Source organism: Schistocerca piceifrons, chromosome 2 (genome assembly GCF_021461385.2).
Source record: "Schistocerca piceifrons isolate TAMUIC-IGC-003096 chromosome 2, iqSchPice1.1, whole genome shotgun sequence".
Taxonomy (NCBI): Eukaryota; Metazoa; Arthropoda; class Insecta; order Orthoptera; family Acrididae; genus Schistocerca; species Schistocerca piceifrons.
Window position 1 is genome coordinate 716,987,952 of NC_060139.1, and position 72,089 is coordinate 717,060,040.

General features: G+C 41.1%; 2 pseudogenes; both read right to left on the reverse strand.

The window, feature by feature from the left end:
* Window positions 1-15,366: 15,366 nt before the first annotated feature.
* Window positions 15,367-15,485, reverse strand: LOC124778074 (annotated as a pseudogene).
* A 3,467-nt stretch (window positions 15,486-18,952) lies between these two features.
* Window positions 18,953-23,753, reverse strand: LOC124777856 (annotated as a pseudogene).
* Between the last annotated feature and the right edge of the window lie 48,336 nt (window positions 23,754-72,089).

Genomic DNA, 72,089 nt, shown 5'->3' on the forward strand with positions numbered 1-72,089 from the left:
TGTTTTTGCATTTTTTTTTTTTTTTGTTTTTATCGGTGGGAAAACATATGTTGTAGTTTGATTTATGTTTTCAATTAAATACAACGCAAATATTTTAATAGATAAAAATTTATTTTGCGATCACATTTCGCTGTCCTTGCTAGCGTCTAAGGCCGCTTTTCAGAGGAACTGGGGGAAAATGCACCTAAAACCAATCTTTTTTAGTTAGTTTTTCATTTGAACTTAAATGAATGAAACAACTAATTGTTAAAATGACAAAAGTGTTTTAAAAAACAGGACTGTACAAAATCAATTGCATGCTCTTTTCTGTCGTGGTAGTAGCACGAAACAGGTGGACCATGTTTGCGCGAAAGTTACAAGTGCTCGCTGAGAATTGCGAAAGCAGGAAACCCTTTGCGGCTGGGAATCTCATCAAGGATTGCGTGGTCGACTCGGCGGCTTGTATTTGTCCTGCAAACCTCACGGAAAAATTGGAAAAAATAGCTGTTTCGCCTCAAACTGTTGCTCGCCGAGTCGAAGATATGTCCTTAGATATGGAGCAGCAATCAATGGAGAGAGAGGCAAACTTCATTTCATTTTCTATCGCTCTTGACGAGTCCACGGACGTTGCGGACATATCTCAGCTCGTCATATTCATTCGAGATGTAGACGACAATCTGCGTGTCACAGAAGAATTTCTCGACCTTATACCATTAAAAGACACAACCGCTGGTTTGGATATTTTTCTAGGCGTGGAAAACGAGTTAGAGTCAATGCGTTTAAAATGTGTTATGGACACAGTTCTTCGAACGGTTAATTATCTTCGCTCGCATGGACTCACACACCGCCGATTTAAAGGATTTCTGGCTAACGTCGAAGCGGAATACCCGGACATACCCTACCACACCGAAGTGAGATGGCTGAGCAGAGGAAAGGTGCTTTATCGGTTTTTCTCACTGAGAGGCGAAATAAATACCATTTGGAAATGAAAGAACGTCCAGAAGAATTACTTTGTGATCCTAAGTGGGTGGCGAATTTGGCTTTTTTGAGTGACCTTACGGGTCGTTTAAATACTTTGAACATTTCACTCCAAGGCGAAAATCACTCTGTTGTTGATTTAGTGCAGACGATTCAAGCATTAAAAAAAAAAAAACTTATTTTGTGGGAAAAACAGTTGCGTGAGAAGAATTGTGGACATTTTCCTGCATAGACAGTGTTAAAGAAGAAGTAGATTTTTCAGATTATGTTCAAATCATTTGCGAATTACAAGAACAGTTTGAAAACAGATTTTTGGAGATAAGTGAGCTTCAACCGACCTTATATATATTTGTTCGCCCGTTTTCCCTTCGGGCAGAGGACGTCTCACAAGGGCTTCAACTAGAGCTGATTGACCTGCAGTGCGATATCCGCCTGAAGGACCGCTTTCTTATGTGTAAAACTTTGGATGACTTTTACAGTTGTGTTATACGAGAAAAATATCCTCTTTTGAACAAGCACGCGGCCAAAGTTCTCTCAATGTTTGGTTCCACGTATATTTGTGAGCGCTTTTTCTCTCTTTTAAGGCTTGCTAATACTGAGAACCGTTCATTACTTGGCGATAAACATTTAACTAATTCTTTGAGGTTAGCAGTCTCACGGAATATTGTACCAAAACAAAATCGTTTCCTCGAAAAAGAAAAACGTGTAAAATGTTAATTGTCTACTTTAACAATGTTGACTGTAAGAATTAAAGAGCTTTATAACCTTAATTCTATTTTTAATAAGTTTTAAAACTTGGTGAGTTAAAATTATTACGTACAAAACAGCAAACTAAGGATCCGATTTCTAAACTCTGAAAAGGGATACAAAAAGCTGTAGCACGAAGCATAACAAAAATATTTGCTTGTAACTACACTCCTGGAAATTGAAATAAGAACACCGTGAATTCATTGTCCCAGGAAGGGGAAACTTTATTGACACATTCCTGGGGTCAGATACATCACATGATCACACTGACAGAACCACAGGCACATAGACACAGGCAACAGAGCATGCACAATGTCGGCACTAGTACAGTGTATATCCACCTTTCGCAGCAATGCAGGCTGCTATTCTCCCATGGAGACGATCGTAGAGATGCTGGATGTAGTCCTGTGGAACGGCTTGCCATGCCATTTCCACCTGGCGCCTCAGTTGGACCAGCGTTCGTGCTAGACGTGCAGACCGCGTGAGACGACGCTTCATCCAGTCCCAAACATGCTCAATGGGGGACAGATCCGGAGATCTTGCTGGCCAGGGTAGTTGACTTACACCTTCTAGAGCACGTTGGGTGGCACGGGATACATGCGGACGTGCATTGTCCTGTTGGAACAGCAAGTTCCCTTGCCGGTCTAGGAATGGTAGAACGATGGGTTCGATGACGGTTTGGATGTCGTGCACTATTCAATGTCCCCTCGACGATCACCAGTGGTGTACGGCCAGTGTAGGAGATCGCTCCCCACACCATGATGCCGGGTGTTGGCCCTGTGTGCCTCGGTCGTATGCAGTCCTGATCGTGGCGCTCACCTGCACGGTGCCAAACACGCATACGACCATCATTGGCACCAAGGCAGAAGCGATTCTCATCGCTGAAGACGACACTGCACATACGGTTCACGTCCACGCTGTCGCGACATGCTACCAGTGTTAAAGACTGCGATGGAGCTCCGTATGCCACGGCAAACTGGCTGACACTGACGGCGGCGGTGCACAAATGCTGCGCAGCTAGCGCCATTCGACGGCCAACACCGCGGTTCCTGGTGTGTCCGCTGTGCCGTGCGTGTGATCATTGCTTGTACAGCCCTCTCGCAGTGTCCGGAGCAAGTATGGTGGGTCTGACACACCGGTGTCAATGTGTTCTTTTTTCCATTTCCAGGAGTGTACTAACAGTAAGAATGAGATTCTATATCCCTTACGTAAAATTATTTCTAAAATAGATCATTTTCATTACGTTGTATCTGACCGCGGGACAGTGCAGCGCAGAGCAGTGCTGTGCGGTCTCACTCACTCCGCAGCTTTCTCTCTCTCTCTCTCTCTCTCTCTCTCTCTCTCTCGCTCCTACGCCGACACTAGCGACACACGGTCGCGGACGGGGCGGCCGCGGGGCGCGGGCGCCCCATCGGGGGCGCAATTCTTGGATTAGCCTGATCTAGAGCCTCCCCCGCCCGATGTTGTAGCTACGTAAGAGAAAAAACCGAACTGAAGTCCACATGACGAACCACAGAAAGATGAAGAACAAGTTCTTTGGTATAGCAGAACATGCAAATAACATGGAAAGTCTGTGGCACGTCCGCTAAGGAAGGGGAGTTGGATTGTTAGAAGAGAGGAGGTTATGTACAGCATTCATAACAGAAACAAAAGAAAGATGAAAGGAACTAGCGATCTAGGAAGTTATAACTTACCAGGTGTAAACAACGATGGAGGGGACGTCTAGACGAACAGTTTGAGACAGGACACTTGCGGCCTGTGAAACCGAGAAATAACCACAAACTGCCCTACAAAGCCACCTAAGTTACAGTGCATGTGCGCCGCGCAGGATTTTCAGCAGCCGCTCGCTCTCTTACGCTATCAGCTTAGTCGGCTACTTCGTTGACATCATTAATTTAAACTTCCCTGCGAGTGTAATGAAAGAAATACGCCTTTTGTAAACAATGTGTAAAAACTATTTACTTTTACAATCCGAGTTATACCTAACCCTTACAAGCACAGTAGTTTCGCAGTAAGAAGGCCAAACAAACAAAAAGATTTAAACGTTAATTTTATGCTGTTAAAAGCACAATGTTCTGAGGCCAGATTTAAGAAACATCAGTTTTACAACGAAAAACAAAACATTATGACCACTGCCCACCCAACGTTGGATGCCGCCTGGCGGCATTGCGGCCACGTATACACGGTGCTGTAACAAAAGTATGTAAGCGGGTCAGAGACCCTAGATATAGGCTTCAAATGGGAAAAATCCATAGAGATAAGTGACTCTAAGAAAGAACAGATTATTATTACGCAAAGACTGTGAAAGAGTATCTCGAAAACGATGAAAATCGTCGCATGTTCACTTGCTACTGTCGTGAGCATCTACGAAAAGAAGTAGAAGGGCAGTGAAACTACCACTAGGAGTTAAATGATTGAACGTCCAAGACTCTTCATAGAACGTGGGTTTCGGAGGCTTATCGGGTCTGTAACGTAGGATAGATGGTGACCTGTGGCATCTCTGCCAAAAGAACACAATGCTGGTGCACGCACATGAGTTTCGTATCACACAGTTCATCGTATATTGTTGACCATGGAGTTCCGCAGCAGACCACATCTACATGTTCACATGTTGACCCAGCAACATTGTCAATTACGATTGCTGTGGACACGGGACCAGAGCGATTCGGCCGTCGATCAACGGAAACGAGTCAGCTCTTCGGTTGAATCACAATTTTGCTACACTAGGTCGATGGTCGTCTCCAAAAACGCCGACATCGTGGTGAACGCCGGCTCGAAACATGGTGAAGATGATGTGTGGTTTGTGGGGCAATCAAGTGCACGGTTATCAGCGCCCGCACGAATTCCCAATCTTTATTTACTCCAATCTCGCCAGTTTCATAAATGATGATGAAATGATGAGGACAACACAAACACCCAGTCCCCGGGCAGAGAAAATCTCCAACCCGGCCGGGAATCGAACCGTTTTTTTAACGTGTATAGACTTTTATTTACAAGGTAACAAATTTCGTTTTTCAAAACAGTTTACATTTTTCACTTTTCATTAAGACAATTTGTTCTGTTCTTTCTTTTATTATTATTATTGTACAGGTAATTGTATCCATTGGTCTCTTGATTTTGCTGTTTAATCTTTTAGTTTAACGTTTTCTGGAGCCTGATACATTACATTTATGTATTTGCATTACATTTATATATTTGGATAGAAGGAAATTAAAAAGAAACATTGAATGCAAATATCGAGCTAAGTTACAGAAATAAGGGGAGAAGTAAAAGTTATGGTAAAGTCTTTTTAGTTAACGCTAGTTTATTTAAAGTGATATTTTAAGTTATGTATGTTTTCTATGCATTTGAAATCATGTTGTACTTTAACTGTTTACTTTTTATGTACAAGCGTTGGGGAGTAAAAGGGAAAACATGTACATTGTGTCATGAAACACGCCGTGGTGTATTTAGTCAAATCGAATGAGGAACAACACACAATGAAGCAGTGGATAGAGCAAACCCGGGACCTCGTGATCCAGAGGCAGCAACGCTAGCTACTAGACCACGAGCTGCGGACGACTCGAAACGTGCAGTGTGACACGGACGCAGGCTGTTGGGAGAAGTATTATGCTATGAGAGACATTCTCCTGCGCTTGCAAGGGATCTGTGATAGTAGTAGAAGACACGCTGATAACTCTGAACCACTTCCATCCCTTCATGCTTGATGTCTTCCCCATTGCAATGTAATCTTTCAGCAGTATAATTGTAAGTGTCTCGGAGTTAGAAACGTGCTAAAGTGGTTTGACGAGCGTTATGGAGAATTTCCGTTTACGCCTCGGCGACCGAATTCGCCTGATGTAAATCCTATAACCCACCTTGGTCGCTATCGGGCGCCATCACCGCGTACGCCAATCAGCCAATCAACGGCCCGTTGTTTACTCAAATTACACGAGGTGTGCGTAGACATCTAATGTCACATACCTCCACAAACCTACCAACAACCTGTCGGATTCATGATACGCAGAATCAGTTGTGTTTCGTTCCAAAGACATATAAACATGGCATTAAGCACGCGGTCATAATGTTTTGCTCATCAGTGTACATTTTGTAAGTGCAAAAACATGTGATTTTTAATATTCAAGAACGACTTTAACCAAAATCTCACTGCACGCATGCGCTGTAGCTTGCGTGGTCTTTGTAGATCAACTTGAGACTGTTTCCTGGCTTGATAAATCACAAATGTTCTGTATCAATGTTTTCGTCTAGACTTCACTTACATTATAGCAATACGTTGTCAACAGTTATCGTTTACATTCTGTATAGTGCGGTAGAGCATGCAGAGGAACGCAAGCTGGGATTGCTATAGTAACTAATAAAAAATGTAAGAATATACTGGTAAGCTATGCATGGATAAACAAACGCATATGTACCATAAGATGTAAGATCTCTAGAAGTTATTTAACCTTCATACCAATGTATGACCCAGAGGAAAGGAGAAAGAAAGAGATATGTTACATCAAGGCCAACAGAAAACACTGGATAAGGTAAATAAGAATGATCATGTTGTTACTCGTGGAGAATACAATGCACAAATAAGAATGGAGAATATGGATAACAAAGTGGGCTATGCTGGAGAGATTATGATCAGTAACAGATGGCCATGTTAAGAGATTTTGCAGCTTTTAACGACTTCATAGTCTTGAACACACATAGTCCTCTGGAGTATCTAGAACTGTAATTGACTATTTCTTACCAAACCAAGAAAGGGCTTTTCTGTTTCAGAATGCGCGTATATATAGAGGGTATGACAAAAATACGGACCACCTCCTACTTGTAGCAAAAGTTGCGTTAAAGAAAAGATGGTCTAAAACACACGAAAACTCCTCAGAGCAGACAAGAGAGATATGTAAAATATATTTACTAGGACACGAGTCTGTCAAGACTCTATACCAAAGATGACCAGACAAAATAATGAGTGGACTGATGGAACCAGAGTGCACTGAACATGAATGGGAACAAATTAAGAACTTAAAAGGAACTGCAACCAGTGAAGCGTTAGAGAAACAAAACAACGCAAAAAGAGGAAAGGGCATTCTCTTGGACGGAAGAAATGGAGGAGACAGTTGAAACAAATAGAAACCAATACATCCGATAGCTGCAACACCAAGTTCTGGAGAACAAGGAAACATATAAGAAGCTAACAGCATAGGTGAAGAAGCTAAGCGAGAAGCTGCATCCATATGGGTGACATAAATTCGTAGCCAGAATTGAAAATGATGTATATCGAATGCGTATAAAAAAGGAAGGACCTGAATAAAATGGAAAGGATGTGGCACACATTAATGTAATGATAAAAAAGACTGGTTGCATTATTGCGAAGAAATGCGGACTGATGAAATGAATGAGGAGATCTTCGAATCGAACCAGATCATATTTAATATTAAAAACTGAAGAGTGCTCTCTTATATACAAAGAACTGAGTGAGAGTAGGAAGTGACGGTTAAATGAGGAGCTGATGAGATATTCATCAGAAGGTTTTAAAACAAGGTTCCATAGATTCCTGAATCTTTGCTGGGCCAGGAAGAAATACAAAAAGAATGGAAGACATAACACCAGTGTTCAAGAAGGGTGACAAATCAAATACCGAATATTACAGGGGGATATCGTCATTGAAATCGGCCTATAAGATGTAGGCTGAAATAGTAACCGACAAAGTAAAGCCCATAACAGAGTGCATAAAAGGAAGAAGTTGTACATAATACAACAATTCTAGAGAAACATAAGGAATACAATAAAGAAACGCAGATCCCTATCAAAGATTATGTAAAGGCCTTAGATATAAAAAGACAAGTATTCTGGGAGACAGTAAGATAAAGAGGTATACCAATACATCTTATATGGGTAATTCAGAATCTGTAAATAACACAGGAATCAAAATAACTGGGAATAATGAGAAAAGAACAGAGAATATTACTTTAGGAGCTCGACAAGGTTGCAGCATTTCGTCACTGCTCATGTTCAATCATCTAGAACTTGCACAGCAAATATAGCGGAAACGGTATGGTACATTAGAATGCCAATGATGTTTGTTGCAGGGTTCTAGTGCGAGTCGTTTACGAGATATCGTATTTTGAAAAGTTCCCACATCGCCACTTGTACAATACCAGTGGTAGCGCACGCTAAAGGACAACACAAGTTCATACACTAATTATGTAGACTCTGACCAGTAACAAGACAATTGACCATCACAGATTGTATTAAGAAAGACCACAGGCAACGGAAGTGCACGCTTCCAGCCTGGTATAGAACGACTGTTGCACACGTCTAGCATTTCAGCGGAGACTTCCGAGCAGGCTGCACTAATACGTCGTTGCATATCATCAAATATAACTTTCCCCACAGAAAAAAGTCTACAGGCGTCAAGTCCGGGGAACGACACAGGCAAGGCACAGATCCCCTGCGTCCAATTCCAACGATTTGGAAACAATTTGTGAACACATTCTGTAGTACATCGTGCACTATGGACTGGACAGCCATCATGTTAGAACCACAGATTCCTCCTAGTCTGTAGAGGAACGTCTTCTAGCATCCGTGGAAGATGGTCTGTTAGGAGGCTGCGATGCTTGTGCACGTTCAGTGTTCCGTCTATGAAAAACAGGTCTATCAGGTGATGGTTCACTATCTTACACCACAGGTTTACACCCCATAGACGCTGACGTTCCACCTGACGAAGCCAACGAGATTGTCAACAGACTAATAGTACACGTTTCGGCCGTTTACCTTGCCATGATTGGTAAACGTGGCATCGTCACTAAACAAGATACAGGATACGGCTGGAGTATCCTGTCTTAATGCCCTCGTAAAGAAGTTTACACAGCTTCCATAGTCGTTTCTACGCAGCTCTTGATGGAGAGAGATGTGATAGGGATTGAACCTATGTCGATGGAGAATTCATAGGACACTTGCCTGACTCATGCCACTTCCTCGTGCGATTGCGCGGGACGTAACGTGCGGATCAACTGCAACTGAAGCAGGAACATTAATTTCCCCTTCTTCTGTCGTTGCTTGTTTCATTCTGTTACATTATCTAGATGTTACACTACCACTGTCACGTAACTGGTTGAAAACTTCGATAAATAATTTCTGAGAAGGTTGGTGTCTACTGCGGTATCTTGCCCCACACATAGTATAAGAACGAACTGCATTCTTTCTACACTCTCCATATACCTTGAGTATGTAGGCTTTTTCTGCATTGGTAAATCCCATCGACCACTCACAACCTACTGCTTGGATTGTCACACACTGACTTCAAAGTGGCAGTGCACTCAAGGAACACACAGGCACACAGTAAGCAAACATAACAACGTCGTACCTAGCAGCTTTGCAGGTTGCATGGCACGAACAAGTGTCGTTGTGGAAACGCTCCTAAATACGATATCTCGTAAACGATTCGCAATATAATTGCGCAAATAATACCACCGGCATTCTAATTTGCCCTTCTTTTAGTTAAAAGTGTATGTTTGCACGAAAAATTCAATTTCGAGCATTATTACAATCTGTTTATTGGCTAACAGTACGAGTCCCTGACTACGAATCCATTCTGTGAAAACTGCACATCGGTGAGGTGATTCTATATGTGAAAAATAAACAGAAAAATTCCTAAGAATTGGTGTTCGATTTTCGATCGTTACGGAAGTGGAGCGTGTTGAAGACTACACACATCCATGAATGAATACGAATACAAGTTTACCGAAACGCTGTGTAGGCGCTGTGGTGGACAGAAAAACGGTGAAACAGATGACTGGTCCATCCTACATGAGCCGGCCGCTTTGGCCGAACGGTGCTAGGCGCTTCAATCCGGAACCGCGCTGCTGCTACAGTCGCAGGTTCGAATCCTGCCTCGGGCATGGATGTGTGTGTTGCCCTTAGGTTAGTTAGGTTTAAGTAGTTCTAAGTACCAGATGTTAAGTCCCATAGTGCTTAGAGCCATTTGAACCATTTTGAACCATCCTACATGAGGTGTGGTGATTTTTCAACAGATGGCAGCACTGTGACGTCGCACCGAGGCACCAGCTACAATTGTACCCAGTGTGCAATCGTGGGTTGGATTATTGAGCAGTCGTGACGCTGCGTGCGTGTCGAACTTGGGTGTTGTTTAATTGAGGAAGTCCCTTGAGTCCTTGAATATCAACATTTCGCACATGCAGCATAGTAGATACGTTGTTTGTGTATGGGCACTGCAACGGCAGAGCCCGTGCGGCTGTGGCAGAATACCAGAGGAGTTTCCCTGATCAACGAACCCCACGTGCCAGGCTTTTTCCAAGGGTTTTTCAACCATTACGTGAATCCGAACTCATCCCAACGTATACGTAACATCAGACCGTCCAGTCAGTTGACGAAAGGGAGGACATTATTGCAATGGTATACGGCATATTAGCCACCAGCTCAATATAGCACAAACACGAGTGTGGCGTACGACACATTCTGAGGGCTTGTACCCATTCCTTGTGCAACCTGTGCAACATCTGCATCCAGATGACTCAGTAAGCAGACAACAATTTTGTGAATGGTTGGTTGTACACTGACATATCGTGCAATATACTTCATTTACAGATGAGGCTACATTTACAAGCAACGGTATCATGAACACCCACAGTTCTCACACGCAGGTGATGAAGAACCGACATGACAGTAGGGAAACATGATTCCAAGTTCGGTTCTCCTTGACCACCTGGTGTGACATGATTCATGCCCCGGGGAAAGGGCCTGTGTTCCTGCTAAATTGCATGACAGCCGCAGCATACGCACATTTCCCGATAGAAGACCTACTTTTTGGAGGATGTGACATTAAAGCAACGACGGAAGATGTACCTGCAACGTGATGGATCACCGATTCATAGTACCAGACAATCCCAGTATCTGAAAAACACATTTCCTAAACGGTGGATTGGCCGTGGCGGATACAACTGGCTTGCCAAATCACCCGACCTAACCGCATTAGACTTCTGCTTATGCGGCTGATTAAAGGGGGGATGTACACGCTACTAAGGTGAATATACGTGAAAAACTTGTCGCTCGCACCACTGACGCTGTTGACCGCATTATAGCCCGCCGAGGTTATGTTAAATGTGGAACACAACACACCCTGCAACGCGCTGACAAATGCATTGAGATGGGTGGGGGACGTTTTGAACCTCCTGCAGGATGGATCAGTCATCTGTCAAACTATTATTCTGTCCACCACAGCGCCTACACAGCATTTTAATAGATAATATTCACACTTGTCTTCATAATCATTCATGGATGTGTGTAGTCTTCAACCTGCTCCAGTTCCGTAACTATCGAAAATCGAATACATGTTCATAGGACTTTTTCGGTTTATTTTCACGTATAGAATCACCTAACAAATTATGTGACATTCCTCCTCAACCACCCTACACATGTTAAAGAAATTGAACAGCCATGGTAAATGAAACTACAATTATGTTTTTAATCAACAAGACTGTAAGCACACCGGACAAAAAATTAGACACCCTGAAGCGTTTTTCCTTCTCTCTCTAAAGACTGAGATATTTCAATAAAAAAATTTCTCATTAAGTCACAGTATGAAGAGATTATGAATACTAATAAATTCTGCATAACTTAAAAACCGCTACGAGAAAGAGAAAGTTCCAATGGCGATGAATAAAAGTTAGTTTCTTTTTAGACAAAATGCCGCAAAATCTTGAATATTCATAATTCAGCAGGTTTTTGTAAAATAATTCATCGTCAAAAGTAAAACGTGAGGCGGGCTACATTAACCCATTGAGGCGACTGACGACGAATTCGGTGATAAATGACCGATCAGTTTAACAAAATTCTTACATAAAAATGTACACGAGAATGGGAAAACGACAGGTAAATTCATTGAGGTGACAAAAGCCATGGGATAGCGATATTCACATATACAAATAGCGGTAGTATAGCGCACACAAGGTACAATTGGCGGAGCTGTCATTGTACTCAAGTATTTCGTGTGAAAAGACTTCGACGCACGACGGGAATGGTAGTTGGAGCTAAACGCAGGGGACATTCCATTTCGTAAATTGTTCAAATGGTTCAAATGCCTCTAAGCACTATGGGACTTAACATCTGAGGTCATCAGTACCCTAGACTTAGAACTACTTAAACCCAGCTAACCTAAGGACATCACACACATCCATGCCCGAGGCAGGATTCGAACCTGCGAGCATAGCAGCAGCGCGGTTCCAGACTGAAGCGCCTAGAACCGCTCGACCACAGCGGCCGGCTCGTAAATTGTTAGGGAATTCAATTTTCCGAGATTCACAGTGTCAAGGGTGTGCCGAGAGGACCAAATTCCAGGCATTGCCTCTGACCAAGGACAACGCAGTGACCGACTGCCTTCACCTAAAGACCGAGAGCAGAGACGTTTGCGTGTTGTCAGTGCCAACAAACAAGTAACACTCCGTGAAATAACCGCATAAATCAGTGTGGGATGTACTACGAAAGTGAAGGCCGTCGGCCACTGCGTTGCCCTTGGTCAGAAGTAATGTCTGATTTTGGTTCTCGCGGCACACTCTTGACATTGTGGATCTCGGAATATTGAATTCCCTAACAATTTCCGAAATGGAATGTCCCATGCGTCTAGCTCCAACTACCATTCCGCGTTTGAAGCTTGCTAATTCCCGTCGTGCGGCCACAATGACGTCGGCAAGCTTTTCACATGAAACAAGTGCAAATGACAGCTTTGTCAATGCTGTACCCTTTCATACCTTGTGCGTTAAACTACCGCTATCTATAAATGTGCATATCGCTGTCCGATGATTTTTGTCACCTCAGTGTATTTATCTATTCTCATTCTGGCGTAAATTTTAACGTAACAATTTTGTAAAACTGATCGGTCCCCCCCGTGACATATGTCAGCTGTTCAGTCACGTGACCCCCTAGTTCCGCTTCTAGGTCAACAGCGCTCCGAAACCACCAGTGTACGGGACGACTCATACTTTGTCCGGTAAACTTATAATGATGATGCTATTTGCAGATGACCAAGTTTTAACCTCGAACAATGATGATGGACAACAGATAGCGGCTTATGAACTACACAAAATACGGGTGTCAGATATACAGAGTGAATATTAATAAAACAGAGAAACTGTCGGGACGGATTCCTCACTGGAAATGGAGGAAAAAAGGTCCTATGAAAGTGTTTCCAGAAATGGATGGTGTGCGTGCAACGGCAGCTAATCGTTCCGGAACATAGCACAGAGCTGCATCGCATCCACGTCACAACAGATGTTCAAAATGGCCTCCGTGAGACGCAAAGCACGCGTTCACACATACCTCCCATGCAAGATACTTTGCCTCACAACATGTTATCGGACCACTTTACTGGAGCTTGTACTGGGGTTCGTCTCAATGTTCCTGTAGAAACCGGTCCCCCAAATCTGGTGCACGCACAGTCCGCCGCCTCCCTGCAAGTTCGTCTATCTGAAAAGACCCGTGATCACACAAATGCCCAAAACGGGTTTGAAATGTTGTGTGATGTGGTTGCTGTCTGTGGGGATACTTGTGATATAGTCGCGCTGCCTCTCGACCGTTTCTATCTGCCTCCTCGTACACAAACACTATCTCGGCTTGTTCCCGACATGAATAATCATTCTACTGCTTACAGCACGCTGCGTCAATCATACAGACTGCAACATACAAGGAGAACACGGAACGTGGTCAGAAGATATTTCGTTCGTCAGCACCAACTACCGAGGCAGCAATACTCCATTTCCAGTCAGGAATTCGTCCCTGCAATTTGTCGGTTTCATCATGTATTAGGATTCACCATGTATAACATGTCAGTATCAATACAAACTACAACAAAAGTTATGCTCTTCTGCGAAAAAAAAATTAAGACAAACATGGTAATTGAGAATAAGATTACAGAACAAGTGGAAGAAGCATGGACCTTGCCGTCGATGGGGTGGTTTGCGTGCCTCCGTGATACACATAGCCATAGCGCAGGTTCAACCACAACGGCCGACCGTTGTGGCCGAGCGGTTCAAGGCGCTTCATTCCGGAACCGCGTTGCTGCTACGGTCGCAGGTTCGAATCCTGCCTCGGGCATGGATGTGTGTGATGTCCTTAGGTTAGTTAGGTTTAAGTAGTTCTAAGTCTAGGGGACTGATGACCTCAGATGTTAAGTCCGACAGTGCTCAGAGCCATTTGAACCAACCACAACGCAGGAGTATCTGTTGAGAGGTCAGACAAATGTATGTTTCCGGAAGAGGGGCAGCAGCCTTTTCAGTAGTTGCAGTGGCAACAGTCTGGATGACTGGCTGATCTGTCCTTCTAACATCAAGCAAAACGGCCTTCCTGTGTCCGAACTGCGAGCGGTCAAAAGCAAGGGAAAACTACAGTCACGCGTTTGAATCTCCCGACAGGGACAACTCAGGAGGATGTCGTCATCAGGAGAAACAGACGGGCCTTCTACGGATCGTAACGAGGAACGTCAGATCCCTTAATGGCGCAGGTAGGTCTGAAAATACAAAAGTGGAATGGATAGGTTGGAGTTAGGTATAGTGGGAATTAGTGAAGTTCGCTGGCAGGGGGAGCAGGTATTTTAGTCAGATGAATACCGTGTTATAAATACAAAGTCAAATAGGGGTAAAGCAGGAGTAAGTTTAATAATTAACAAGAATGCAGTAATGCGGGTAAGCTAATATGAACAGCGTAGTGAAACCATTATTGTAGTCAAGAAAGACACAAACTGTAGATTAATGCTCAAGGAACTGCAAAAAATAGTAAATCAAGGAGATGGGTCCTGGATAATTGAAAGAAGCAGAGTTCGTTGAAAGTTTCAGAAGGAGCATTAGGCAACGGATCACAAGAACAGGGGAAAAGTACACAGTAGAAGACGAAGCTTTAAGATATGAACTGGTGAAGGCAGCAGAGGATCAAATAAGTAAAACGACCAGACCTAGTAGAAAACCTTTCGTAACGCAGGAGATATTCAGTTTAGCTGAAGAAAAAGGAAAATTTAAAAATGCAGCAAATGAAGCAGGTGACAGCGAATACAAACGTGTAAAAAATAAGATTGACAGGAAGTGCAAAATTTCTAAGCAGAAATTGTTGTAGAACACATTCAAGTGTTTAGAAGCATATTTCACTAGGGGAAAGATAGAGACCACCTACAGGAAAATTAAAGAAGCCTTTGCAGAAAAGAGAAGCAGCTGTATGAATATCAAGAGTTCAGATGGAAACTAGACGTAACCAAAGAAGGGGAAGGTGAAATGTAGAAGGAGTATACAGAGGGTCTATACAAGGGAGACGAAATTGAAAGCAATATTATAGAAAGGGAAGCGGACGTAGATGAGGATAAGGTGAGATATATGATACTGACAGAAGAATTTGGCAGAGCGCTGAAAGTCGAAACTAGGCCCTGGGAGTAGACGAAAATAAGTCAGAAATAACGATAGCATTTGGAGAACAAAACAAAGGAACACTGTCCGAACAGGCCTGAAGGCCATCGGTACCGACCGGGCATCACCGTAGGCATCACCGGATGCGGATACGGAGGGCATGCGGTCAGCACATTGCTCTCCCGGCCGCTGTCAGTTTCCGTGACCGGTGCCGCTATTTCTCAGTAAGTAGCAGCTCAATTGGCCCCACAAGGGCCGAGTGAAGCCTATTTGCCAACAGCACTTGGCAGACCCGAACGGTCACCCATCCAAATGCTAGCCAAGCCAGACAGTGCTTAACTTTGGTGATCTGACTGGAACCGGTGTTACCACTGCGGCAAGGCCGTTGGAATTTGGAGAACCAGCCATGACAAAATTATTCCATTTGGGGTACAAGATGTATGAGACAAGCGAAATAACCTCAGACATCAATCAGAATGTAATAATCCCAATTCCAAAGAAAGCAGGTGCTGACAGGTGTAAACATTACCCAACTATCTGTTTAATAAGTCACGGCTGCAAAATATTAACAACAATACTAACTACTAACAAATACTAACAACAATACTGAAGAGTGGAAAAACTGGTAAAAGCCGACCTTGCGGAAAATCAGTTTGGATTTGAGAGAAATGAATGAAAACGCAAAGCGATACTGATCCTATGACTTACTTTAAAGGATAGGTTAAGGAAAGGTAAACGTCTTTATAGCATTTGTAGAAAGCTTTCGATAATGTTGACTGGAAATCTCTCTTTGAAATTCTGAAGGTATCAGGGATAAAATCCATGGAACGAAAGGATGTTTACAACTTGTATAGTAACAAGACGGCAGTCATAACAGTTGCCTGCGTGAAAAGGAAGCAATGGTTCAGAAGGGATTGAGGCAGGATTGTAGCCTGTCCCCGACGTTATTCAGTCTGTGCACTGAGCAATCAGTAAAGGAAACCAAAGAAATATTTGGAGTAGGAATTAATATCAATGGAGAAGAAATAAAAACGTTGAGGTTCGCCGATGACACTGTAATTCTATCAGGGACAGCAAAGGACTTGGAAGAGCAGTTAAAAGGAATGGACACTGTCTTGAAAGGAGGATATAAATTGAACATCAACAAGAACAAAACAAGAATAATGGAATGTAGCTGAATTAAATCAGGTAATGCTGAAGGAACCTGATTAGGAAACGAGAGACTTGAAGTACTAGATGAGTTTTGCTATTTGGTCAGCAAAATAACTGATGACGGTCCCAGTTGGGAGGATATAAAGCGTAGACTGGCAATGGCAGGAAAAGCATTTCTGAAGAAAAGAGATTTTTTAACATCGAATATAGACTTGCATGTGAGGAATTCTTTTCTGAAAGTATTTGTATGGAGTGTAGCTATGTATGACAGTGAAACATGGACGATTAAAAGTTCAGACAAGAAGAGAATAAAAGCTTTTGAAATGTGGTGCTACAGGAGAATGCTGAATAATTGACAGTTAGATCCCGTAACTAATCAGGAAGTGCTGGATCTAATTGACGAGAAACGCAATTTGTGGCACAATATGACTAAGACAAGGGATCGGTCGATAGGACACATTCTGAGACATCAAGGAATCAACAATTTAGCGCTGGAGTTAAGTGTGGAGTTAAAAATCATAGAAGGAGACCAAGAGATGAATACAGTAAGCAAATTCAGGAGGATGCAGGTTTAGTTATTTGGAGATGAAGAGACTTGCACAGTATAGAGTAGCATGGAGAGCTGCATCAAACCAGTCTTCAGACTGAAGACCACAACAACAAAAACAACAGATAGATTTAAATTATTAGGGACCATGCTAACGTACAGGAGAGGCCTAACTGTACCATTATAAGATCTCTCCAAAATAGAATAAGAACATAAACATATCTTAAATTTTATAAACTTATGTCAGTACTAACATTGCAGTAGGAAAGTGAATCTTGTGTAATAAGAAAAAGATTAAATATGATTATAGGCTAATGAAATGAAATTCCTCAGGAACAATCGAAAACGATCTTTCACAGTTGACTGTTATTACCTCCTGTTAGATAACAAGAAAACGCCATACATTTTTGGGACCACAAACTGCTTAGTTTGTGCAGACGCTGAAACTGATCAAGTGACCGGGGTAAGTGGGAGTGATGTAAACACTGTGTCACCAACGATTACATTACCAGCAAACAGAAGTAAAGTTGCTCGCCGTTGAATGTGCTAACTTGTAAAGATCGTGTCAGAATTAATTATAAATTATAGTAGCTCACATTAAAAATTAAAATCCGTCATATTATAAACTTAAAAAACTATGGACAGAACAAAATTTCAGATACACCTATAGTTTTGTGTCAAATAGCGGGTGATCAGAGCAGCGGATGACAGAAGCTGCCAAAGAGTCCTGCAGGACCACCGCGGCAGCGAAGAAGATGGAGAAGGACTTCCTTTTTGATCTGGAAGGATTGCTGTATGGACCAGGATCGCTGATTACAGGTATGCTTAAATTAATTACAAAAAATGTAAGTCAAAACTTTACACGCGTTGTTCTTGAAACAGTATTTTTCAAATTGGCGGGGAGCATAGCCTGATTATGGTGCAATAGATATGGAACGGAATTTGTTGCCGGCATTCTAAATCGAATTCTCTATCATTGTAAGTAGATGTTTTACGGTATCTTCAAAAGTCTGTTTTTGGTGCATGCTTTTGCCTCGATTTTCTGCGCGGAGAAAATGACATTCGTTTCAACACGTCACCATTTTGTTACGACTTAATATTTCTCAGTTACCCTATGTATGCTGATAGAAAATATATTGAAAACCACTTATACAAAAATATTTTGTTAGACGTCCAGTAGGAGGGCTTCGGGAATTCCCGACGATAACTAATATTCCGGCTGCAAGGGAACCTTCCACCTGGTGCAGTAGTTACAGGGAGCTTCCGACGTGTACACAAAAGATAAAAGTGTAAGGATTGAAACTATATCATCGTATTTAGCAATACCTTTTTTGTTTCACTTGAAAAATCGCGGAAATCACCTGTTCTTCATGTGTTCAAAGAGGGCAACCCTTTAACAGCTTAAAAATTCAATGGTGTAAAGCATGCATGAAAATTTTACCTTCATACAATGAAACGTGGTAGACAAACGTATTGTAAAGAGTCATTGAGCTTGAACTCAGAACTGGATAAAGGAACGTTAAACATCAGTAAGAGAGCTAGGTTAACGGTAACATTAATTCAGACGAATAGCTGTCAGAATTTTGGGGTATTTTTATTTTCCGACTGTTCCGTCGTTCATCATTTGGTGGGAGGGTATACCAATAGAAGACCTATAGGCAAGGTCTGTTAAGAATGTAACATGAATATCTGTCTCGTCAACATGTTTTGTGACGCAGATTCGTAATAATGTACGATAGATCATTGAAACGGAACATGTAAATAAAACTCTTGTGCCAATTTGTAATATATGAAACTCGGTTTAATGTAGTAAAATTATTTCGAATGCATTCTTCAGCCTCCGAAAGCATGCACAGTTTCTTATCGGCGATCTATGATCTTCTGTGCCTCACAAAAATCTGCACAGTCACAAGCACATAATCCTAAGTCCCTGGCAGATTAAAACTGTGTGCCAGACTGAGACTTGAACTCGGGACCTTTGTCATTCGCGTGCAATTGCTCTACCGACCATTTTTTTTATTGTTTGTAAATGAGAGTTTATTTATCAACGTAAAGTAACTATAGAATGCGAACTGCATGGATTAAACAACGCAGAAAATTTTGTTACTTGAAACAAAAGAAACATCTGTTCATTAAAAATAATAATTAATTACATCAATTACGGGAAACCATCATCACCCTCTTCAGCCATTCCTTCGGAAGTATCATATCTTGTTGTTCTCTCCGTTCTTCTGCAGACTACAGGACCTCGCCATACGATTTTTGAGGATAAGGCATGGCTTTTGCACGTTGATTGTGAAGTTCCAGACAAAACGAAATAAGCTGATGGGAAGATTGAGGTTCTCTCGTACAATACATCAGTATCTCTACTACACATATACCCTCTTTCGCGATCCACTGTGACTTCAGTGTCTCCACCTCCAAGAGCATTTGCGACAATGAACTCCGCATTCTGTAGTGCACTAAGACCTAACTTCTTTGCTGTGCGCTCGAGCAGTTTGTGAGTACGACAAACCCACAGACCTGATCGCTGTCTTGATAACATTGTATCTCAAACATAAAATTAGAGTAAATGAATTATGTAAATTGCGGACCAAAGTTTTCAAGTATTCTTCCAAAATATTGAAGATTTCCCATGCGAACAGCCTGAGTTACCTGGAAATAAGGTCCAATGACCTTCTTAATGCAGCGTGTCTCAAGATATGTCTTTCTGGTATATCTGCAAAAAGTAATTCAATTGTGACAGCTAACTTTTGCACGATCTGCCAGAACCCGATTGCTGCCTTCTGTGGAGCATTCCTCAATGCCCGAACAAGATTTTTGTGTGCAGTTATATATTCTAAACGGGCTGCTCTAATCCTGCCAAGATAATAAAAGAAACGAGCTCATTCATTATTGCTATCAGACTCCGGGAAAACTGACTCTGACACCAGTTTGTCAAGTTGGTCGTATAGGTTATAATGTAAATAGTTTCTAAGCAGACAGTTTGTCAGAACTCCTTGTCCTTCATTATCATTCCGCAAAGTTTCTGTGTGTAGTCTAGAGAGGAGAAATTCTCTATTTTTTTCTAAGTGATTTGAAGTTCATAGCACTTTGCAGTTACAAGATCAAGAGTTCTTCTACTCCATGCCGTCACCTTTTGCATAAGGAGGTCAGAACATGTAACGGCATCTTCATACTTAGATCCATTAATCACCTTCAGAAGAACCAGTAGATGTATGTATGCATGTACCTCAGGAAGATGAACCTTTTCCACTACGCATTCGTTGGTATGTCGATCCTTCTGTTTCAAGTGGCTCCACCACAGAATTTGATAATGCTTCAATACATACATATACATCCATTAATCCTTGTTCCATAGATCATGAATACATTTCGTAATGATGTGGAATGTGTCACTTTAACATAAGTTTTGTTTGCACAAAATAATTAATTAACAATTTTTTTACAGTTATCAGTTACTACTTCATATCTAAGAATTCATCTGTTGAATAGAACGAGTTGTCATTTAGAAATTCTTTTAATTTGCTTTTAAATGTTGGTTGGCTATCTGACAGGCTTTTAATACTATATTGCAAACGACGAAAGATTTTTGTGGCAGCATAATTCACTCCTTTCTGTGCCAAAGTGAGATTTAATCCATAATAGTGAATATCATCCCTTCTTCTAGTGTTGTAGCTATGCACTTCACTGTTAGTTTTGAATTGGGATGGGTTATTAAGGACAAATTTCATAAGTGAATATATGTATTGCGAAGGTACTGTGAATATCCCGAGTTCCTTAAATAAATGTCTTCATGATGATCTTGGGTGGGTTCCAGCTATTATTTTGATTACACACTTATGTGCAATGAATACTTTCTCTCTTAATGACGAATTGCCCCAAAATATGATGCCATATGAAAGCAGTGAATGAAAATAGGTTTAATAGGCTAATTTACTAATATGTTTATCACCAAAATTTGCAATAACCCTAATAGCATAAGTAGATGAACTAACTGTTTCAGCACATCATTGATGTGTTTCTTCCAATTCAATTTCTCATCAATGCACACACCCAGAAATTTTGAGTATTCTGTCTTAGCAACAGACTTTCGTTCATAGTCTATATTTATCAATGGTGTTATGCCATTTATTTTACAGAATTGTATAAACTGTCTTTTCTCAAAATTCAGTGAGAGTGCATTTGCAGAGAACCACTTAATCATTTTCTGAAAAACATTATTTGCAATTTCCTCAGCTGATTCTTGCTTCTTGAGTGTGATTACTATAATTGTATCATCAGCAGAAAGAACTAGCATTGCATCTTCATGAATATAGAGTGGCAAGTCATTAATATATATTAAGAACAATAAGGGACCTAAGACTGAACCCTGTGGTCCCACAGGGTTCAGTCTTAGGTCCCTTATTGTTCTTGGAACCTCCCCAGTTAGAGGATTCGCCTGGTTTTTGTAGACTATATGTACTGTTAATTTCAACCTTTTGCATTCTTCCAGTTAAGTATGAATTAAACCATTTGTGCAGTGTCCCACTCATACCACAATACTTAAGCTTATCTAGAAGAATTTCATGATTCACACAATCAAAAGCTTTTGAGAGATCACAAAATATCCCAACGGGCGATGTTCAGTTATTCATTGCATTTAATATTTGATTAGTGAAAGCATATATAGCATTTTCTGTTGAAAAGCCTTTCTGAAAACCAAACTGACATTTTGTTTGTACTCCATTTTCAGAAATATGTGATGCTACTGTTGAATACATTACTTTTTCAAGAATTTTGGATAAAGCTGTCAGAAGTGAGATTGGGCGGTAGTTGTTAACATCAGGTCTATCCCCTTTTTTATGCAATGGTTTAACAACAGCATATTTTAGTCTATCTGGAAAAATTCCCTGTTTCAGTGAGCTACTACATATGTGGCTGAGACTCCTACTTATTTGTTGGAAACAAGCTTTTAGTACTCTGTTGGAAATGCCATCAATTCTATGTGAGCTTTTACTTTTGAGTGAATTTATTACTTTCCTGATTTCAATAGGAGAGGTAGGTTGAATTTCATTTTTATCAAATTGCATAGGTACTGCTTCTTCCATATACTGCCTAGAATTTTCTAATTAATAGCTGGAACCTATTTTCTCTACAGCACTTAAAAAATGATTATTAAAAATGTTTTCTACTTCTGACTTCTTGTTAACAAACTTTTCATTGTGTTTGATAGAAATACAGTCTTCCTGTGCTCTCGGTTGCCCTGTTTACCTTTCCACAATATACCAATTTGTTTTAATTTTGTTATCAGATGTGCTAATCTCAGACATAATGCACATAGCTCTGGACTTTTTAATAACTTTTCTTAATACAGTGCAGTAGTTTTTATAATGATTCATTGTTTTCGGATCATTACCCCTCCTAGCTATAAGATACATTTCCCTTTTGTGTTTACATGATATTTTTATCCCTTTAGTTAGCCATGGCTTTTTACATGGTTTCTTACAATTATGTTCCACTGTTTTCAAATATACTCACAAAGGTATCATGAAATAGATTAAATTTTAAATTAACATCATGTTCCCTGTACACCTCATCCCAGTCTAACTGTTGCAAGCTTTCCCTAAAATTTTGAAGTGTTAAATCGTTAATGGAGCGCACTATATTGGAGGCCTGTTTTGCATTACTGTATGGAGCTATATCGTATACTGTAACTAGCTATGTATTGTGATCAGACAGACCATTCTTAACGGGAAACATTTTTATTTGATTGAATTTATCTTCGTCTATGAAAACGTTATCTATCAGTGTGCTGCTTTCCTGTACCACCCGAGTAGGAAAACCACTAACTGATGTCAAATTGAAAGAACCAAGTAATACTTCAAGGCCAAGCTTTCTATCTGAATCTTTCAGAAAATTAACGTTGAAATCCCCACAAACAATAATTTGCTTTCCTTTGTCTGACAGGTAGCACAACAAAGAATCCAAGTTTTTCAAAAGTAGTTATAAATTTCCCAATGGGAACCTATGCACTGCTACAATTATAAAAGTGCCTTTATTTATTTTAAGCTCACATGCACATGCTTCTATGTTTTGCTCTATGCAAAATTTTTTAGTTTCCAAATTTTTCACACTATGACTGATTTTAACATGTATGGCAACTCCTCCTCTCTCCATAATGTCTCTACTTACATGTACTGAAGCTTATATCCACCTACATTTACCATTTCCATACCTGTGACTATATGGTGTCGCAGGCAGGCACCCTCAGTTTCTTAATCTTCTATATAAACAAGAAGCTCATCTACTTTGTTTTTTAATCGCCTGATATTCTGATGCAATATATTAACATTATTTTTTACTATGCTTTTATATGAATCTTGTGACATACTGACATTATTTTTTACTGTACTGTTATGAGAATCTTGTGATATTTTCACATCACTAGTACCTGCCTGTCTGAACTTTTCATTAAGTTCAATTTCAATCAATGTAGGATGATTTGATGCTGATCTTAGCCTAAAAAAAGTACTCCCATGAGTTTAAGTGCCCCCCCCCCCCTCCTTAAAGATTTTGCTATCATCCCAGACAGTTTACCCTTCCCTTTCCTATTGAGATGCAGGCCATGTCCTGTGAAGTCCCACCTACCAATACCATCAACAGGAACCAAACCTATGCTTGACAAAGTAGCCGACCGAATCTTTTTCAATTGCAGAGTGCGTGTAGAAACCGGTAATAGTACTTCTAAGGACAACAGAATTCAGTTGCCTTCGTGTATTCGGGAGACATCGCACACTCTTAATATAAATCGAGAATCTACTTTGAACTGCATTTACAGTTTGCATAGCATGTTCTCTGATATCCTGAGCACTTACATCATCACCATATTTCTTCGTGTCCGCAGTATTTCCCTCACCAGAAGGACTATCGGCATTCTTCATTTCAACATCAGCTGAATTTTCTGCCACTGCCACCATTGTTTTTCTTTCGTAGTATTTTCAAAAACATGAGATGAGGTAGTTAGAATCGTAAAATCTGTTTCCAGCAAGGCACGGAACCTTTCAAAGCTACCGCACGAGTTGCAAATTTTACACTTTCGTGCAAACAATCACAACTTGCTTCTCAAGCTTCACCTGCAAGGATACTGCGTGATCAAGAATATCTTTGAAACAAAGTTGAGTACAAGGAGGTTCCATAGACATGTCTGTGTGAGGTTCTGACTTCCTGGTTAAGTACGACATGATTTGTCTAATCTCCTTGGCTGAGTACAACCATAGACTTTATCTCTCTCAGTTCTTGGACTAGACGTTGGCTGAGCTCTCCAAGCACCCGTCCTGCCAACTGTTCTTCCGCCAGTGCCTCATCTTCTAGGTTCCAGACTTCACAGGAGTTCTCCTGCGAGACTTGCATTAGTGGCATTCCTGGAAGAAAGGACATTACGGACACAAAGTTTAATCACAGCCTTGGGGATGTTTCCAGAATGAAATTTTCACATTACAGCGGAGTATGCGCTGATACGAAACTTTCTGGCTGATTAAAACTGTGTTCTGGACCTAGACTCGAACACGAGACCTTTGCCATTAGTGGAAAGTTCTCTACCGACTTCCTTTTTTTTTTTTTTTTTTTTTGTCTGGTCTGTCGTCACGTGACACCTCTTCTAGTGCGCCGTTGATTACTTCACTCAGTATTTTTATTATTAGTAGTACAGAGAGCAGCTAGTCCTTTCTTTTCATCCTTGTCTATTTTTTATTATTTTCTTCCAGACCTTTTCTTGGTATTGCTCCTGAATGATTAACTGCCAGAATATCAATATTTAACACATTGGTTTCGTATTACACAGTCATCTTTTCATTAGGTTGGTACTCAGTCATTTTATCACCCTAAAACCTTGATTATCAACTTTTTCTTCTTCATAAACCCCTGCAACAAATCGCTGTGTAGTTCACTAATACCATCTACTAAAAAAATAGCGACAAATTCCTTATTTCAGAAAAACGTGTCTAATTTTGCAAGTGTGTTTGTATCCCTGTTCCCCCCGAAATTTTTATGTCCATCATTGACCTCCACTTTCATTTCAGGCAGAACCAGCCCACACAATATGCTCATCCAATCACCATCTCCCAAAACAGAACTAAACAAAGCAGTATTACAATTTCAATACAGCTTTCAGTCTTTACCTCAACATTTTTCCCTCATCTGCATTGTGTAATACCCTTAGCATTTGGTGAATATGTCCATGTTCCGGACATCTTGGTTTATGGGAAGCATCACACTGTTGTCCTTTTCATGCTCTTTGTTAGTTTTTGTACTGCACTGGTCAGTAATAAATGGACACGAAAACTACACAATTTTTCGCTATCTACATGCTTGTACACACACAACAGCCTATGACACAGGTAAAGATATCATGGAAAAGAACATAGGAAGACAACTTAAACTAAGGTAGCATTGCCAATTAAACTAGCAGATATAACAGTCTTCAGTTGAAAGATGAATGTAATGTAAATCTCCACATTAGTATATCCCATGTAAGTCTCTACATCTTCATATAACTGATGCAGCCTACATCCACTTGCACCTGCTTATGGCAGTCAAGCCACGGTCTCCTCCTACCATTTTTATCCACCAAACTTTCCTTTATTACTAAACTCATGAGTCTTGATGTCCCGGAAAGTGTCCTCTCAATCAATTTCTTCTTTTAATCATCTGTCATACGACCCTGTTTCCAAAAGTTCAATTCAGTTCTTCTTCATTATTTATTCAATCTTTCAATCTAATTTTCAGCATTCTTAGTAGCATCACACTTCAGGTGCTTTTATTCTGTTCTTGCCTAAACTCGTTATTGTCCATGCTTCACTTTCGCACAAGGCTATACTCCAGACATATACCTTCAGGAAATGCTTTCTGACATTTAAATGTACATTCTATGATAACAGATTTCTTGCTATAGGCAGTCTACATTCTAAAGCCCTTCTGCTTTGGCCATCATCACTTATTTTGCTGCCCAGATAACAAATGTCATGCACTACATTTAGTGTCTCATTTCCTAATATAATTTGCACATTTCCTAATATAATTAGCACCTTCTACTTCTCTTGTTTTGGTTTTATTGATGTCACTGTTATAAACTCTTTTCAAGACCATCTCTGACAAAACTACAATATGATTGGCAACCTCAGTGTTTCTGTATATTATATCTGAACTTTAATTTCCTATCTTAAATGCTCTTTGATTTCTTTACTGCTTAATCAAAGTACAGATTAAATTACTTTGGGGATACATTACAACTCTGTCTTGTTCTCTTGTTAATTACTAATTTCTTTTCATCTCCTTTAACCTTCACAACGGTAGTGTGGCTTCTGTAGAAGCTATACGTACCCCTTTGCTCTCTGTATGGCATCCACGATACCTTCAGAATTTCAAAGAGTCTATTTCAGTCAATACTATCAAATGTCTTCTCTAAATATATAAATGCTATAAATGTCAGTTTACCTTTCTTGAGCTTGTCTTCTAAGATAAGCAGTGTAGTAAGTATTGCCTCACATGTTCTTATATTTCTCCACAAGCCGAACTACTCTTCCATAAGGGTGATGTCTATCAGTTTTTACGTTCTTCTGTAAATATATTGTGAGTATTTTCCAACCATGACTTATGTGTTGCTATAACAGTGTATACTTTTTTAGTTTTCTGTTTCTCCTCCAGCTATTCCTGGTTCATACTTCCAATCAGTCTCGTAATTTAGGTGTCTGTATTCCCTTTTGTCTGCTTTATTTACTGTAATTTATATTTTCTACTTTCATCAATACAGTGCAACATCTTGTGTGTTATTCATGAATTTCTATTGGGCGTTCTAATTATGTCTATTTGATCCTCTGTGTTCTTTACTATCTCACTTTTCAAATCTTCTATTGTATTCCTTTCCCTTATTCTAGTCAATAGTTGCCTAAGCCTCCATCTGAAAAGTCTCAATAATTTCTGGTTTTGTCAACTTATCACGGTGGAATCTCCTCAAATTCTAAACTTTTTGCAATTTCTTAAGTTTTAATTACAGTTCATAAACAATAAATCACAGTTCAAGACCCCATTTGCTCCTGGATTGTCTTACAGTTTAAGATCTCATTTCCAAATCTCTGCCTAATCATTACAAAATCAATCTGAAATCTCCCTATGTCTCCAGGTATCTTCTGCATATACAACCTTCTTATATAAATCTTCAACCAAGTGTTTGTGTTGATTAAATTACGGACTCTGCAAAATTCTGCCATCACGCATCCCTTTTGTCAATTTCCTCCAGTGCATAATCTCCCACTATTTTTTTCTCCTCTTCCTTTTCCTATTATTGAATTTCATTCACCACCAAAATTAAATTTTCATCACCCTAACTATGTGCATAATTTGTTTTATCTCATTATACATTCTTTCAATCTCTTCATCTTCTGTGGAGCTAAGAAATATAAAAACTTGTACTAATATTGTCACATAGAAGAAGGTGTAATTAGATGAATGACGAACACTAACTTCACTTAACGAAGGTTTATTCAGCACTTGTACATACAAGAGCGCAGAGCGAATTGCCTCCGGCCAGAATACAAACGGTATATATATAGCTACATAACATTCCAGTACAATGATTCTTGTCATTTGAGGATACTTCTAGAATGTACTCGAACCGAACATAGAAATTAAAATTTCACAGTTCGGGTGAGTTTCGAACTTACGACCCTCCATGTAACAGCCTTTTTTAAATTTTTTTTTACCTAATGAAAGAAATAAAACAAAATCATAGCCATCCCTACGGGGCACCGCCACTTGTGTCCCTGCCAAACAAAAATGAACTCTTACCTCTTCAGGCGTTGCCTTCCTAACTATACATAACCACCCCCCATCTAAAATGTAAAGAAACTATACTATATGGGACTAACGTGTGTGCGCCAGCCCACAAAAAAATGGTTCAAATGGCTCTGAGCACTATGGGACTGAACTTCGGAGGTCATCAGTCCCATAGAACTTAGAACTACTTACACCTAACTAACCTAAGGACATCACACACATCCATGCCCGAGGCAGGTTTCGAAACTGCGACCGTAGCCGTCGCGCGGTTCCAGACTGTAGCGCCTAGAACCGCTCGGCCACCCCAGCCGACGCCAACCCACAAAAACATGATGAAAGGAAGGGGGGAAGGGTATTTCTAGTAGGGCGTGGAAGGTATTTTTTTATTTTTTTTATTTATGCAGATATCAAGGTGCGAACATTCATAGTTAATAAAGCCTGGAAAACTAAAACAGAATGAAGACACCATCGAAGATAGTAAACATAAATAACATGAAAATAAAACTACCACTTCGTAGCTAGGTTTCCCAGCGACTGCGCCCACTGATAAAGATGGTTCAATGTGTGATAGTTTGCAGTTTGTTCTGACTTCGTCTACCACTGCCTGGAACATTCCAACTATATGGCGGGCTGTGAAAGGCACTCCATAGGTAGTTTGCGAAGCACTGTCGATATCTGGTATGCCTGGCAATAACATTATGTCTTTCTTGCAAATAGAGCCAGAGGTCAAGTAAATTCTTGTGTCCGTCACGATAGAGGTAATGGACCGCATGTCCACGTATCCAGGTGACGGAGTTGGTCCGAGTGTTGGGCTAAAATGTCTCATCCGGAAAGAATAACATGGGTGCAGATCTATGCTCCGGTGTAACTCGCGAGAGATAAGTCAGGATCTGCCGCACTAGGTGTCAAACCGGCTCCTCCCCTCCACATCTGAGGCAGTGCTCGTTAGAATCTACTGTATTACAACCCACACAATTCGGAGATTCTGCCATGTGGATATTGTAGAGACGTTCTTGCGTCACCAGCTTCCCATTAACGACTGCGTACCATTGGGAAACAACATCGGAATCAAGCATGGCATCGTGTACAGTCTTCCACACCACGCGCCACCGTACGTCAGGATATTTTAGTTCGACCACATTTAGGGGACGGCGTTGCAGCATGTCGTGATATAAGCGTCGAGTTGTGGCCATTCGTGGTGTCGTGAGCGCTACACTGCAATAACTTTGTTCTAAATAGAAACCTCCTATATAAAAGAGGGGCGCTGGGATGTCCTGCAGCGGCACCGGCACTCTTAGTGAAGCAGGTCGTAGCGCCATCAGAAGCAAACTCGTGAGGCTTGTAGGACAACGGCGCAGCAGACATAAATATGAGCTAACATAGAGGGCAATGGCCCTGTCATGGACGTTAACTAGGCCGAGACCACGTTTTTCCTTGGGGAGGGTAAGAGATACGTATCTGGTCTTCAGCAACATACCAGCGCTGGCGAATTATTCCAGCGCTGCCATAATGCTACGCGCCAAGGGGTTCCTAATGGGTAGCGTTTGGGCGACATGCGGATGCGGGACGCAAGGTATACGTTGGCACAATGCGCCTTCTGAGCGATGTTGAGGGACCGCAAGCGTTGATTTGCAATTCCGGGCCGGCCGAAGTGGCCGAGTGGTTCTAGGCGCTTCAGTCTGGAACAGCGCGACCGCTCCCGTCGCAGGTTCGAATCCTGCCTCGGGCATGGATGTATGTGATGTCCTTAGTTTAGTTAGGTTTAAGTAGTTCTAAGTCTAGGGGACTGATGACCTCAGATGTTAAGTCCCATATTGCTCAGAGCCATTTGAACCATTTTGCAATTCCGGCCCGAATTTGGTTAAGAAGGCGTCGATAATTGAGCGTCGTCGCGCGTCGAATGTCGTTCATGAAATCTAGGCCCAAGCAGCGGACAGTATCACTGAAGCGTAAAGGGGCAAAGTATTCCTGCGGTAGCCCAATCCCGATGATCAAGGCGACGGATTTGTCAACGTTGATTTGGCTACCAGAAGCTGTACCGTAGGTTGCAATCCAGGCCAAAGCCGCCGCCATATCGTCAGCTCCACGTATGACGATCATCAAATCATCCGCATACGCGGTGCAGCGATAGATGGAGCCGCCGAACTGTATCCCAGTGAGCCTGTCTCGAAGACCACACAACAATGGTTCTAAGGCCAATGCACATAACAATGTAGATAATGGACATCCCTGTCGTACTGATTGGCGGATCGGCGTGGGTGCCATCGTTCTTCCATTAATAAGAACTCGAGAAGTAGCACCATGCAGAAGGCGTGTCAACACTGTGATAAAGGGGTCGGGGTATTCCATGCGCCGTAGAACGGCCGTGAGGAAAGCGTGGCCCACACGGTCAAAAGTCTGGCTAAAGCCGATAGACGCCAGGGTTGCCGGCAAACGTCTCACACGTGAAAGGGAGATGAGACCTCTGTAATTACATAACGCTATTCTGATTTTGTTGGGTCCCCCCAAGGACGTCTGATCGCTGGACAGGACGTGCAATAGTGTGCCGCGAATACGTTCTGATAGCAGTCTCGAAAAGATCTTGAAGTCGCTGTTCAATAACGTTAAGGGGCGCTAATTGCGGACATAATTCCGTCCCTTCGGCTTATGGACGGGTAGAATCAGTCCTTCCAAGAACGGTGCAGCCAACGGTATACCTGGACACATCACTTCCTGGCAAATTTCAACCCAACACGGTACCAACAGTTGTTTAAAGGCTCGATAGAACTCTAATGGTGGTCCGTCGATTCCTGTTGATTTATGGGGAGCACCTTTACGAATGGCTTTGAGCACTTCCTCTTCTGTCACTTCCCCACGTAAAGTCGGTACCGTGTCTGGTGGAATTGTACCGTGGACATGTGCAGAAACGGTGTCTACCGTCGCCATACCAGGGAGCACTACTGAATAAAAGTGAGCGTAATGCCCATAGAAGGCTTTTGCTATATCTGCTTGTTCTACCACGTGTCGACCGTCGTCACCAGCGCTCTAAGAGCACGTGGTACGTAGATGGCCTTTCTGATTGTAGCATGTCTAGAGCACGCGACTGTATAACACCGCCCTGTAAAATGACGTCGTGCTAAGGAGACGAGCTGCGCTTTCGCGCGATTGACAGTGATCTGCCTGTCAGGTGAGGCCTCCATAGCAAGACATTCCCGTAGGACGGTGTTGTAAAAGTTTTCCGTGCTCTTCCTCCATGCCGCCGCTTCCCGGCCGTAAGCCATAAAAGTGCACCTAAGAACAGGCTTCGCACATTCAATTCACCAACTGAGGGTCGATTGGTAACGATCACGACGCTGTAAGGACGCGTTCCACGACTCTTCGATAGCACCTTTACATGCCGGCTCGACCAGATGGGCGACGTTCAGTTTCCAGGGGGGCCTGCTGCGCCACACACGTGCAGGTTGGAGGGCAATGGTGCAAATATAGGCTGTGTGGTCGGTGAATGCAGTGGGCCAGAGCTCTGCTCCTCTCGTCGCCGTCGAAAGTGTGCTTGCGACGTAAATCCTGTCTAACCGACTTGAGGAATGACTTATGTAATGGATGTAACCAGGAACTGGGCCAAGGATGTGGCGCCAAGTGTTGAGCAGGTGAAGGTCACGCACTAGCGTTTCCAATTCCCCACACGAGACGTGATGTGGCTGCTGATCTGACGGAAATAAACTACAATTACAATCTCCTCCGATCACCGTATCTTTTATGTGGCTCATACAGAGACGTGTAATATCTTCCGAAAAAAAGCGGGCCGATCTCTACGTCTTGCTGATCCTGAAGGGGCATGCATATACATTGATGAGCCGTACACCATTGACAGTACGTCCGTAGCCGCCAAACCTTCCCGTAGCAGGACAGCCACACCACAATCGGTAGAAGAGGCGTGGGAGATGTGGGCGGTATATCCGTAGAAGTCAGGGAAACCAGCGACACATACTTCCTGTAAGAGGGCCACGTCGATGTCCACCGCATCGAGCATGCGTTGTAGCATTGTCAGTTTGTGTGCTGCTCCTGTCGCGTTGATATTGATTGTGACAAGGCGAAAGGTGTGCTGCCTAGCCTCTTCACCTAGGGTAGACGCCATGGCAATCGAAGATAACCGCAAGAGATGCCGGACACACCGAACCCGTAACAGATTATGAGTCTTTCACGCTAGGAGTGGCATCCCCAATGCCACCCCATTCCCTGTCACCCATGCACTCTCCAGGAGGTTCCTCAACATCGTCCGACCACTGTGGGTGCAAAACGATGCTACTCAGCTTCTTCTGATACGTTGCTCCCTCCTTAAGAGAACAGTGTCTCGGTGTCACGTCCTCCTAGTCCGGGAAAGAGTCATCAGTCCTGCATACTCTGACTTCCGATGACTGATGTTCGCCCTGGCGGTGATCTTCTTAGAACTTCCTTTGCCGCTACGTTCTTCGTCACCTTTCCGCTTATTGCCTGTCGCTGGAGCTTCGAATTAACCTGGGTTTCGGGATCCTCATAGGGTTTCATTCGAAGGTCGTGGACCGTATCTCTGATCTTTCGTGGTCTTGGGTCAGGGTCGAAATCTTCAACTTCATAAGTAACATCAGACAACTGTCTTACAACCTTACAAGGTCAAAAGTAGCACCTGAGGAGCTTCTCAGAGAGACCCACTTCCGAGCAACAGTAAAGATCCAGACAAGGTTACTAGGCTGGTAGATAACAGGGTGGTATCTCGCGTCATACATTCAGCGGTCGTTTTCTTGAGCCAGCAGCGTGCGGAGTCGAGGTAACTGCCGAGCTTCCTCAGCTCTGGTTAACACCTAGCCGATGTAGTCGTCGTCCACGTCATCAGGATGTAACTGAAACACCACAAAGTGACTGATTGTCTGTAGCAACTGTGAACGGCCTTCCATAGAGATACTGTCGAAATTTGCACATGGCCCAGATCACAGCAAGACATTCTCTTTCTGTAGTTGAGTAGTTTCTCTCGGCTTTTGTAGGTGCCCTAGAAGCATAGGCTATAATCTTTTCTTTTCCATCCGAAATCTGCACCAGAACAGCACCGATCCCATACCTACTGGCATCTGTGTGTAGTTCTGTAGGTGCTCTCTCATCATACAGACCAAGTACAGAGTCAGTCGTCAGAGCTTTTCGCATCACATCAGAAGAATCTTGTTGCGCACCACTCCAGATAAATTTAGCATCGGTTTTTAACAACTCTTGGAGTGGCCTGGCTCTGATACAAAAGTATTTGATAAAACGACAGTAATAATAACATAATCCGAGGAAGCTTCTCACATCCCTAATACTTTTAGGAATAGGAAATTTCGTCATAGATCTCACCTTTTCTGGGTCTAGCCGCACACCTTCGTTTGACACAAGGTGTCCAAGTATTTTGATTTCTTTTGCTCCGAAGAGACACTTTCTTGGGTTACGTTTCAGTCCGGCTTGTTGGAGACACTTAAGAACGGCCCTCACTCTTTTTATGTGTTAATCAAATGTCACTATAATGTCATATAAATAAAAAACGCACCGTCCACTTCAGGTGGCTTAGGTTATTTATCATCCGTTCAAAAGTTGCTGGTGCATTTCACAAACCAAACGGCATTACCTTAAACTCATACAGGCCCTCGGGGGTGATGAATGCAGTTTTCTCACGATCAGACTCATCTACTTCGATTTGCCAGTATCCCGAGTACATGTCCATGGCTGAGAAAAACTTAGCCCCCTTCAGACAATCTAGTGTATCATCAATTCATGGAAGAGAGTAAACGTTCTTTTTAGTTATCTTATTAAGCTTCCTGTAATCAACACAAAAGCGCTAACTGCCATCCTTCTTCCTGACGAGCGCTACTGGTGACGACCATGGGCTTTGCGAAGGCTTCTTCACCATTTTCTCTACCTCGGCGCGAATTATTCGACATTCCGTTGCTGACTCACGGTATGCTCTTTGGCTTATTGGTTGATGGTCTCCTGTGCTAATCCGGTGCTTCACCATCGATTTGTCTAATTTGCTCTCCACCTGTGGATTGAAGCATTCAGAGAACTCTTGAAGAATGGCAAGTAGCTTCTTCTGTTGTTCCTTAGTGAGACCTGGTGATAGCCGAGCTAGAACACCTTATCGCGTAGTGGTAGTGCTAATTTCGCCCACAGACTCGGCATGGGACGTTTCTATGACACTCAACTGTTCTTCAGTTAACGGCTCAGCATTTGCTACCCACATGCCTCTTGGAAGGATTTGCGGTTCTCAGTGACAGTTAACTATCCACAATTCACCGAATCTGTTCTTAAACGAGACGACAGAGGCTGGGATGACCAAGTTATTCTACAGTGGTATGCTTCTCTTACATTTCACTACAAGATCCATAGGTTGATGCATGGCATGGCACGTGACAGTTACCTTTCTAGCGCTGACTGCAGGAATGATCACTTCATCCAGCACACACAGTTTCCACACATTAGGATGCGCATCTTCCTATCCACAGTATTTCATCTCGTCTAGCATAATCTTCGAGCGATCACAATCTATAATTGCCTGAAAAGTTTTCAAAAAGTCACATCCGAGAATGACGTCATGACTACACTCTTGTAAGACGATGATTTCCAAGGGCTGTGTATGGCCACTTATACCCACACGAATGGTACATCTTCCTGTAGGTATTACACATTTCCCATTAACCACCGTCAGCAGAGATGTTTTGTTGTCAACGACAACGATTTTCTGCAGCTGGCGACGGTACTTCTCCGAAATGACTGAATATGATGCTCCGGAGTCCATAAGAGCTTGGACTGGTCGGCCATCCATGAGGATATCGACATAGTTTCCTGTCATTTTTGTAGTGATCGACGGCGGAGGATTTTTCTCTTCGGCGGCCTCACCTCCAAGGAAGGTCGCACCCTTTAGTTTTCAAGGTTTTGGCAGCTAGGTGATCGGCTGGAGCTTCTAAACGGCGATGGAAACCTTGATTGGCGTGTTGGGGAGCGTCCTCTCCAGCGGCTAGCTTGCGGCGACGGTGGCCTACGTTGTCCTGCACCCACATCTTCTTGTTCATCTTCGTCGTCTCGGAGTTGGCGTCAGCTGAGATCGGTCTGCTGTCTTCTGGCGCGGGCGTCATCAAATATCCGCCGCCTTTCTCGACAATAGCGTGCCACATGTCCTGGTCATCAGCAGTGGAAACATACTGGTTGGTTATCTTGCGTCCTCCAGACGTCAGTCTTCCTTGGTACCCTAACAGGTTCCTCATTCGGCATTGTAGGAACGTAACTCCGCCTGTGTCGCGACTTTTTCACCGTTTTAAAGGGAAATGAAGGACGAAAGATCGGGTTCAATGTCTGTTCCACTTCCTCCCTTAAGACTTCTTGAAGCGTCTCGGTTTTTTGCTCGCCGTGCAATCCAAGTGCCTTCTGAACTTCCTCTCTCACTATCTGACGAAGAACACTTGTGAACTCAGTTGCTTCCTCCATCACAGACATAGATACGACATTTGGAAGCCGTTCAAACTTCTTGCGTGTAATTCTTTTTTGATGCATTGTCTCGATATACTGGCACCATTTTATGAGGTCGTCTAATGTCGAAACCTCCTTCAGGAGTAGGGCTCGATACATGTCCTCAGCAACATCCTTCATGAGATGTGCAACCTTATCTTCCTCCTTCATTCTGGGATCCACTATTTTACACAGCTCCAGAACGTCTTGAATGTAGAATGCTGTCGTTGCTCCTGGACGCTGAGCCCTGCACTGTAATTTATCTTCAACCTTGCACTTCCGTCGTTGTGTGTCGCCGAAATACTTGCTCAGTTCCCCCTGGAATACTTCCCAGCTTGTGAACTTCTCCTCGTTGTTCTCATACCATTGCTTTGCAGTGCCCTCCAAGTAGAAAAATACGTTAGCCAAACACACGGTGTCATCCCATTTGTTAAATTTGGCTATACGCTCACATACCTTCAGCCACTTGTTTGGATTTTGGCCATCGTCACCAGAGAATCCGGAAGGATGTCTCATGTGGTGGCACACAGTTGCTGTCGTCGTAATGTCCTCTTCTTCTTCTGTCTCCGATAGATTGCGATCTGTTGAATATGGCTCGAACTCGAGTTTCTCGCCAAGTAAACGGCGGCTCTGTCGTGGCCTGATGGGAGCCACTGTGTCGCCGATAATGTGCGGTATCACAAGTTGCAATACCCAGCGTCTCCACCAAAATAATTTCACGTAGAAGAAAGTGTAATTAGATGAATGACGAACACTAACTTCACTTAACGAAGGTTTATTCAGCACTTGCTCATACAAGAGCTCGGGAAGAACTGCCTCTGGCCAGAACACAAACGGTATATATACGGATACAGAACACAGCAGTACAATGATTCTTGCCATTTGCGGGTACTTCTAGAATGTACTCGAACCGAATATAGAAATCAAAACTTCGCAGTTCAGGTGATTTTTGAACTCATGACCCTCCATGTAACAGCCTAGTATCCTAACCACTACACTACGGCGACTGTGCTACTCTGCATCTTCTGCGACAATATGGTGGGTGTTGACTTGGTCTCTGTTTTTGCTATGATTATACATTCACTATGCTATTCATAGTATTACCTTATCCAGTTTGGATTCTCCTCAATAACCCCTCCCCCCAAAAAGTTCGCGAAAATTAATTAAAGTTTTACCTCTTATCTCACTGTCATCACTTTCTTCTTGACAGTAAATATCCAACCAGGCTCTGCTATTGGCTAGTGCTAAGACCTTGAGGCTAGAGAATTTGATTTAGGTTGAGATACATTGTATTTGTAATTAAGAAATAAAAACCTGTTGTATGGTCACCTTGTTTATTTGAAGGACAATAACTGCTTTTACATAATGTTGGTACGTCCTAGCACTAGAACATCGTTTGTACCCATTTACTACGACCAGACTGCCAGACAGCGACAGATTTGTAAGAATTTTTATTTGTTTATAAAGCAAGCTAAACAAGAAATTGCTACATATTGTTGTAGAATATTAATGTCCTTTTCAGAGGGTACTCCATTCATATCGTCGCTTAACATCACGGTATAACTGAAGGAACATTGTACACTACACCACAGCAAGGTCTGCAGTTTTTAAGGGGGGGGGGGGGATAGTGGAGAGGAAGTGAGCAGGGGAAGAATCAAGAATCACATGATTTTCCAATCATCATCCACTTACATCATTTGAAAAAATCTTTAAATCTGGCATTTTCTCTTCCTCCAGATCTTAACAAAATGTACTTCTGCAATCCTCGACCATATGGCAGCGAACTGCTAAAAATATCCCAATTAACAACTAACGACACTTACCAAATCTTGAAACATAAAAAGCTGAAAGCTCCTCCATCTGTTATAGTTTCTGCTCCCATGAATAACTAACTGTTTTTTCTTCTATTTTCAAGGATCATGAAATATGTTACATGTGATACGTACATGAACGTTACAGAATGTTATTTAGGTAAATTTCCTGTTAAACTTATTGTTCGATTAGCTACATTTATTTTCCTGATTCCAATGATAAAATCAGGCTCACTAGAAGCTCAGTTAATCAAAAATCATAGCTAATTGAAATTCTGACTATAATTAGCATCCCTGATGAGGAAAAAATTTTATCTAATGGACAGAATACTAACTGCCATTACGATTCATTAACAATTATATACCTTGCTCCTATTGAAAACATACTTATAATTACTTAAAACTAACTTCAGAGATATCTGACACCGAATCCTCATAATTTCAACTGCCTATTTAACCTTAATGCTTGCAAGATTATGAGCTTTAACATTTTACTTTTGTTGCTATACTTTTTCTGAATAAGATAACACTCCCCCCCCCCCCCCTGATTAAGGACACTAATTCAGTTTTTGGATCATTTACAATCATGTAATATCATTTCCAAGTAGGATTCCATACTGATAAGTAGAGGATTTCTGAGTACAGAACCATAACAATGTTCTATATACTTTGACAATTCTCAAATGTTCAACATTTTTCATAAACCAGATAACAACAAAGTCTTACGATACAAACAAAACACCACGATCTAACATAACAGATTTTCAAACCATTAAGCAGTTTCAAAAATCACATCACAATCTTATGCCTGTCTTTAAATAGTCATTCCTCCCCCGAACCCGCTAGTCTGTACCTAGCTAGGAAAATGTGAACATATCTGCATTAGTATGAAAAAGTCCCTGATGCCATCTCAACAGTGTAACAACTAGGTATGAAAAAGAGTCTTTGTGTCAAAATCTGCAATCTGGAAGTAGGCAGGCTACATCAAAGTGTGAATGATCTAAAAATATTCTTGAGTGGATAATTCAGTTATGAAGTAGGCTTTCTACAATACAACATCGTGTGCACTGTGTTTGTTATGAGGATATGATGTTACTGTGTCCAATGATCAGTGTGAAAGTGTTACTCTGGTGCAATTATTCTGTCATTCAATATGTATGTTCGCATTTTCAGCGATTTTGAATATTTAATTCATTATTGGCAGTCGAAAACGTTAAATGTGTTTTCGAGTGCTCGGTGAATTTTTACTTTAGAAAAATATTTGCATTAAATTGTGCTTGAAAAATGGAGTTAAGTGCAGCAACGCTTTCTCATATGTTGACTGTGGCTTTTGGCGAATCTGCTATGAGTAAGACAAGAGTTTACGAGTGGTATTAACGTTTGAATGAGGTCCAAGAAGAAAGTTAAGACGACGGGCACCCTGGACACCCCACCACTCAATTACTGACGACAATGCCGAAGAAGAAAAGAAAATGGTCCTGTAAAATCGCCGAATCACCATCAGAATGGTTGTTGATGGTCTTGACATATCCTCTGCCTCATTCCAAGCATTTTTTTCGGATGTTTTGGGCGTGAAATTTGCAGCAGCAAAGTTTGTTGCGAAACTATTGAATGCTGTCCAAAAATGACATCGCACAAACTGCGCTCAGGACTTGCTGAATGAAGCTGACAGCGATCCAAAACTTCTGAAGAAGGTTATAAAAGGTGACGAAACATGGTTATACGGGGTACAACGTCGAAACCAAGGTCCAGTCATCCCAATGGAAACTGCCTGAAGAGCCAAGACCGAACAAATTCTACATGGTCAATCACATGTGAAGGTTCTTCTCATTGTTTTCTTTGATTACAATAGGACATTGCATCACGAGTTCCTGCCTTATGGTCGTACGGTCAGTATGGAATACTGCGCCGTTTGCTTGAAAAGTAGTTGTTGGTGATTTTTTTGGCAAAAAAAAAAAAACAGTTGTATTGCCTTAGCCACCGTATTTGCCAGACATGGCTCCCCTGTGACTTCTTTCTTTTGCTGAGGGTAAAGAGAACCATGAAAAGATGTCGTTTTGCCACCATTGTTCAAATAAAACAGAGTCACTGAATGAGATGAACACTATAACAAAAAGGAGTTCGACAGGTGTTTCCAAGATTGAAAATAATGTGGAAATGCTGTCGGCACAAGTGTATTATATCTGACAGGGATTACTTTGAAGAGGAAGAAGTTGATGTTGATGAATAAATAAAGATTCTTTAAAAGAACAAAAATTCCAACCACTTTTTGTTCACATTTCGTATACTTTATTTTACAGTTTACCAATTTTTAAATAGAAATTTGTCCTTGGAATAGGAAAAGTTGTCCAGGAGGAATGATTTTATGTTACATTTAACACTTGCTTTGCTACCAGTTACACATTTTACGCTATTGGCCATATGATCAAAATTTTTGTTGTTGCATATTGAAACACTTCCTGAAATTTCTTTGTGTCTCATATCATTGCCGCAGTAGCCATAGGTGGGCCACCACACACAGCCAAGAAGTATCTACGCCTGCCACCTACATAATCCTATAGCTGGGTGGTGCAATAATATTGGCGTTGCGTTCAGCAGTATGGCAACCTATTGTCACCGATGGTTTAGAGTGCTACAGTATGCAGCACAACATAGGATTTCCACTCCCGACGACATGGTGGGAGGCTACCTCCTGTTGTAACATACCTGTCAGAGAGAGTCAGGTACCCCCAGCTCAGCTGGTAGCACCACTTCCATCAACGTCGTGCATTCGACCAAATGCACTCTCCGCACGAGTCGTCTGTCAAATGTGTGGCCTAGAAAATAAGGCCTCATCGAGAAGCACCGCTGACCGAACGAAGCTGCCGGTCTTCACACCTCAGCTAGTCCTGACGGTTCTCGGCTTTGAACTACATCCGCTGAGGCTAGGCCATCCACTAAGTGCAAACCACCTGATGCTTCGACCAGCCTTTGAAAGTCCTTGGTTCAACTCCGGGCATCTGCACACACCTGACAGCTGCCTCGGGTTGCAGGCAGGGTAAACTAGCCAAGCTGTAAACCTGCTGTACTGTGCAGCTGTCACCCAACCACTACCACTGCCAGCTGCTGTTCTGCTGTCACAGCGTATTCACTCCCTGTCCGCTAGCCGTGGCTGGCTCCTGGCCACCCCTCATCGACCTCCTGCCTGGAACCGTCAATTAACAGGGTATACGAGGTGCGACAATAAAGTAATGAGACTGATGTGAAAAAAATGTTGCTTACCGTTTTAGTCAAGATTAGTGTTGTCTCCTTCAAAGTAGTTCCCTTCTGATTGCACACACTTTTTCCAGCGCTTCTGCCGTTGGTAGTAACATTTATGGAACTCATCTTCCGTAATATCCTCCAAGACCCTCGTCACAGATTTTTGGACATCTTGTGTTGTTTGAAAATGGTATCCCTTGACCGCTGTTTTGACTCTTGGAAATTGAAAAAAGTCGCACGGAGCGATATCTGATGAATAGGGTGGCTGTGGTAGTATTGGAATTTGTTTTGAGGTTACAAACTGCAGTACTGACAGAGCAGTATGGGATGGCGCATTATCGTGATGCAGATCTTCAGTTATTATTAGACGAACCGTTTCTCGATTGATGTTCAGTTCTTCTGCAATCATTTTCACCGATAATCTTCGATCATATCGTACAAGTTCACGAACCCTGGCCAAGTTCACATCCGTCCGTGAGGTTGATGGTCGTCCACTGTGGTCTTCATCTTCAACATTTGTTCTGCCTTCACTAAACGTTTCATGTCAACGAAAAACTTGAGCTCTTGACATTACCTCCTCTCCAAAAGCCTTCTGAAGCTTACCGTAAGTTGTCGTCGCGTTATCACCCAGTTTAACGCAAAAATAAATGGCATACCATTGCGCAATATTATGCAGTTCCATTTCTGCGACGAGCGACACAAACACATGTTAACTTATTACAGCTCAACTCATGACTGAGCAGTTGCATCGATGTGGCGCTTCGACTAGAAGCAGCTTATAGACCAAGGCCAAAGATATTGTGCCTACGTGAGCCTGCAGAGTTGCCACCTCTTGCAAAGAAAATCAGTCTCATTACTTTATTGTCGCACCTCGTATACGAAGACCAAAAAAAATCGAGGATTTTTCCCAGAAATCCCTTTAAAAATACACTTTTTCTTGGGTGAAAATACACTACACTCCAGGTGAAAATACATTTTTTCCGTGACGTATGACAAATATATTGTACTTTCCCTCAGAGCTGTAAAACTTATCAATCATTTGAATGGTGAACGTTTTATGCAACTGCATAGAACCTCCCAGCACCTTAGGAAACGAAAAGCAGCAATAAAAACAACACTTCTTGGAAAACTCTTTGATGCATGGTAGGATTTACACTGCACATTTTCGTATTACGAAAGTATAAACAATTCCACCAAATACAGCCCTGTAGCTTCCGAAGCACTATAATCGAGGTTGCAATGCGCTTTTGTCCGCCAGTCATAGCTCTTGTCACGTGATCTCGCCAGCCAATGACGGCAGATATTCAGAGCATAGGACACGTGACGTAGTCAGCGAACATACAAATAGGAAAAATTAAAGGTTTAAATTAATACACATACAGTATAGCTACAAGAAAATCTGAGTTTCACATATAATATTGGTCATCAAAAATTTTTTGCAGCTTATTTTCTGAGAGTGTAGTTAGACAGGATTCTAACAACACAGCTGAAATTGCAGCAGCTGAATATTTCTGACAACTACAATTATAAATTTCACTGCTGTGCACCAAACATTTCGTGGGTTGCCTGGCTTAATACATGTTCTGTCGATCATTTCGACTTTTCCATAGAAAAGCTTAGTACGGGTGAAACGCTCAAAAACTCATTTCTTATTTTTTGCCAGCATTATTGCATAATTTGTAATCTGTGAAAGAACTGAAATAAATATGAAAAACTAACCTTGAAACTCGTTTTTTTAGCTTGTATTACCCTTTAAGATAAATCAAACACAAATGGGCCAGTAAAAGTTTTAATAGTAGCACAAATGGCTGGTCTTCTGGGCCCAAAATTTTTCCAAGTAGCTGCTCCTCAACGTTCAGTTTTGAATGAGAGCCTAGCGCTCCGGTTGTTTACAAAATTCATCACACATTCACACACAAATTATAACTTATCTTATGTAAAAGGAAATTTACTTTCAAAGGAATGCTTCTCAAACCACTATTCGCAATATTTTCTCACAACCTGTTAGAACTGTAACAAGTTGTAACGTTTCGCTCTTAAAAACGGGACCCACGAGGAAAAACAGCGAAAGCACTTTGTTGTTACAAAGCACTGCACAGTTTTTTACACGTTTTGCTGTCGGCATATGCTTTTGTGTGCACTGTATTTTGTTGTTGTAAATGGCGTACCTAGTTTGCAACTAAAATCTTATTTTGGTGTTAGTCTCTGATTTATGTTTTATTACTGCAGTATTATTCTACAACACCAATCTAAAGTAAAATTATTTGTTAGAGTATCAGATCTTACCAGTAAAAATCACAAAAATTCAATTTAAAACTAAAACAATGGAAAATTCTCGCAATCGTAAAAAATTTCCCCGGTTTTTCCGGAATTTCCCAGTTGTCCCGAGGCACATACACCCTGATTAATAAAGAATAGTGTTGAGTAAGCACTCTTGACTCGACATCCACTGAAGTGCTGGAGACCTTACTGCACAGCTGCCTGCCTATGCCACTTTGGAGACGGGAGTGCCCCTCCTGCACCTCTGAAATATTAACGATCTTACAAATAATGTTAATACAGTTAGACTTTTCGCAGATGATCCAGTTGTCTACAACAAAATACTGTCTAGAAAAAGATATACAAATATTCAATCACTTCTTGATAATATTTTAAAGTGGTGCAAACTTTGACAACTTTCTTTAAATGTTCAGGGATGTAAGATTTTGCACTTAATAAAACAATGAAAAATGTTTTGTTCTGTGACTACGATATCAGTGAGTTCCAGTTGGGCTTGGTCAACTCAAACAACTATCAGGGTGTAACAATTTGCAGGGATATAAAACACAAAAATCATATAGACTCAGTCATAGACAAAGTAGATGGCAGACTTCAATCCATTGGTAAAGTACTACAGACACGCAATCAGTCTACAAAAGAAATTACTTACAAAACACTTGTGCAGCCCATCTTAGAACACCGTTCTCTGTGTGGAACCTTTACCACACAGGACTAAACAGGGGATACTAAATGTGTACAAAGATAGGCAGCACAAATGATCACAGGTTCCTTTGACCCATTTGACCCATGGAAGAGTGTAAGAGATACTGAAAAACTGAACTAGTAAATGCTTGAAGAAAGACACAAACTGTGTCATTAAAGTCTACTTAGAAAGTCTCAAGAATTAACTTCAAATGATGAATATAGGAACGTTCTGCAGCATCCTACGTATTGATCCCGTAACGATCACGAAAACACGATTAGACTAATTACAGCATGCACAGAGGAACTTAGGCAATATTCTTGCAGTACTCCATAAATAATCGGTACAGGATAAGCCCTAATAATTGATACTAAGGGTAAAGGACATTCTAGAATGAGATTTTCACTCTGCAGCGGAGTGTGCGCTGATATGAAACTTCCTGGCAGATTACAACTGTGTGCCCGACCGAGACTCGAACTCGGGACCTCTGCCTTTCGCGGGCAAGTGCTCTACCATCTAAGCTACCGAAGCACGACTCACGCCCGGTACTCACAGCTTTACTTCTGCCAGTATCTCGTCTCCTACCTTCCAAACTTTACAGAAGCTCTCCTGCGAACCTTGCAGAACTAGTACTCCTGAAAGAAAGGATACTGCGGAGACATGGCTTAGCCACAGCCTGGGGGATGTTTCCAGAATGAGATTTTCACTCTGCAGCGGAGTGTGCGCTGATATGAAACTTCCTGGCAGATTAAAACTGTGTGCCCCACCGAGACTCGAACTCGGGACCTTTGCCTTTCGCGGGCAAGTGCTGTACCATCTGAGCTACCGAAGCACGACTCACGCCCGGTACTCACAGCTTTACTTCTGCCAGTATCTCGTCTCCTACCTTCCAAACTTTACAGAAGCTCTCCTGCGAACCTTGCAGAACTAGCACTCCTGAAAGAAAGGATACTGCGGAGACATGGCTTAGCCACAGCCTGGGGGATGTTTCCAGAATGATAACTGATGGCTAATCTAAGCAATTTTCTTTAAATACCTTATTTTAGCTATTAGAGTTGTATTTATGCAACTGTTTTACTGCATTTTCTGCAACACTATAATACTGTAATTACTCAACAGGATGTAGCATGCCATGCAGTCTATTGTTTGAGAAGTCAATTCAAAAATGGTTCAAATGGCTCTGAGCACTGTGGGACTTAACAGCTGTGGTCATCAGTCCCCTAGAACTTAGAACTACTTAAACCTAACTAACCTAAGGACACACATCCATGCCCGAGGCAGGATTCGAACCTGCGACCGTAGCGGCCGCGCGGTTCCGGACTGCGCGCCTAGAACCGCGAGACCACCGCGGCCGGCGAGAAGTCAATTCTCACGTTATTTAATTTATACCGAAATAACTTTAAAGGACATCTATAATGTGTGAAGGTATACTCTTTCAGCATATACTATCCATGAACAGCTCTCTTGTTTCAAGCCATGGGGGAGTGTTAAAATACTGCAGCCTACTGAAGAGTCTCAAACTCATCATCTTCTGTCAAAGTGCCAACATACTGGCTATGGTTGGCTGGATGGAACCTGGCCCAAGAGTGGGGAGGTGGTGTGAAGTTGCAGTGGTGTGCCTAGTAAGTGCGCATTTTGCATCCCTGTCTGGGAATTACGGATGTGTCTTGCACACTGGACAGTACGGAGCGCCTTCTTGTTGTACTGTCGCTAACACAGTATCTTATGCCACACTCAGTTTGTACCCTTCATCCCTGTTGACCAGGGTCCTGGGAATCCTTATTTAAGTGCATTACTTTACAATTTTGTCCCAGTACCCTGTTATTCAGCTTAGCACCTTTGTGTTCTGAAAGCCCCTGTCCGGACAGAACCCAGCCACCAATAACCAGATTGGGGGGGGGGGAGGGGGGACATTTTACCAGAAGATGATGAGTGTGACGCTCATCGAAACAACACAGTATTTTAACATAGCCCCTTGGCTGGAAACCTATGAGCTTTCGACCTACATCTGTAATGTTTGCTGATTGTTGGTTGTTTTTGGGGAAGGAGACCAGACAGCGTGGTCATCGGTCTCATCGGATTAGGGAAGGATGGGGAAGGAAGTCGGCCGTGCCCTTTCAGAGGAACCTTTCCGGCATTTGCCTGGAGTGATTTAGGGAAATCACGGAAAACCTAAATCAGGATGGCCGGACGCGGGATTGAACCGTCGTCCTCCCGAATGTTTGCTGATAATGCAGCCATACTACCAGTTGAATTAAATTCACTGAAATAAGATGCATCGAATGAATGAGAACAAAACCAGTTACATGAAGTGGTATGGAACAGATTTGTCTGGAAGTGTTCAGTTTGCAAGTTATGGCCTTAAATACTAAGATATTAACCACAACAATTTTCTTCCTGCAGTTTCACAGCAGATGTTCAAAATGTTCACCTCCTGCATGAATACAGGCCTCGTACCAATGTCTCACAGCCCTGCAAGCACGTTCCGAAATTCCAAGAATACTGCATATTTCCTTCCAACCTGCCATAATTCATTTCCGAATGGATTTCATATCAGACATTGTAGACAAATACACCAATTATTTTAGATGGCGCTACAAGCAGAAATCAATGATTCAAATCAGGTGAGCTTGCAGGTCAAGTATTTGGGCCACCTCTACTTGTTTATCGATCAGGGAACATTTTATCCACAAACCGTACCATTGATGTGTGCAGGAGCGTCTTCATGCAAGAAGTGAGCTTGTTGACGAAAGATCAGGGGAGTGTACTCAAAAACATGAGATATTGCGCTTTCCAGGAAGATTGTGATTACCTGCCCTATACGTCTGTTCACAAGTACAAGAGTTCCAACCACCAATCACCATGATACTAGCCCCCTTGTTGAGGAATAACTGTACTTGGTAATAGGATGGAACAACTGCATGTGGGTTTTCATATGCCGATACATGCTAACTGTGGAAGTTTGTGAAGCCATCTCATGTGAAGATGGCAAGAAAGTTCGGATTTTTAGCGCACTGCTCCAAGAACCACTGGCAGAACATAACTTGTGCAGGATAGTCTGGTGGTGACAAAGCATTTACACACTGTAAATTATAACGATACAACTGTTATTGTTTCAAGTCTTCAGATATTTGTGTGGTGATAGAAGAAGTTGTTGCACGCAATCTAGAACATGCTCCTCTACATCTGGAGTTGCAGGTCTCAGTCATCCCCTCTCCAAACCGGAAAATATAAACGTCTCATGAAAACACAGATGGTGATGGATGTGTTCAAATGTCTTCCAGTCTGGAATGTTTCACTGCGAGCACCTCTCCTGGTGCAAATGGTGAGCTAGTGCAGCACTGTTCCCAATCTTGCCATACACAAAGTAAACTTCTGACACCTCCTGATTCAAGTACATGGAAAACACCAAACAAAACACCAAACATACGTTTTGCCACGGAAGTAACTGCCCTGTTAATATCTCCTGGAATATCAACTATTTGAAGGAAATTGCTGTTTTGAACACCGTTAAGTCGGTAACCAGGCATTTCCAGACAAGTGCAGAGATATATATTTTTTAATTTTCCATGTATAGGGAATACATACCTGAAATTACGCCCTCCATTTTTTAAACATCCTGTATGGGCATTTTAAGGGTTGGCATTAATGCTACTATTTTCCTCTGCTACAACATGAACATTTATCATCGTGTTTTTTACCTATAACAGCACTGCTATGTATATAAGTTAAAAATGTTGTACTGTTCACAGACAACAGGGCAGTCATGAAGCATGTTTGCTCTTACAAGTTCAGCGCCTTGTAACGTTGTCACAGTCTCGATCAGAAGAGAACAGTTACACAGTTTTTTCCACAGTTTTAAAGATACTGACTATACCATCTGATTCTTCCTAAACATACGAGAATGAATTTTGTCAAAATCACCCTTTCTTTTCTCAATACCAAAAATGGACTGATGTTGACATTCTACTGAACTTCTTCACTCTAAGGCTTCTCTTTTATTTGGCGACTGATCAGAATATTTCCCCTCTTGAGCCCTCTTGCTGGGATGATACCTATCCACTGCACATTTAATTTCACTGTGATTCAAAGGAGGAGGGTTTGAGTATACAATCAACATTCCGTAAGTAGCAAAAGAAATATTGTTCAATCCAGACAGAGACCTGACTTTTCAGGACAATTCTGGTGCAACAAGACTGCAACATGTAATGCAGAGGTTGCTCATTAATGATCAGTTCGCCACAACAATCATGCAACCCATTGATGCACAGCTCACCTTGACACTGAGGTTGTTTTTAATAGGTGTTTGTACCATTCTCATGGTCCGAGCAGTTTAGCCATGATCCCGACTCTCTGAGACATAATGTTCTTTTATCACATCTAACAGTAGTCACTGTAGTATTTTCAGTGTTTATAATACTTGAAGCCTAGCAGCAGTGACTAATCCCCAGCCAAACTCATACTCAGTTACAATTGGCCAGGTTCCCTGAATAACAACTTTAGAGGAGGGTAAACACTGTGTCATCCCCCTGCCCCCTCCCCATGAAATACTCAAACACATTTGTTGTTTTGCATTATTTCAGTTCTACCCAAGCACTTAACCACAAACAAATTTTCTAGTATCCTCCCACGTTCTTCCAACTAACTGTTGAGGTATCAGTCATTACAGAAGACTCAAAACTTCCGGTAATAGTAATGGACATTAGTAATTTCTTTGGTACTAAAATGCGTATTCACTCAGCAGCACTAACCTCCCTTCTTGTCAGTATCCACGTGTCGTCCAAGAACATAAAGAGTCCATTCACCTTTTTTTAGATATGTACCAGATAAAATACACTCCTGGAAATGGAAAAAAGAACACATTGACACCGGTGTGTCAGACCCACCATACTTGCTCCGGACACTGCGAGAGGGCTGTACAAGCAATGATCACATGCACGGCACAGCGGACACACCAGGAACCGCGGTGTTGGCCGTCGAATGGCGCTAGCTGCGCAGCATTTGTGCACCGCCGCCGTCAGTGTCAGCCAGTTTGCCGTGGCATACGGAGCTCCATCGCAGTCTTTAAGGGGATACGGAATCGGATTTTGGGTTAAAAAATCGAATTTTTTTTATTGGCGTATTATATTCTGCCATGTTTCCTCTTTAAAATGACGTATCATACATAGCTCTACTACAATTATAACTATTTTATTTTTATATATTTGTGAGATCGGGTATTGCGCTTTAGTTATACACGTCTCTCGTGGCTGACCATGAACTTTTTGGCAGTACCTTTTAAAGTGACATGAATTCAAATATCCCGGTTTCCAGCGACTATTTATACACTAGTTGCCCGAAAATGTTTCTCTCTGGTTTCCTCAAGTTACTCTTTGACTTTGTGGCGGGACTGTTTTGTAAACAGTGTGATATAAGAAAGTAGTTGTTGTTGAGTTATTTCGTATTTAGTGCTTCATTTTTCGCAGTGAAAATGCCTAGAGCTAAAGCAAAAGTATTTAAAAAGCGTGTGAACTGGCAAAAGAAAAGAAATAATGATTCATTAGCAAAGCAAAGCAGTTCATCATCATCACTGTTGGAAAATGTGAATCCACTTATTACTGATTTGCCGAACGAACTTACACCAAATGAAAACAGTGCTTCTCATAAAAAACTAAGAGATTTGGAAGAGAAATATAATTTACTTGATAGAGGGAATGAAGTTTTTGAACTCATTGATACGAATATATTGTGTGAAGCTCTTGAAAACAGTTTGTGCTGCAAAAAATGTCATGGAAACGTTTCTCTGAAAGTAGAATCCCATGTTGGCCTGGCTGCCCAGTTTAATTTAATATGCAGTGTTTGTAAATACAGCTGTAAGTTTCCAAGTTCGGTTTCAGTAACTGTAAATAATGGATACAAGAAAACTGAACTTTATAGTGTAAATATTAGGTTAGTTTATGGATTGCGAGCAATTGGTAAGGGCAAAGCAGCTGGTGATATGCTATGTGGTGTTCTAAATCTTCCAAGTGCACCTTCAAAGTTTGAAGCTTACAATTATGTACTAGGATCTGCAGTTGAAGATGTAGCACAGAAGTCAATGCAGGTTGCTGTGGAAGAAGCAGTGGAAGAAAATGACGGCAGTCGTGACCTCACAGTGGCGTTTGATGGCACGTGGCAGAAAAGGGGCCACACCTCCAACAATGGTGTTGTAACAGCAACTAGTGTTGATACTGGCAAGGTTATTGATGTTGCAATAATGTCTAAATACTGTAGGTGCACAGGCAGGCTGAAAAATGAACACAGTGATGACTGTATTGCTAATTATTATGGTAGTAGTGGTGGCATGGAGGTTGCTGGGGTGAAGAAAATTTTTCATCGCTCTTCACAGTGGTATAATGTTCGCTATGTCAAATATCTGGGAGATGGTGACTCTAAAGCATTCAAAGAAGTTTTGGAAAGCAAACCATATGGGAACAGTGTAAATATAAGCAAACTTGAATGTATAGGACATGTGCAGAAGAGAATGGGTGCCAGGCTGAGAAGGTTAAAATCAGTTATGAAAGGGAAAAAACTAGATGATGGGAAAACCTTGGATGGCAGAGGAAGATTGACTGATTCCATAATAGACCACATTCAGAACTGCTATGGCCTTGCAATCAGGCAAAATACAGGCAATCTTGAAGAAATGAGGAGAGCTATATGGGCTTTATATTTCCACACCGCATCCACGGATGAGCATCCACAACATGGTTTGTGCCCCAAAGGTGAAAACAGCTGGTGTAAATACAATAGGGGACTAACAACAGGAGAGAAATACATTCACCACCACAGTCTACCATCAGCCATCATGGCAGAAATAAAGCCCATTTTCAGAGATCTGGCTGACAGAAGTCTTCTGATGAAATGTCTTCACGGAAAAACGCAGAACCCCAACGAGTGCTTGAATAGTGTGATATGGCATCGTCTCCCAAAAACAGTGTTTGTCGGAATTAATACACTACATTTTGGTGTGTATGATGCTGTGGCAACCTTCAATCTTGGAAATATAACTAAATGCCTGGTCCTTCAAAAGTTGGGTATGTGTGTTGGTTCCCGTACGGTACGTGCTATGTTCTTTTTAGGTCAGCACAGACTAAGGCATGCTGATAATATAATCAAGACATTAGTGAAAAAAGCAAGACAGGTGCAGAGGGGTGCCAAAAGAAGACTTGAAGATGATTATGAAGACTGTGAAGGGGGTATTAGCTACGGATCAGGAATGTTTTAATCTTCTTTCTCCGTTTCCCGTAAGTTTACTTTTTACTTCATCTAGGAACATTATCTCAGGTACTGGTCAACCTAGAAGTCTGAAATTTTTATGACGTAGTGACATAGGTCCCTATTACATACTGAAACAACGATTTTTTGATTACTTGATTTACAAAAGACTTAGGGGTGATAGTCTAGTAAAAAGCGATGGAAAAAATTTACTTAAAAATAAATGTACAATATCTCTGTAAGAAAATACTTTGACAATAAACTGTTGTTTCAGTATTGTTGTAACATATGAATGCACATACAGTAAAATTTTTACCTCTCTGTCTCCAGTAGTTTGTGAGAAAATGTTCCCTATAGTAGGCATATATTAACATTGCGGGGATAGGTGATTCCGTATCCCCTTAACACTGGTAGCATGCCGCGACAGCGTGGACGTGAACCGTATGTGCAGTTGACGGACTTTGAGCGAGGGCGTATAGTGGGCATGCGGGAGGCCGGGTGGACGTACCGCCGAATTGCTCAACACGTGGGGCGTGAGGTCTCCACAGTACATCGATGTTGTCGCCAGTGGTCGGCGGAAGGTGCACGTGCCCGTCGACCTGGGACCGGACCGCAGCGACGCACGGATGCACGCCAAGACCGTAGGATCCTACGCAGTGCCGTAGGGGACCGCACCGCCACTTCCCAGCAAATTAGGGACACTGTTGCTCCTGGGGTATCGGCGAGGACCATTCGCAACCGTCTCCATGAAGCTGGGCTATGGTCCCGCACACCGTTAGGCCGTCTTCCGCTCACGCCCCAACATCGTGCAGCCCGCCTCCAGTGGTGTCGCGACAGGCGTGAATGGAGGGACGAATGGAGACGTGTCGTCTTCAGCGATGAGAGTCGCTTCTGCCTTGGTGCCAATGATGGTCGTATGCGTGTTTGGCGCCGTGCAGGTGAGCGACACAATCAGGACTGCATACGACCGAGGCACACAGGGCCAACACCCGGCATCATGGTGTGGGGAGCGATCTCCTACACTGGCCGTACACCACTGGTGATCGTCGAGGGGACACTGAATAGTGCACGGTACATCCAAACCGTCATCGAACCCATCGTTCTACCATTCCTAGACCGGCAAGGGAACTTGCTGTTCCAACAGGACAATGCACGTCCGCATGTATCCCGTGCCACCCAACGTGCTCTAGAAGGTGTAAGTCAGCTACCCTGGCCAGCAAGATCTCCGGATCTGTCCCCCATTGAGCATGTTTGGGCCTGGATGAAGCGTCGTCTCACGCGGTCTGCACGTCCAGCACAAACGCTGGTCCAACTGAGGCGCCAGGTGGAAATGGCATGGCAAGCCGTTCCACAGGACTACATCCAGCATCTCTACGATCGTCTCCATGGGAGAATAGCAGCCTGCATTGCTGCGAAAGGTGGATATACACTGTACTAGTGCCGACATTGTGCGTGCTCTGTTGCCCGTGTCTATGTGCCTGTGGTTCTGTCAGTATGATCATGTGATGTATCTGACCCCAGGAATGTGTCAATAAAGTTTCCCCTTCCTGGGACAATGAATTCACGGTGTTCTTATTTCAATTTCCAGGAGTGTAGAAGACAACAAAGGCTTACCTCAGTCTAATGGTACCTGGCATTCAGAGAATGTAGTGGAAACTCTCACTGTAAAGAATATATGGAAAATAGCAGATAAAGATTAATAGTAACTCATGGCACTGTAAGAAGTGCTATGCATTAAATCTACAACAATTTCGTATCACAGCTTGTTGAAAAATCTTTTGGAAGATTCTAGTGATTTTTCGTCCTGACAAAGTGCTACATCTGAAAATCTATTAATATATGGGAACTTACTGCCATAGCGCTTAGAAGGAGAAGAGCCGTTACTTCTGTTTTCGTGATATCTTTTATAATGGTAGTTGCCGCACCCACCAACAGACAGAGCAGTAGTCGCTTATGGCTGCCTGAAGTACATTTCTAACAGTGCAGGTCGTAAGACACACTTGTGTTTAGTTGTGTTTCGTGATACTAAAGTATTTTTTATCAAAAAGTAACAGTGGAGTAACACTGTCGTGTGTGTTTGTAGACTTTTTCCGCAAAACTAATTTCCAGAATTTTAGCAGCACTGAAAATACGCCATTATTCACGAGAGATAGGAATACCATAATGTATCAGATGCGCTCAACTCTAAAATACCAAATAATTTACTCTACAAAGATTCCCCTTCGTACAAAATATTAACTGATTTTTACGAAACTGTTTGCTCAGAAAACAACATATTTTCTCAAACAGAACAATGGAATCTCTGTCACGCTAAACAGTAATTGGAAGTTTCTCAGTATTTATGGTCCAAAGGTCTTAAGTACGTAATGACAGGAAAATTCGACCAAGACCCTCTGGAACGTCATTTTGGAATTTTGAGGTCTATAGCTTGTGTCAACCATACATCAAATGTAGATTTTCTGCAAATGCATATGTTAAAGTGTGTGTATGTCCCCATTAAGATGGCTATATCTACGTCTGTGAACTGGGAACCGAATTCATATGCGCTTATGTGCTAAAAAAATGGAGGTACGAAACAAATGCATTAACTTATCTACTGAGGACAAAAGGACATAATGGCAATATCGGACTGGGGAATGATCTTTTTATTCTGTGTAAAGACAAAATTCCAAAACAATGTTCAGTTTATCACATAGCAGTTTACATTGTCAAAAAGCTTAATAAAAAGACAAGCAGTGTGAAGTGTGCTCAACCTCCAGTAAACGAAACGCCGTCTGACAGCCGGCCATTGTGGCCGAGCGGTTCTAGGCGCTTTAGTCAGGAATCACACTGCTGCTGCGGTCGCAGGTTCAAATCCCGCCTCGGGCATGGAGGCGTGTGATGTCCTTAGGTTAGTTAGGTTTAAACAGTTCTAAGTCTAGGGGACTGATGACCTCAGTTGTTAAGTCCCATAGCGCTTAGAGCCATTTGAACCATTTGAGCCGTCTGACAAAAACTGCAACCTTCACCGCCATGAAAGGCTTCGGCTCAATAAATGGACCTTCTTATTTGACCTACTTGTCCAAAAGCATTTTCAACATTCTTGAAAAAAAAAATTGTCTTCCATCTCAAACCTATGGTGTGATATGTTTCATGAGTGTTTAGACAGCACTGATGAATTTGTTTTAGGATCATGTAATTTAGGATGTTGTTGAAACATAAACTTGAACTTGCCGGCAATTTAATTTTCCATTTCTTGAAATGCTGCACGAAAGAAATCAGCAAAGAACTCATGTCAGAAAGACCGTGAAGTCATCATGCAAGCTTTCCAAAGTTTTCGACAACTAACAGGTACAAATTATATGAGTGAGCTTATATTATCTTTTATCTACTGTGTTTTACTCTGTGTCATTGATAGGGATGTCCCTCTATAAATGATTTTTTCGCATGTTCAGCTGTATTTCGATCTTCATCTGTATACTGTATTTGCTTATCATACATGACCCAACGTTTCATAATCGCCTTAAAGGACGTCAGTGTTTTATATTTCAATGCAGATGGCATAGCTCACTTATCTTGTCTTAATCTTGTCAAATAAAGCGTTTTAAAATTGTGTAAGATCTAACTACACTGAGGATCCAAAGAAACTGGTACACCTGCCTAATATCGTGTAGGGCCCCCTGAGCACGCAGAAGTGCCGCAGCACGACGTGGCATGGACTCGACTAATGTCTGAAGTAGTGCTAGATGTAATTGGCACCATGAATCCTTCAGGGTTCTCCGTGAATCCGTAGGACTACGAAAGCGTGGAGACATCTTCTGAAAAGCACGTTGCAAGGCATCCAAGATACGTTCAATAATGTTCATGTACGGGGTGTTTAAACTCAAAGGAGTGTTCGTGAAGCCACTCTGTAGCAATTCTGACCGTGTGTGGTGTCGCGTTGTCCTGCTGGAATTGCCCAAGTTCGTCAGAATGCACAACCGACATGAATGGATGCAGCTGATCACACAAGGTGTTTAAGTATGCGTCACCTGTCAGATTCGCATCTAGATGAATCAGGGGTCACCGCCCCCTGCTGACGTGCAGTGTCCATGGATTGATGAGGCTGCCTCCATACCCGTACACGTCCATCCACTCGATACAATCTGAAACGAGACTCGCCCGACCAGGCAACATGTTTCCAGTCATCAACAGTCCAGTGTCAGTGCTGAAGGTCCCAGACGAGGTGTAAAACTTTTGTCTAGCAGTCATCAAGGGTACATGATTGGGCCTTTGGCTCCAAAAGCCCATATCAGTGATGTTTCGTTGAATGGTTCCTACGCTGTCACTCGTTGATGACCCAGCACTGAAATCTGCAGAAATTTGCGGAAGGGTTGCACTTCTGTCACGCTGAACGATTCTCTTCAGTCGTCGTTGGTCCCGTTCTTGCAGAATCTTTTTCCAGTCGCACCGATGTCAGAGATTTGATGTTTTAGCGGATTCCTGATATTCATGGCACAATCGTGAATGGTCATAAGGGAACATTCCCGCTTCATCGCTACCTCAGAGATGCTGTGCCACACCGCTTGTGCGCCGACTATAACACAACCTTCAAACTTACTTAAATCTTGATAACCTGCCACTGAAGCAGCAATAACCGATCTAACAACTGCGCCAAACACTTGTCACCGAGCGCAGCGCCGTATTCTGCCTGTTTACATATCTCTGTGTTTGAGTATGCATGCCTATACCAGTTTCTTTGGCACTTCATCGTTGTACACACATTGAAACTTTTCTCGCCCAGCGCTAAGCGACGGTAGAGCCGCGGGAACTTGTCGAGTGCCTGCACTACTTCTTCTAGATGCTATGTTACTACTACACACTTCGACAGGAAAACAAACACTCTAATGAGTTATATTGAAATTAGCACCATTAATACTGCTAAAAGAATTAGAAATCATTATGACATTCCATGAGAAAAATAATCATCTATCAGAGAGCAAACTCAAGTGAAAATAACTTCAGTTTTTTTTCACATGTGCCTTGCACATAACAGATGCTGGCAAGCAGGTAGATTTCAGCTTACTGTATTTCCAAAAGGTTTTTAATGTTATCATGATAACCAATATTTCACCATTTGGAGTTTCCCCACAAATCTGTGACTGGCTTGACGAATTTTCGTCTGACAGATCCCAGCATATGATGCAGGACAGATAATGCCTCAGAAAAACAAATTAAACCAACAAAACATCAGGCATGTCCAAGGAAGTGAACAACTCTTCTCACTTATCTTAATTAGTTTCACAGATCGTGTATCGAATGACGGTTATCACTAATTTGAAAAAATGCAAAATAACTATGAGAACAATTCGAATAGAAACCAATAACAAGCTTAGTAGTTAATGTCTCACATTTGTTGAAATGTTCAAATATTAGAGGTAATACCACCAAGCAATAAGAAAGGAATGAACACATGTCACCAGTAATAAAGAAGGTGAATGGATGGCTTAGACTTATTTTGATTATAATAGCAGATGTGGAGCACTTCTTCCAGAAACTGCACACCTATGTCACAAACATGAGTAATTACAAAACCGATTTAACCTCTTACATTGTTTTTATAAGTATTAAAAATGTTGTTGCATGTTAAGATTGTGAAACACCTTGAACACTTCAATATTTTAAATAATAGGCAATTTAGATTTCAGATGAATATATCAAGTGAACAGGTATTCTTCACATTTGTGGAAAACATCTTAGAGTCTCCAAACAAGAACAGTTTACCAGTGGGTATCCCTTTTGATTTCACTAAAGTCTTCGATTTTTTGTGTGTGTGTGTGTGTGTGTGTGTGTGTGTGTGTGTGTGTGTGTGTGTGTGTTTGTGTGTGTGTGTGTGTGTGGCATTAGGAGCCATTAGGTGCCATCCTGAAATCCTATCTTGCTAACAGGAAGCAGAAAATAATTTTGGAAGGTTCTGATCGGAAGAGATTAGCTGTTGCATGAGACTGCAATGTCAGTCATTACAGAATCCTACAGAGACATCAAAACTACTCAAGCTGTAAAATACAGTGTCACTATGACTGAAAAAGAAACACATGCACATTTTTAAATATCAATGCATTTGTGGAATTCTCATATGACGAATATATCTTCTATATTAAGTATTTGTTTTATATATTTAAAATGTATAAATGTAATAACATGTCTAATTGGTCAAGATGTAAGTTGGTTTATTGAGTAAGACGGTGGGTCACATAACCAAGTTCTTAAACAGGCAGGTTGAGCAGAGATCATCGTCTATCGTCTTAATTTTTAGGTCGTGGGGTTGGTTTTCGCAAGATTCTGAGTGGCTAGAGAGCCACTTGGACTTACATGTTATTTGAACTTAGAAATGTTTCAGTGGTATCAATTTGGCACTTAAAAATAATTTTGAACTCGTAAGTGCTTGTGGGCATAATCTCATAGTCGGATTAACAGTCACTGACTATTTCAACCATAGTGAATTTGTTACTGCATAAAGACTTGTTTGCAGCCATTGAACTTTAATATTTCCAGCAGTTTTATGATTTTGCTGCTCTGTTTTGTCTTTTTATTCAAATTTGTTACTACCTGTGAATGCTTAATTGAAACAATACTGTGTTCAACAACAAACTACGTGAGGGCTCCACTCGAATAAATTTGCTTGAATCAGTGTATGACCAAATCCCTTTTGATGAAGTGTTTCATATTTATATCTGAAGTTATGTACTCACCCCCTGTTGATTATGTAGCAACAAATTGACGCTGAATGGCAATTTATTTTTCACCATTTCTACCTATCTCACGTGAAGTTACAGTGTCCATGATTCTGTTGTTGTTGTGGTCTTCAGTCCTGAGACTGGTTTGATGCAGCTCTCCATGTTACTCTATCCTGTGCAAGCTCCTTCATCCCCCAGTACCTACTGCAGCCTACATCCTTCTGAATCTGCTTAGTGTATTCATCTCTTGGTCTCCTCCTACGATTTTTACCCTCCACGCTGCCCTCCAGTATTAAATTGGTGATTCCTCGATGTCTCAGAAAATGTCCTACCAACCGATCCCTTCTTCTGGTCAAGTTGTGCCACAAGCTCCTCTTCTCCCCAATTCTATTCAGTACCGCCTCATTAGTTATCTGATCTACCCATCTAATCTTCAGCATTCTTCTGTAGCACCACATTTCGAAAGCGTCTATTCTCTTCTTGTCTAAGCTATTTATCGTCCATGTTTCACTTCCAGACATGGCTACACTCCATACAAATACTTTCAGAAACGACTTCCTGACATTTAAATCTATACTCGATGTTAACAAACTTTTCTTCTTCAGAAACGCTTTCCTTGCCAATGCCAGTCTACATTTTATATCCTCTCTACTTCGACCATCATCAGTTATTTTGCTCCCCAAATAGCAAAACTCCTTTACTACTTTAAGTGTTTCATTTTCTAATCTAATTCCCTCAGCATCACCCAACTTAATTCGACTACATTCCATTATCCTCGTTTTGCTTTTGTTGATGTTCATCTTATAGCCTGCTTTCAAGACACTGTCCATTCCGTTCAACTGCTCTTCCAAGTCCTTTGCTGTCTCTGACAGAATTACAATGTCATCGGCGAACCTCAAAGTTTTTATTTCTTCTCCATGGATTTTAATACCTTCTCAGAACTTTTATTTTGTTTCCTTTATTGCTTGCTCAATATACAGATTGAATAACATCAGGGATAGGCTACAACCCTTCCTCACTCTCTTCCCAACCACTGCTTCCCTTTCATACCCCTCAACTCTTATAACTGCCATCTGCTTTCTGTACAAATTGTAAACAGCATTTCGCTCCCTGTATTTTACTCCTGCCACCTTCAGAATTTGAAAGAGAGTATTCCAATCAATATTGTCAAAAGCTTTCTCTAAGTCTACAAATGCTAGAAACGTAGGTTTGCCTTTCCTTAATCTTTCTTCTAAGATAAGTTGTAAGGTCAGTATTGCCTCACATGTTCCAACATTTCTATGGAATCCAAACTGATCTTCCCCGAGGTCGGCTTCTACCAGTTTTTCCATTCGTCTGTAAAGAATTTGCGTTAGTATTTTGCAGCTGTGACTTATTAAACTGATAGTTCGGTAATTTTCACATCTGTCAACACCTGCTTTCTTTGGGAGTGGGATTATTATATTCTTCTTGAAGTCTGAGGGTATTTCGCCTGTCTCATACATCTTGCTCACCAGATGGTAGAGTTTTGTCAGGACTGGCTCTCCCAAGGCTGTCAGTAGTTCTAATGGAATGTTGTCTACTCCGGGGGCCTTGTTTCGACTCAGGTCTTTCAGTGCTCTGTCAAACTCTTCACGCAGTATCATATCTCCCATTTCATCTTCATCTACATCCTCTTCCATTTCCATAATATTGTCCACAGGTACATCGCCCTTGTGTAGCCCCTCTATATATTCCTTCCACCTTTCTGCTTTCCCTTCTCTGCTTAGAACTGGGTTTCCATCAAAGCTCTTGATATTCATGCTAGTTGTTCTCCTTTCTCCATGATGGGATTTACAAAACATGATATGCGAATGAATGAATGAATATATTTTCCATGTATTGCCTCTCCTGATGCAGAAATCTGAGCATAGTGTTTCATTCTGTGAGGAATAGTACTCAATTTTCTGTGAAAAATTCACAAGTTACATCATTCATCCCAGGTATCATATTCATCAAAACGTTTTCATTGTTATTAAAATTACTTTCATTTATAATGTATAACAAAACCAGAAATAATTTAAATAGAAATCAGTTGTTAATACAGCACATTTTAAATCAGAGTAAAAACTGTAAAATAATTTATCATTGTGACATACACATAGTCCTGAAAATCTATGATTCTGAATTTGTAACAGTTATGAAAATATTTGTAAGAATTAAAATAAAAAATATGGGGTCCACACAACAGATAATAGTAAGGAAGTGAACTACTCATACATAACTGTGTGTTGTATGAGGCCACGATTTTCATTTTAAGTCTTACAAGTATTTTCATGGCTATTAAAAATTCAGATTCACACACTTTCAGGACATCTGTATGGGGTTAAAAATCTGTACTGCTTTAGGAGGAATTATTTTACACTTCTCAATCTAATTTAAAAACACAGCATATTTAAAACTGATTTTTATTTAACTGATTATTTTCTACTTCTTAGTCTTGTGTATGTGAAATTTTTCAAGATATTTCAAACATTGTGATGAAAGTACAACATAGACACATGGTAAATTTCAGGTTTATTTCAGTTTCTCTTCACCTGAGTCAACCAATATTTTGTTTCCACCTACGTATATCTCCAGAAAAGACAGTGAAGGAAAAAATCAGAGAAATTTGAGCTCACAATGAGGCTTATCATCAATTGTTTTTCCCCAGAACTTTTGTGACTGGAACAGGAAAAAGGAGGAAATGGCTGTGCTATGCACAGGACCCTCTATCACACAACAGACAAGGACCGCGTTAATGTGCTGTTATCCAGTTCCGAGCTATGTTGAAAATCTGAAGTCCCTAGTCAATTGGGAAGTTAGTCAATTGCAAAATTTGCATCAGAAGACAGATAAGAATGTAACCTACTAAAAACATTTAAAGTGAAAGCAAAACTTCAGTCACCTAAAATTAAGTGGCTGGTTATGTTTACATGTAACAGTATATTCGGAATGTCAGTTTACATCAGCTACTTTATGATTTGTAAATTAATTCCTCATTACAGCAATACTATTTCAGTCTTCTCCTTATAAAAAATATCATCAAACTCTACAGAGATCTTTTTGCAGGAAATATTTCAAAAATAAAATGAAAAACAGGTGAAATAGAAGTTCATACAAACCTGGTTAAAGCAGTGTAGTTTCTATCACTGAGAAGATTACCGATCTGTTGAAAACTTAAAGTTATTGATTAAAAGCAGATCACAAAATAATATATTTTTACTGTTTTATAACGTTTCACAAAATATGTTTATTTCTACTCAGTTGTCAATTAATAATGAAACATGAAGACCACAGTGGAAAAAGCAGATAAATACACCTTTTACGTCAGTCACTCATTTTATGCAAAATGCTACACACAGGAGTACCAGAGACAAATGCGAATATGCTCCTGTTTAAAATATTGGTTGAAACGTGGGAGACCAGCTGGCTCATTCTACATTCCTCAGTCTCTTTAAAGATTTTCCCAAAAATCTGGGCATGCAAACATATTCATGCTCTCTTTAACCTCTCACTCTCACAAGCTACCCTATATGTAACTTGTTCACACCCATAACCCTTCTCTGCTAGTTGCTCAGACCCATTTGCTCCCCTCACCTGCCCATTCTTACTCACTCACACAGTCCGTCTCATTATACTATCGCTTTGTGTCTCTTGAACTGTCACTGTCTCCAGTCTCACAGACACAGTCTCCTACATTCTGTACTACTACTACTGTCTTCTCTCAGTGTCACTGTCTCTACCTTGCTCACCCTTACTACTACTATTTCATCCATACCTTCCCACTACTTCTGACTCTTCTCACTGTCACCTCCTCTGTCTTCCTCATTGTCATTGAGTAACTCTCATTATCACTGGCTCTCACCTACTTCCACTTTCTCCAGTCTCTTTATTCCTATCACACTGGCATTATCTCCTTCACACTTTTTGTAGAACTATTCTGCCACAGTCAATTCACTGTCAATTCACTGCCACTTCGTTCCTCTCTGTGTCCCACACACACTGCCGCTGTCTTCCTCGCTCTTTCTATACCACAACCATTATCTACTATCATCCAGTACTTATTACTTTTCCATCTCTTTCCCATTACCACTGTCCTCTCTCTCAGCATACAAAAGTTTTTTAAAGATGCTGAGGAAGATAGAATGAGATAGCTGGTACCCCACTTTTCAGTCAACAGTATTTTAAACAGGAGTATATTTGCCTTATTTAGTACTTCGATAGAAGCATTTTTCCACTGGTTCCTTTCTTTCCCCTGCAACGGCAGGGCATATCACTAATGAAAAGAATTTTAAGGGTCATTAAACATTTGATAGTTTACTTAAGAGAAACTGAAATAACGAAAAACTAATTTTTACACATCACACTGGAGTTTATGTGCACGAAATTTTGCTTGCGCTTCAATAATATGGCATGGGGTTTTCAGATCTCTTTGTGACGTACGCCTGCTTTTCTACTCAACTCTGAGCGCTACTCTCATTCCAGCAGAAAATTAAATCCTCACAAAATCACAAAATATTACCAAATAGTTAATATGTCTGAAATACTCACATTGGTCTAGCACCGCAATTATCAGGTAATCAGCAAAATTACTTTTGTTTGTTCCAGTACTACCTCCTCAAGCTCATAACTCCTCAGAACGCAAATAGAAGTTTTCAGATAACCTATAGATCCAATAATGCAGCATTATATGACTTATACCTCACTAAAATATTGCCCTTTATCGTAAGCTCTCATTGCCAGTTGCAGTATCATGGACGCACAATATACACAGTACCCAATTTTGCCTAGTCCAATAAAAGATCATCAATATAGTTACACCACATTTGTTTGTATAAAATCATCTTTTTTTATTAATCATGTCTGTGAGCTCCATTATTTTACTTACCTTTCTTACCTCATTAACTACTTAACTTCTCAAAAAATATCCCTACTGCAGAGACAGGCTCCCTAACCATCAAGACCCTAACATTATTCATTATTTTATTATTTCATTATTGCTTCATTATGTAATAAATAAACACCTGCCCTGCTTATCTAATGTAAAACTGATTCTACCGAAAAACACTCCACAGTAACAGATCCTTATGCTAAGGGAAACTTAACCCTCATTACCGATCAGACAAAATCATCACTTAGAAAAATTGTTATTTCACTGTATTCCATCAAATTGTTTAATATTACAGCCTGAAGGGCGATATACATACAAATCATGCATATTACTCCAGACAGCTATATTTAAAGTTGTAATTCCTTTATTTTAGAAAAGGCTGTACCATGATGTAGATAGATAGTAATCTCCATATACTGATTGCACTGAACACAGATACTTCTATTATACCACAATTAATATCAAGACCTATTATTCAAGATGGTTTTCACTGCATTTTGCCTCTGCTGCTGCACCAAATTATATTTGTTTCACACATGAGCTGATTACTTAAGATGTTAATTATAGTTTTTAGATAACCTGCACCTTCTCCTCCACATAATGCTGACACTTTTCATTGTCTGTTTACCTTACCTGTTTGACAAAAATTCTTCAACCATGGTACCAATTTTCTTTCATCATTTCATTCTTCCATTCTCTTGTGATTCCATTACTTATAACTAACACAACATGATATATACATAGACACACTGGAGAAACCTTTTTCTAAAATATTTCTATACATATATGTCCTACTGCACAAAATCACATGAAAGTCGAAGATAGAGTGTTTCTGATTCACTTATGAAATACAAATGGGATAGTAGAAGTGTTTGACTGCCTCTGGAAACGTGAAAAATGAGACCGACAGCGAGGGGGGGGGGGGGGGGGGGGGTAAGCATTATCGCCAACTAATGAATCCAACACAGAATGTTGAACCCCTTACTTGGATTGCACAATAAATTAGTCCCAAATATTACATCGATGCTGAGATTTTGAATCACCAAGCTGTCCTGCCAATTTCACACTTAATAGTACCTATTGTTTCACACTCTTTGATAGCTTATCTATAACACCAACGATTTTTATTCCAGAAACATGCGTCACTAATATACCCTCTGTCTTCTTAATAGATTCAAAAAAATGCCTGTGAAATATCATTCAAATCACTACCGCTGTCCAGTAAACAGTTAATATGTATACCCTGTACACTTGCTGTTCTTATAGGGTGTCATACTTCCTTTTCTACTTACCATATGATCTTCTTCATACAACATATCCTCATTAATCCTTTCCCTGGAAAACTATCATCCTGCTTACTAAAACGATTATCAGACACAGTCAAATGACAGATAGCATGGTCCTCCTCCTCATTGCCACTCTCAAACTCTAATTCTTCATTACACCTCATATTATCCTCCATTATTCTTTCTTTACTTAACACATTGACATCAATATCAATTATAAATTCAGATTCCTTGCCCTCTTCACTTCTGGATTCTCACTGTTATCATCATTACAACTGCTGTCAGAATCAGACCAACTTTCACTTCCTCTGTGCTTTAGATTTTTACCTCTTCCAACTTTTTTTTCATTTCAGTCAATTTTGAATCTACATTTTAATTCACTTTACCAGGTTTTCCTCAACCACTACTACACACTTGGTTTGTACCTCCATTTCAAAATCATTTTTAATCTGACAGATTTGGTTCTCAAGTTTAACTCTACTTTCAGCACAAAATTTCTCAGAAGCCTCCACCCTCCTACTATATTCATCACAAAGCTTCTTTCTCTCTTCTACACATTTACTACTCATTAATGTTAATTTCTCATTAGTATTCTACTCTACTTTGTTTGTCTTTTGATCACAATCTTTCACAACTGCCTCAATCTTCTTGTTTCATTCTGAAATATTAGAGATGACTACCTCAATCTCCTTTTTAATTTCTTTCTTCAGTTCATCCTTTAAGCTAACCACGTCAGTTCAAATGCTATCTATTAAAGTCTCTATTAATCTCTATTAATTTCTTCTTTCATACTAATTTCCACCCTATTAATGTCTTCTTTTATACTATTTTTCACCCTGTTAATGTCTTCTTTCGTACACATACTCCTCAAACAACTCAAACTACTCATAATTTGCCTTAACATCGCTTCCAATTTTTTGTCTGCCATAAACTTTTGCCTTTATTGACTTTCGCTTCTAGGTGGCTCCTCCTTAACCTTAACGATCTTACCCACTTTAGTACTGTTTTCGTCCATTTCGCTCACATCACCACACAATGTAGATGATGCTTTAATCATTTCCTCTACAATAAGACTTCTGTCCCCATCATTTAAAGCTACATTCATGTCTGATTTCTAATCACCATGGTCTACAGAACCAGTCTCCTGTTGTCGCCTGTCTCTCATCACACAGCCTTGTTTGTTAAGGCCACAGATTATGTATCAACTAATATAAAGCGGCTATTGCTGTGAATTACCTTGTTTTCAATCACTCATTTGCTGCTGCTACTGCTGCAGTTGTCATCTCAACTTGTCGACTGCACAGCTGCTGCAAGTTGTAATACTCTCAGCGAGGTGACTTGTTTATCCCAGTCAGCTGTGTCCACCTGCGTGCTGATTGACTTCTCCTGTACTCAATCACTGCTTCCACAGAACTCACTCGCTGATTTGTTGCTGTCATACTGTGGCCATGTGACCCTCACAATGATTGGCTGTTGCATCTCCTCCATTTAAATCACTGTAAACCACTCGAGTTCACTGTTAAAGTTGTGAGTCCTAGTTTATTGTGTCCACATAAAATAGTAGTCACCCGTGGCACCATATGTGACGTTCACCTGCTTTATTTCTTTGTTTGTCGTCCTCGGTGTTGACGTACTGTGTTGCTACACTGGCTGAAAAATTGAGTTTGGAACTTCAACACTGACTACGTAAATGATGTAGCCGACAGATACGCAGATGTATCTCACAGTTCTATACTTTCACTGTTCGCAACCCCCCCCCCCCCCCAATAATACGCTGTTATAAGGTCAGTGCACTATTGTTTGACTTTCGATAAGCCTCATTAATAGGTTGCAGGCGAATATCCACATACTGCTACAACAGTTCACTGTTGTACATCTACGAGCAGTAAAAACCTAAGCACACATTTCATAGTCTTTCAGATAAATTGAACAGACACTGTCATTGCTTTAACACATGGCCTATTGGAGTAACACTTATTTCACGCTTAAGTTGATGCATTGTTGTTGTTCTAACCAACACAGGTTTCTTGTGTGAAACTCAGCATGGACATGGGACCTAAAATTTGGCCCTAATATATCAGCACAATAATAGGCATTGAAACTACAAATAGTTTGATGTTTAATTTACAGAAATTACAATTAAAACATAACTCATTAAATTAACTGAATACGTCGAAAATTTGCGTCTTTTTAACAGTGTCTTCTACTACTACAAGAGTTAGGCCGAATTATTTATTTAAATGATGAAATTAACAGATATCGTTATGCAAACAATACTTTTGACAAAACTGTTAATTACCTTTGAATTAATTAAGGGCTGGCTTTGCTAGCATGTTTTCGAATTGAGCCAAATAAATACTTAAGAAATGCTATTGTTTCGTCTCCTAAATGTTTATAATTAGTGCACAATTTATATTTATTTACAAGTCAACAATAGAATTCAAGTTACGAAACAATTACTAATTTCACCCTATAATGAAAGATACTAACTAAGCATAGTCAAAATAAATTAGAAAATCAATTACATACATAAAACTAAGCACAAAATTAGACCTGGTGTTATATTATTTAAAACTGAGGGCCAATCTTTCTCTTTTATGAACAAGCAGATTACACTCACATATGTTAATGATAATTAGTCTGAAGTGAAAAAATCAATTTTAAGGAGGCAGGTGGCAAAACATGAACGTCTGTATTTCGAAAACGGATAAAGTTATCAATAAAATTTTCAAGGTTGTTTAAGATTGGGATCTTAGAAATTTATCGCAAAAATTTCCACTATTTGCTGCACATAGCTATCCTGGAAACCTTCGCTCGGTTTTGGTAAGAGAAAACGGCGAAAAACCTTTTCTGGGATTTTATAAGAATCCACCCATAAACTAATGATACCTCCACAAGTACAATAAGGCTCACTGTAGACTACATCGAGTGCAAAAAGAACCAACCAATTTACTCCATTCGCCAAAGCAGGAGGAAGTGTGTATATTTACACTTTGACCATGTGCTGTAGAACATTGTTTGTTCACGTTAAGATGACGGCTGGCGCGATGGCTTTCGGGAACGGATGCACCCCCTCATTTCAGCTAACAAAGGGAGAGGAGCGCTGAGGGAAGGCAGTATCGGCTGTTTAGAGCAGTACTGTCAGCGCTACCCACGTTTTGTGCTTAACGTGAAATCGGAAGCGGCAGTTGCAGAAATATTGCTCTCGTAAGTGAAACTTCCACCTAATTTGTTGACACATTCATGCTCAAGAGTTTTACATGCGACTTACATATTATTTATTTATCGAAAATAATGAAAAATGAAAGTAGATGGATGTATGTATAACTTAACGACACTACGAATCAAAAGTCAAAAATTGATTTTTTTGAATCTGTTTGCACATTGCATCCATTAAACACAGCACAGCAATAATGTTTACAATGTTTAATTAATATGCCTGAAAGAATTGTTAAAATGACGCTCATTAAGGTCACTGTCATATGTGTTTATTGAACGTCGTCATCATTATCGCTTCAGCGTGTGATATTGATGATGACTTCATCGATGGCCATTTCCATTATTCCATCTCGTATCCAATACTTTTGCTCCAGCTACTGTACTTTTCTGCAGTAACCTTGCCAGCCCTGTGCAGTAACTGAAAGGAAAGCAGAATTAACAAGATACTGTAATGTTCCCTTCGATATGTCACCACTGACGTCGTTCTCCCTGAAACTATGTTTTAATTCGGCCCACACCAGTTCTATGGGATTTAGATCACAGTTGTAGGGCAGTAAATGGACTACTACGTGGCCTCTGCTCTCTGTGGCTTTATCCATGACGTACACGTTCACAGCTGGTTTGTTTTCTTTTACTTTAGATAACTTATTGAGTTGTAGTGTATTTGTCTGCCTTACAACTGCTCTAACACCGTAATCCTGAACTCACATTTATTGGGCTTTCTGTCGAACTTCCTACTGTACTATGGCGCACTATTTATACAGTCACAGAATTGGGTGGAATGTTAGGAACCACCCTATCTGCAACTCCTCCATCCCACCCAGCCCACGCCCTCCCCCCCCCCCCCCCCCCCCCACACCTACCCACCCCCACACACACACAAATTCTTTCTACTTTCTTGCATCTTGCTGCAAGTACTTGCCAAATTTATCGTTCTGTGGAAGTTTTTCTCAAACTTACAGAAGTCATGTGTGTTAAGTACTGGTGCGAAAATATCACTATCGAGAAGGAAAATGGCTCGAAGACAGATGGGCCAAAACAAACGTACCATTGGAACCCCTAAACCCATAATACTTGGCACCACCAGTCAAGGAAATTCGAAATGAGATTTCAAATCAATTTGTTTCACCAGCAGGGAATGTATAATGACCACCAGTCAAGGAAGTGGAATATGAGATTAACAATCAACTTGTTTCACCAGAAGGGAATGTACAAGGCCAGTTTGAAAAGTTCTCGGAACGGAATAGAAAAAAATTACTTACATCACTGAAACTTTTTATTTTTCAATGTAGTCTCCTTGTAGATTAATGCAATTGGTCCAACGATGTTCCAGTACCTTGATCACATCTCGAAAATGAGTTTCCTCCAGACCTGCAAAATAGTTGTCAACTCCAGCTATCCATTCTTCGTTTGAAGTGAATCTTCATCCACCAAGAAAAATTTTCATTTTTGGGAAGAGATGGAGCCATATCAGATGAATAAGTTGGGTGTGGCAACAATTCATACCTTAGTTCATGTAACTTTGCCACGGTGACGGCAGATGTATGCGGGAGCGCATTGTCTTGATGTAAGATGACTTCCTTTCTTACTAAACATGGCCTTTTTTCGCGTATCTTTTGTTGCAATATGTCCAGGAGGTTAGCATGGTATTCTCCATTATTTGTTTGCCCAGTGGGGAGATAATCTACAAACAGAATCCCCTTCGCATCCCTGAACACTGATGCCATGACCTTTCCTGCCGAAGGAATTGTCTTTACTTTCTTTGGTGGCGGAGAATCAGCAAATTTACATTGTTTTTACTGTTGTTTTGTCTCTGGGGTAGTGCACTCAAGTTTCATCTGTGGTCACAAACTGGTGCAAGAAATCGTGCTCATTTCTCCTAAAACGGGTCAAACATTGTTCTCATATGTCCATTCTCATGCGTTTTTGATCCAGCGCCAGAGTCGCGGCACCGATCTTGCAGATAATTTTTTTCATTTCTAGTTCATCAGTTAAAATGTGATATATCCTTTCAGATGATATCTGGCAAGCATGAGCAATGTCATGACTTTCAATTGGCAATCCTCCATGACCATTTTGTCCACTTTTGCAACGATTTCTGGAGTAGTGACACGTCTTGGCCGACCACTGCGCAGATCATCATCGAAGCTCTCCCCACCAAAGTTAAATTCATTTGTCCACACGGCAAAAGTTGAATAAGAAGGAGCAGAGTCCCCAAGTGTATTCTGGAAATCATCATGAATGTCTTTTGCTTTCATATCTTTTTTACGAAGTACTTAATCACTGCACGAATCTCGATTTTTTTCCGTCTTCGCAAATCTCTACGCGGGAACAACAACACGGCCACGTCACCGCCACAGCTCTCTTCCAAGAGCACTGACGTGGCACGTGTTTACAGGCAACAGTCCAATGACTATTACGTGAGCAACTCGTTGCGCTATCGGTACCTCTCGTGGTGATTCCGAGAACTTTTCCAGCCAACAATGGCAGCACAGACGTCTTTATATCTAAGCGGATTTTTAATGCTGCTGGAAACACAAATGCACTACATTTGTAATAAAATTGTAAATACTGCTTGCAAAAATAAAAGAATAATCAATAGGTAGTCTCTTGGTGAGATACCGCGCCGTATTTTTGTTTCCTGTTATCGAATATTTGACTACACAATAGACAAGAGATGTTCGAAGTTAGCATTCATCATGCAAAGTTTTTAATCTAAGTGAAGTTCTATTATTTTAGTTAACTGAATAGCATTTCTCGGTAACATCAGTATGTTCTCCTCTAATATTTTTCCCTTCTTTATTTTTGTGTCTCGTCACCATTTTTCTTGATTAATAATAATGCAACAACAATGGCAACTGATCTGTTTTTCAAGAATAACAGCACTTCTGCAGCAAGTTTCTGAAATAAACTCGTCCCCGTGACTTGAAGCAGTAAACTTTTTTTCTTTTTTCTTCTAATCTAAAGACTCAGCGTGGGCTTACGTGGACACAAGGATTTCGTAACTCTTCGCGTCTAGGGTCAGCTTGACACTGCCAACACCTGGAGACAAATGAATATCTTTCAAGTAGTACCGATTTTCTCCGCTTGAGGCTGCACTAGTCAAATCGTCAAGCTATTACGACCAAACAGCACAGAGTAAATATCGTTGGAGTGAGCATTCACATGCGCAGAACAGTTTTTGTGTTGTCAAAATACATTGTCGCCCTGATCACGTGTTCTCAGGATGTCGTGTGTTTGTTCGTATAGCGCCCTGTATATTTAGAATGTCACTACATCCCTCGTACAGACGGATTCTTTTCGTACGTGTCGTGGATTATTTATATATGTTGCGCAGACATTTTAACAGTATCCATTTGATACCGGGAATAAACCAGCCACGTTACTTTTAGGGGCAAGTGATATTGCATTCTACTTCTTTGCGATAGGTGTCACAGTTCAGATGCACTCGATTTTTGGTAGTTTTCGGTATGATACTGCACTTTTTAGCATTACAGAACCTGACGTACATTTTTGCAGTGATAGTCTTGCAAAACGACTTGACAGTACGCTACTAGTTTTGCAAGTGTCCGAAAAACACCGAATTTGCCACACATTAACAATTATATCCCTGCTAATTCGTCCTTTTTCTGCTGTTTCTGCGTATTTATTTTCTCGTTTTTACGACCTACACCACAATTTTTCTTACTGGTGACACTTTGAAGTATTTATTTAACGCATTTTACATACTTGCTCCCAGTTTATTAAATAAATAGTAGACTGGGTAAAAAGGGGGGAAATAGGCGATCGGAGAATAAATGTACTGTAAAGCAAATACAGTTGGTCATGTAACAGTCAACCCATATAACACCATTAAGGGAAGTGGAAAGTGACACAAATGAAAGAGTTTGGAGGCACGTTTACTAATAATTTACGCTTCTTAATCAAATGGTGCAGAAAATAAATTGAAGGTAAAATACACCAAAAAAGATGAATGTGTACTTTGATTAGCTACCTGCAAGCCACACACGTCCAAATTTTTCTCTATCTAAACATTCCCCTTCAAAGTGTTTTGATTTTTTTCTGGTTCAAAAATTGGTTCAAATGGCTCTGAGCACTATGGGACTTAACATCTGAGGTCATCAGTCCCCTAGAACTTGGAACTACTTAAACCTAACTAACCTAAGGACATCACACACATCCACGCCCGAGGCAGGATTCGAACCTGCGACCGTAGCGTCCCGCAGTTCCAGACTGAAGCGCCTTTAACCGCTTAGCCACACCGGCCAGCCTTAATTTTCTGGAGCCACATCTTTATTCGTTGTTCATCCTTCGGGAAACTAAAATATAAATCACACATAATCATTCTCCATGTCCTAGACACACTTAACGTGGTGTCCCACTGTAACATTATAGTAAACAAAAAGGTTTGGACACACATATTATACGACGACAATTACAGACTCCCACTCTATTGAATTTATCTGTCTCCCGTCTTTCAAATCTATATACATAATCGACAAGTCACTGATAAATGCATGGAGGATAGTATTTGCTGAAACAACTAACCACTCCCTTTCCTGTTCCACTTGCAAAGCTTTGTACGAGCCGTAATATCTATTATATAGTCATCAAATTGTAGAAAAATAGGTCTACAGAATCAAGCCTTAATTATAATGCGTCTCGAAATTTTTAAACATATACAGTGTCTCTTACTAATATGATAACCATAATTAGAACTACATGATATGTACCCATGAAAAGTTACTATCCCTCCGTTCATATATTTTTCGTTGCATCTGTAGCAACAACAGTAATTCACCATCGCTATTACACTATCAACAAACAGTGAAAACACAACAAAAACTCTTGATATAAACTTCAAACTCTGCAGAAAGCACACACGCATAGCGAAGTCCAGAAAACAGGTGACAATCCTTGTTTAATGTTGACAACATGCGCAGAACGCAATGCTCACTCCAGAGATATTTACTCTATGCCAAACAGTGGTTACACTACAACGGTCCTTCTGTTGGGTATGCAAATGGTCCCAAGTCCAAAAGCTATCCAAAACACTTGATCCTACCTTTACGTGACCAACAGAACCCGATTTATGAGCCCTGGAAGAATCCCGTTTATATGCGCAACATTATGGAACGTAGCACATTGTGTCACATGCATACCGACTGATGTTTCAATACAAACGTACAAGAAAAAAGAGGCAAATCTGGCTCCTACTGGAGGGATGGGGGTGATAAAAAAACACCTACTGAGGATAACAAAAACGAGGCACATCCATAAATAAAACAATGGAAACTCCAGGTTGGACTATCAACAATGTCATTAAAAGATAGACCTCTACTCGCCGTAAAGATGAGAAGTTGAATTACAGACAGGCACAACGAAAAGAACGTTGCACAATTACTTTTTCGCCAAAGCCTTTTACAGAGAAAAGACACACACACACATTCACTCAAGCAAACACACCTCAAACACGTATGACCGCCATCGCTGGCAGCACGGGCTGGTCTGGGCTGCCAGTTGTGTGCTTGCTTGGGTGAATGTGTGTTTTCTTTTCTGGAGGAGGTATTGGCCACAAGATAAATGTGTAACAGTCATATCTGCAATGCAACGTGCCATCTTTACGTTGAGTAGCTTTCTATCATTTTCCTAAAATTGTTG